The sequence below is a fragment of the Myotis nattereri genome (genome assembly GCF_964212035.1).
Source record: "Myotis nattereri genome assembly, chromosome: 8".
In the NCBI taxonomy this organism is placed as follows: domain Eukaryota; kingdom Metazoa; phylum Chordata; class Mammalia; order Chiroptera; family Vespertilionidae; genus Myotis; species Myotis nattereri.
In genome coordinates this window covers 46,077,540-46,149,628 of record NC_138083.1, presented here as the reverse complement: position 1 = coordinate 46,149,628, position 72,089 = coordinate 46,077,540, and the positions used below count along the sequence as shown (strand labels likewise).

The window sequence follows — 72,089 nt, the reverse complement described above, 5'->3', positions numbered from 1 at the left end:
AAAAATCAATAAAATATTTTTTTAAAAAATTGTAAATGGAAGATTATAAGAGAGGGTTTCGCATGCCAGCAAAAGTTACTGGCGTGCAATGTTTGGCATGGGTGCCAGGGATTGCCCACCCCTGTACTAGACATTGAAATGAACAGGCTAATGAGATCATACACAGATCAGAGCATCTCAGAGTTCCATCAGGTCTGGACTTGTGATGGCTTACTTTTTGGTTCTAGATGCTTAATCTATTCCTTTGAAACTCTTGCTTACCTGAGATCTGAGTCAAAGGGAAGAATATTCCCCACAGTATGTTATTACTCAGCGGTTTTTGCTCTTATCATCCTTCCAACACTATTTTAATCATGTTTCCTGGTGATTTCCATTTTGCACCCATATGCTTATTGCCTTAATATGATAGTGTGCCTTCCTTTTTTCACACACTGGCAGATCATGGTACTGAGTACAATAATTTAACTTTTCTGTACTAGTGACTTAATGTTCTCCAAAAAGTTATTAGTATTATATTCTCTTTGATTCCCTTTATATAAAACAACAGCAGCAACAATAAGAACTTCATCATTTTCTTACATGATCTTGGAAAGGATCTGAGGTTAAATGAGTTGTGTAATTGCTAACTTTTAACCAAATATCTCCCCAAATTTCTCACAACAGCCCTCTGTATTAGTTGCCCCTGTGTTAGTTGACTGACTGCATTGAGACTGTGATAGCAGAAATTTTCAATGTTGTAAAAGAGATATTTTTGCATTGTTGGGGCAGAAACCTCCAACATATTTTACCCCAGAGTTTTCATCTCATGTATGAATTGGGTCATGACTCCTTAATGATGCATATCTGAGTCAACTGGTTTACCTGTGGCTTTTCCAAAAGCCTTTCAAGTTTAAATTGTGGGGGCAGTTCTAAATCTTGCCTTATTTTGTATTTTGCTCTTTCCCATGTTCACACCCACTTCTTCCTCAAACTCTCTCTCCCCACCCCTTCCCACCCTTTGACACCCACACTGAAGTTGGTTCCAGATGAAGTAATTACATTGCAGAGTTCGGGAACTTGGGACCTGCGAGCCTAACGAAATAGAGCACTGAGTGGGCACTGCCCTGCTTTCACCTGGAAATGATTGTTTCCGCTGGTTTCAGCTGCTAGGCCAGGGAACCTTCAGGCTGAGAACTTTCCAAATCCACCACATTGCAGGTCTGACCTTGATGCCAGTCCTGCCAGTTTAGGAGGCTAGTGAATCATCTTTTCTAACACTTTGGAGCCAGGTTTCCTAGAAATTAATGCACAAAGAAATCTGGAGACCTTAATATTCAGATTCTGATGAACTAGGTCTTCCATGAACCCTGGAGATTTCACATTTCTAACAAGCTCCTTGGTGATGGGTCCCCATTAGGACCACACTTTGGGTGCTCTTTCTTTCTTTATATCTTGTCTACAACCTTCCACACTGGTGGGTGTAGTGAATACTGTTGGTGTCTCTCACCTAGATGTCCATCCCCCAGCTTCTGTATGCTTTGCTGCTAATGGATTGCACCTGCAACATCCAGAGGATTTCCATTCTACACTAGAACGAAGTCTCCAGTGATGAGAGCTGGAAGTGCCTGGGAGTTCTCCACCTCCCACAGGAGGCCATAGCCAATGGCTGGCTCAGGTGGGAATACAAGAGCCCACCTCCTGTGTTCTGATGTGGTGCATACTCAGAAGTGTTGCCTTCCAGAGCTTTCCACAGGGTCAGGCTGAGTCTGAGACTTCACCTGAAACCCACCATCATTTGGCTTCTCCTTCCTCATCCTGCCTTCCCTATACCCTTTCTCATTCCCCTGAGGCACTTCCTTAAGTTAATCACTTCCCTGCGCATCCTAAGCGTAAGGTCTGCTGTTGAGAGAAATCAACTAAAACAGGTGGCCTCCTCCAAAGTGGTTTTAGATTCTAACAGAATCTAAGAGAGGCATTCCAGCAGAAGACTTCCACAGTGAGAGATTGTGTGCTTCTGTTTCTCAGCACCCAGAACTCCTGACACACAGTGTACACTTCATCAATTTTATTTATTTATTTATTTATTTTATATATTTTATTGATTTTTTACAGAGAGGAAGGGAGAGAGATAGAGAGTCAGAAACATCGATGAGAGAGAAACATCGATCAGCTGCCTCCTGCACATCTCCCACCGGGGATGTGCCCGCAACCCAGGTACATGCCCTTGACCGGAATCGAACCTGGGACCTTTCAGTCCACAAGCCGACGCTCTATCCACTGAGCCAAACCGGTCTCGGCCACTTCATCAATTTTAGTTTGATAAAGTTAATTCATATGTATCAGGACCCACAAAACAGAGGCACCCCAATGGCCTGGCCCACGTCACAAGTTTAAACCTAAATGACCCTCCACTTACAGGAAACACAGGTCAAGGACACCTAACCTACACCCATCATGATCCTCCACCACAGCTTTAGCTAGCTCACTTCACCCTAGAAAATAGGACCTGCTGGGCTTATAAGGAAATTCCTGCTTCTGAGTCCATCATGGCCTGTTCCCACATGGCTTCTTCTAATGCTCTATACACCTCGCTCTTGTCCCAAATTCTCAGGCACAGTGTTTCACTGCTTGTGAGGCCTGAACTCCCAATCCATGGACTGTTTTCCCTTGAATAAAGGACATCAAACCTGTTACTATATTGTTTTATCATTTGACAAGCTGAATGACTTATTGGGGGACTGAATCCAATTTCTTTATACAGTTGATTCGAAATTTTATCTGACTTCCTGATTATGTGGTCATGAAGAACTGGGACCCTATCATTCCCGAATACCTGCCTAGGCAGTGTTGACCCATGTGCCCCCTCACCTGTAAACCACCCAATTATTATTTGGGGCTCTCTAGAAGGTGTAGAAGTCTCAGCAACAGATGTCCCCAAATCTCAAATTTTTTAACTTAGATCTGGGCTTGAGTTCTTAGATGTTGGCACGCCAGGCCCTGCCCCTTCTTACCACCCTTCACCCCGCTACAGGAAAAAACACCAGAGCACCTAGTAATTGCCATGTCAACACGGAGCTGCTGACCCAGCACTCATCCCCAAGAACACATCTCTCTAATCGTGAGGAAAGACAGGAAGGTCACTCCACACCCAAAACCCATTTCCTGCACATTTGTAATGGCAGCACATCTCACAGCTGTGTCATGTGGCGACCCAGCAGTGCACGGGTTGTTGCAAAATTTGTGTAAGGCAGGCTGAGTACACACCCATGTGGGCGGAAGCACAATCCTTCTAAGGACAATGAATTTACATGAAACATTTTGAAAAAAAATGTTCACAAAATCCTATTTTTATGGTTCCTCCAAATCACTGCAGAGCATAATAGGAAATGGAAGAGAAAGTGATTGTGTATCATGACCTCTGCAGACACAATACAAAAATAATAGAATTCTAGATGCAGTTGACAATAGAAACACGAACGTAAAAAGGTAAAACAAATGTTTCACTCAAGTAACAATTTCTATCGCTGAGGAGAGGTTTGAAGCATCTTATTTTGGCCTTGAAAGGGGTGAGATCAATAATAGATATTTATGGACTACACTCTCCCACACATGTGGGTGGCAGGGAGTCTGATTTATATTTTTCCCTCTGTCTGTCCTTGCCAATCTTCACAGTTTTCCCCTTTTTAATGGTTTATTGTGGCAATGGTTCACTCCAGTCCAGTGGTTCTCAACCTTCTGGCCCTTTAAATACAGTTCCTCATGTTGTGACCCAACCATAAAATTATTTTTGTTGCTACTTCATAACTGTAATGTTGCTACTGTTATGAATCTTAATATAAATATATGATATGCAAGATGGTCTTAGGCGACCCCTGTGAAAGGGTCGTTCGACCGCCAAAGGGGTTGCAACCCACAGGTTGAGAACCGCTGCTCTAGTCCATTTATAATTATTTCTTCATCTTCTATAATACACCATGGAAATAAAAACCAACACTTTTCTTAGCAAGAAATGTGGGTCGTGGCTACAGTGTTTTGGCCAGGTTCAAGCCTCGGACTAATGAAAGGACAGGGTCCTCTCATTGCCACATGCAAGTCCCAGCTGGAGGGCAGGGCCCTCCCAGCACAATCATAGCCAACAGCTATGGTTGTAAGCTTGAACCTACGGTCCAAACACGTGGCCCCACGTGCCTTGTGATAGAGTTCTGGTGCATGTAGTTAAGTGAGGTTGAAACTCACGAGAATGCTGTAAACAACTTGATCATGCCCCTACTTTGCCTCATGGCATCTGCTATAAAATAAAGACATGGCTTGTGGGTGCTGTCGTTGTCTCCTCATTAGGGAGGCAGCGTCCCACCGAGACCCAGCTATTATTCTCTTGTCTGTCTTTCCTTAATCCTTTCACCCCCTCGCCCCCCTCAGGACCACCCTTGGTTGTGCTGGCATGGCACAAATGGCGCCCGAACAGGGACTGAGTTCTAGGACTGGGGACTGAGTTCTGTGACCAGGGACTGATATATGAGGAACAGGGCCTGAGTTCGGGGGAATTTAAAAAAGGTGGTCAGATGAAAGGAGGCTCCAAGGTGGGCACATAAGATAAGCTCAAAAGAAAAAAGAAAGAAAAGAAAAGAAAGTAAGCTTAAAAAGCAAAAGTGAGATAAGGCCAAAAAACAAAAATAAGGTAGGGAGCCGAAGTGTGGTAATATTAGCTCGGTGTAAAACTTGGGAAATTCAGGAAATAAGCTGTAAAAAGTAAGCAGTAGAAATAAGCTGTAGAAGTAAGAAATAAGTAGAAATAAGCGGTAGAAATAGAGAGTAAGCTTCAAAAGCAAAAGTAAGATAAGAAGGCCAAAAAACAAAAATAAGGTAGGGAGCCGAAGTGTGTCTTTTCTCAATCCTTTCACCGCCGCCCCCCTCAGGATCACCTTTGGCCATAACAAGTGGTGTCTGAAGAGGCCTGCGTTCGGGGAAATTTAAAAAGTGGTCAGGTGAAAGGAGGCTCCAAGGCGCACACAGAGTAAGCTTAAAAAACAAAAGTAAGAAAATAAGAAGTTAAGCTTAAAAAGCAAAAGTAAGAAGGCCAAAAAACAAAAATAAGGTAGGGAGCCGAAGTGTGGTAATATTAGCTCGGTGTAAAACGTGGGAAATTCAGGATCCCAGGAAGGGGATCACTAAAAGTAAGGCTAAAACACAGAAAGTAAAGCTAAAAGCAGAAAGCAAGGCTAAAAGCAAAAGTAAGGTAGGGAGCCGAGGTTTGGTAATAGCTCGGTGTAAAACATGGGGCAATGCTTAATCGAAGCATTTTTAAATTTTGTAAGGAGAGAATAAGTAAGAAATAGACAAGAAATAAGGTAGAAAATCATAAAAAGAAGTGGATTCCAAAAAAAACAAAACAAAACAAAAAAGCGGTAGAAATAGGCAGTAGAAAATAAGAATTCGCTTAGGTTTTGTTAAGCTAAACATAGGTAAGGTAGAAATAAGCTGTAGATATAGAGAAATAGGCAGAAATAAGTGGTAGAAATAGAGACCTAAGTGGTAGGAAATAAGCTGTAGGAAATAAGAAATAAGTAGAAATAAGCGGTAGAAATTAGCAATAGAAAGTAAGCGGTAGACGTTAGAAAATAAGTGGTAGAAAATAGAGAAATAAGTAGAAATAAGCTGTAGAAATAGAGAAATACGTAGAAATAAGCGGTAGAGAAATAAGCAGTAGAAATAGAAAATAAGCAGTAAGAAGCAAGCGGTAAAAAAAATAAGAAGTAAACAGGAAGGTATAAAATAAGATAGAAATCTCCTAGGTTTTGTTTAAGCCACTGTAAAGCAGAAGATGGCTGTGGTTGATGATGTTTAAGGAAGTAATTTTTATTTTCCACCTAGATCGTAAGCTCTTGCAGCAGTTGAATTGTTTCTAGGCTTTGGTTATCTTTGTTTGTGCGACCTGACAGCTCCCTGGGACTTTGGGTCTGTGTGAGACGCCAGACCCAGAGTTGAAGGTCTCCAGCTCTGCAGGACCGAGGGTTGCTCATTGCCATGCAGCAGCGGCTAAAGAAAGAAGCTGAGAAGGGACCAGACTTCCACCGGCGTGGACAGGGCTGATTTGACTGGGACTGGTGCAGACTCAGTGTCAGGGTCAACTGTCCAAACAGCCTGATCCAGGGGACTGGTTTTGCATCTACGACATCTTTGCATCGGCAGCATGTTACTACGCAAGTGACCGAGGTATGAGCATGGAGTCAGCTGAAGAAGATGGTGACTGAGGCCAAGCATATGTTAGAGAAGCAAGTGGAAGCTATGCTAGCATTGGTGACTGTCAGTTTTCTGTGGGATCTTGCGGAGCTAAATCTGAGGACTCTGGATGGAATATCCTGAAAATGTTAACATGTTTGTAGTTTGATTTTGCATTGGTACTGCTTTGTTATTAGCCAGAGTTTTGTTCTCTTGTTAACATTACTGTTTATAGTTTTATTAAATAGCCAGAAGCCTGTTTTGATGATGCTGAATAATTTATTTAGAGTTTTTTGGATAATGTAAATAGGCGTGTTTAAAAACAAAAATAAAGGGGGAAAGAAAAGCATTGCAGTCAGAGATCGTTAAGAACATGGTCAGAACTGGTGATGGTCTTTCAAATAATAAAACTTGGAATAAACCTAGATTCCATAACAGAAACCAATGCATGTCTGAATTTTTGCTGTTTTGATATCTGAAGCTACGTCCTGAGCCTTGTGAACAGGCAAGGATTCATCAAAGTTATTCTTTACCACGAGTGGATTACCGTCCATTGGGAAACCTTGCTGATTTTGCACAGTTTTTCCTTCTGAAGTCTAAAGTTGACTTTCTTTACTTTTCTAAATGTTTCTGTCCCTGAGTCTTTCTGGATGCCCACTCCCCAAGATTCCACCCAGATAAAGCTCGCCAGGGTTCTACATTTGACACCAACAGGAATGTGTGGCTTATGGTGCATTTTGGCCAGAGAGTGCTGACCAGAAATAACCAAAAAGGAGTTCCATCCTTTACTGCCATCCTTGGAAGAACATGGAAGGGTTTCCAGTTGGGCACCCATAGCACCGCCTTGTAAATCCCTTTGCAGTTCTTTTCCAAATCTCTCAACACCAGCCCTGCCCCCAGCTTCTCACTGTCACTCTTGCCTTTCTCTTCTGCCCCCACTCTCTGCTCTCTACTGCCACACTCCCTCATTCACCCAGGATCCCCTCACTCCACAATTCATCCTGCCTCTCTCCTCACCTCCATATGTTGGTGAACTTAGCACCTGGCTTCTTTTCCTTTCCTCTGCGTTCTGTGCATTACTCAGTGTCTCCTGCCTGGAGATCACACATGAAGCAAGAAACCTCCCCACATAATAGAAGCCAAGAGAACAGAGGGAAGTAAGGTGGGGAGGTTGTGATTATCTATTAGTAATTCATTAATTTAATTATGCATTTAATTTAATAAATCCTTAATTGTTAAATTCAGTTTAAATGAGGATTTACATTATATTAATTGAAAAGTTTATGGTACTGTCATAAAACTCACCTATGAGCACAAACAGCCGTGCCAAATATTTGCCACTCTGTATTACCTATCTCACCCCACCCAGTTACTTCCAAGTTGTTGAAACATGTTTATGTATACCTTCCAGACTCCCAGTTTCTGGTTCCGTGTCCAAGTTTTTTATCCTTGCTGTTTGGCCTGCTGTTCGGCTTTGGCAATTCTTAAATTTCCCTTTCTACATTTAAATATATATATATATGTTCCCATCTAACTTTTAGTTCCTCTTGCACCTTTTTGTTAATATGAAACTTTCCTGGGATGGGAACCTCCCAAACCCTCACCACACATTCCTGGTTCCTTCATCCCAAATTCCAGCAGGTAGTGCTGTACATGCCTGTCTTCTTCTCTAAGCTCTGACTTTACAGTAAGTAATTTACCTTTGCTTTGAGTAACGCAGGGATTTAGTACATGTTGTGTGAATTTGATTCAGTTGAATTATTTTTATGGTACTGAATCATTTCCTCAGGTACCCAAGCTCCTCATTCTTGGCATGCCGATTCCAGCGCTTTTTCTGTGAACCCTCCGGGCATCCTGTAATCTCATCTTTCCTCCTTCAAACCTACAGTCCTTGTCCATCACTGTTGGACTGAATTATCACTTCATTTGTCCTTGCCATTTTTGTGCTTATACAAAGACAGTGTTGGGTTTTTTTAGTGAAAATAATACATGTTTTGATTCAATTAATAATAACAGTAACAACAACAACAACAACAGTGAACATAGATTTAAATATAGCACCTCCTTCATAGGGTTTTGTGAATATTAAATGAAACAATGCAGGCAAAGTTCTGAGGACATTGCCAAATAAATATTAGCTTCTACAAATAAAGATATTAACTTTACATAAAAAGGAGCCTACCAATCGCAAGTTCATCCATTGTAAGATCTAACCCAGTTTCAGAGGCATGAAAATATCATATACATTTATCACTTTCCTGGTTTGGAAAATCTCAGCCTTTTTTCATGTGTTCATTGGCCACATGTATATTTTCTTTTATGAAGTGTCTGGTCAAATGTTTTGCCTGTTTTTAAAACTTGAATCTTTGTCTTTGAGTTCATTATTATTTTGAATATGAGTCGTTCATCTGATATATATGTATAAGTACTTGCTCCCAATCTTGCCTTTTGCTTTCTTAATAGCTTCTTTCCAAGAGCAAATGTTTTAACTTTGATAAAATACAATTACCTTTTTTTCACTTATCTTCTCTTCATTTGGCATTTTAAGAAAGCATTGCCTGCCCTAAGGTCACGGACATTTTCTCCCATATTTTCTTCTAGAAGTTTTAACTCTCACATTCAAGTCTACAATCAAGATGTAGTATGTCTATACAACGTACTATGACTCAGCGATAAAAAGGAACAAACCACTGCCACACAGCTATTCTTACAATCATTGGGCTGAGTGAAAGAAGCCAGGCTCAAAAGACTACGTGATGTTTCATTCCATTTATAAAAATTCTGGAAAATGCAAACTAGTTGTACAGTGACAGATGGCAGATCAGTGGTTGTCCGAGGATGGGGGTGAAGTCAGAGTGGATTACAAAAGGGAATGAGGGAGCTTTAGAAGGTGATGGAAATGGATTTTGATTGTGCTGGTATGGATACAACTATCAAATTGACCAAATGGTTCATTTTAATCATGTGCAGTTTATTATATGTATACTAGAAGCCCGGTGAACAAAAATTCATGCACTTGGGGGGTGAGGGGGGGTCCCTCAGCCCGGCCTGTGCCCTCTCGCAGTCTGGGACCCCTCGGGAGATAACGACCTGCTGGCTTAGGCCTGCTCCCAGGTGGCAGAGGGCAGGCCCAATCCCTAGGTGCAGCCCCTGGTCAGGCTCAGAGCAGGGCCGATTGGGGAGTTGGGGCACCGCCCCCTGTCATGCACAGAGCAGGGCGGATCAGGAGGTTTCGATGCCACCCTCAGTCACGCTCAGGATAGGGCCGATTGGGGGGTTGGGGCACTGCCCACTGTCACACTCAAGGCAGGGTCGATGGGGGAGGTTGCGGCGCCACCCCCTGTCACACACAGAGCAGGGCCAATCAGGGGGTTGGGGCGCTGCCCCCTGTCACTCACAGAGTAGGGCCGATAGGGGAGTTGGGGCACCGCCCCCTGTCACACACAGAGCAGGGTGGATCAGGGGGTTGGGGCGCTGCCCTCTATCACCCACAGAGCAGGGCTGATCAGGGGGGTGGGGCGCTGCCACTCTCACACTCAGGACAGGACTGATGGGGAGGTTATGGCTCTACCCCGTCACACACAGAGCAGGGCCAATCAGGGGGTTGGAGCGTCGCACGCTGTCACACACAGAGGCACAGGGTGATCAGGGGGTTGGGGAGCTCCCCCCTATCAGGCAGAGAGCAGGGCCAATCAGGGGCTGGGGCACCTTCCCCTGTCACAAACAGATCAGGGCAGATAGGGAGGTTGTGGCCCCACCCCCTGTCACACACAGAGCAGCAGGGCGATCAGGGGGTTTGGGTGCTGCCCCCTGTCATGCTGATCCCGGTGCCAGGAGGCCTCGCGGCTCCGCTGATCCCAGTGCTGGGAGGCATATTACCCTTTTACTATATAGGATAGAGGCCTGGTGCATGGGTGGGGGCCGGCTGGTTTGCCCTGAAGGGTGTCCTGGATCAGGGTGGAGGTCCCCACTGGGGTGCCTGGCCAGTTTGGGTGAGGGGCTGAGGGCTGTTTTCAGGCTGGTGGGTGACTGAAGCTCCCAACTGCTCCTTTTTTTTCTTTTTTTTTTTCATTCTGGGCCAGCTTTAGCTCTGACTCCAGCTCTGAGGCCTCTGCTGCTGAAAGAAGGTATCTGGTTTGTTTTTGTTCTATAATCGAAACACTGTATCAACTCCAGTTCTGAGATCCTGGCTTGCTGAAAGCAGGTTTCTGGGGTTTTGTTTAGCTTCTATATTTGTAACTATGTTTCAAACTGCAAGCTCAGAGGCTGGCAAGGCAGGCAGGGAACGTTGGTTTCCTCCGTCACTGAAGCAAGCAAGCCTCATGTTAGTTTCAAGCTGCCTGGCTGCCGGCCGCCATCTTGGCTGGCAGTTAATTTGCATATCACCCTGATTAGCCAATGGGAAGGGTAGCAGATGTACACTAATTACCATGTTTCTCTTTTATTAGATAGGATGTGTCAATAATTTTAAAATGTATATATTTGAGATAAAGGAGATGAAATTGTGCTCAAGCTAGTTGGTTCAGAATTAAGATCCTACAATCACACCAGGCCATCCCAAGTCCTTGTCTGACTCTTTATACCACCTTGATACTCTGCAGCTGACATTGGCTCTTGGTGGTTTGCATGCAATGTCTGTCCTCTAGGGGTCAGGCTAATTCCAGAAAAATAATTTAGAAAGCTGGAGCATCTTCACACTGTGAAGTAGCCTTAAGACATATTGAGGGAAATCTGGTGTGTGTGTGTGTTTAATTGATTTGAGAGAGAGAGAGAGAGAGAGAGAGAGAGAGAGAGAGAGAGAGAAGCATCAATGTGAGAAACACCAATCATTTGCCTCCCATGTATGCACTGACTGGGGATTGAACGACTAGGTATGTGCCATAAACAGGAATCAATCCCACAACCTTTGGGTGCATGGGACAACGCTCCAGCCAACTGAGCCACACTGGCCAGGGCTATTTGTATTTAATTTGCATCAAATAAAAACTGATGTGGTTTAGTATGAGAGCCACCCCCCCCTCCAAAAAATGTATTCCTCTAGAGCAGTGGTTCTCAACCTTGGCTGCACATTAGAATCACCTGGGAATCTTTTTAAAATCCTGATTTCTGAGCCTCATCCTCTGGAAATTCTGTTTCTTTGTTACTAATGTTGTGGCCTCACCCCATAACAAAGACACAGAATTTCCAGAGGATGAGGCTCAGAAATCAGGATTTTAAAAAGATTCCCAGGTGATTCTAATGTGCAGCCAAGGTTGAGAACCACTGCTCTAGAGTGAGGATAGTGACAGTTAACACTTTATGGGAGAACACGTTAGTGCCGTGGTTGGCAAACTGCGGCTCGCGAGCCACATGCGACTCTTTGGCCCCTTGAGTGTGTCTCTTCCTAAGCCTTAGGAGTACCCTAACTAAGTTAATAACAATGTACCTACCTATATAGTTTAAGTTTAAAAAATGTGGCTCTCAAAAGAAATTTCAATCGTTGTACTGTTGATATTTAATGCTCTGTTGACTAATGAGTTTGCCGACCACTGCGTTAGTGGAATCTAAAAGGGATCTTAAATTAGGAACTCCTGGTTCCATGAAGATTTTAAGTCAGAAGCACTTTGGCAAAGACAGACAGTTATTCAAGTTATTTTCTGCCAGAAGTAAATTGGAAGAATTTCATCAAAAGCAATTATTGAGGTTCTACTATGTGCCTGGGATTGTACCAAGTGTGTTATATATGCCATCAAATTAATCCTTACAAAAACTTTCCAAAGCTGGTGCTAGTTTTTTGGTTTTCACTGGGGAAGAAGCAGAGCGTTAGGAAGGCAAACTAAGTCTCCAGATTGCCATGGCTTTAAACCCTGGTCTTGTTGCCTCAAAACTTAATTGATTACTGCTGCAAGATACTACATTTTTATTTTAACGAGGCTTTTCAGGCCTTAACCCAGCATATAGTTCAATAAGATTTTGTCCCCCAGGGAGCATTGTTAGCAATGTCTGAGACATTTTTGAGGGTCACAACTCAGGGAGGAAGTTGTGCTGTTCACATCCAGTGGGTAGAGGCCATGGATACTGATTGTATATACAGTGGGGCCTTGTCTTACGAGTGTCCCGACTAACGAGTTTTTCGAGATAGGAGCTGTCTCTTGGCCGATTTTTTGCTTTGAGTTTCGAGCTAAAATTCAGGTTACGAGCCAGCTTCAGATACCCCACTGCTAGTTGGCACAGCGAACGTCACAGTGAACTCCGCAACATCAGCCCAGCATCACGTGTCTCACCCATTCACTTTTTGATTTGACATACGAGTAATTTGAGTTACAAGCTCCGTAACGGAATGAATTAAATTCGTAAGTCAAGGCCCCACTGTACTAATGCACAGGACAGCCCATTACAACAGAGAATCTTCTGGCACAGAATGTCAAGTGTTGAGGTTGAGAAAACCTGATGCTTGAAAACTGCAGATGCAACAAAGAAAACACTAGGGGTCAGTAAGAACTCATGAAAGTCACTTCCTATGTACTCTTCCACCCGGTAAAAAGGGTTCTACATTGATTCTAAAACTCTTTGTGTTATGTACTGTAGGAAGTGAGTAAAAATGGTTTGGGAACCAGGTCTTTCCACTGTGGGAGAAGGGATCTACAAATATGAAATGGGGCAAAGTGAGGAAGAACCTTTCAGGGTTGGCTTTGACTTGCAGATATTAGTGTAAATAGGCAAATATACACTGTACAAGGAAGAATTCTGGTGTCCACCCAAATTTGGGTTTCATATCTAATTCTTTTATTTTTCTTGGAGAGGTCTTCTCTGAGAATTCACCCTGAGAAGATTCCGCCCCCTCCCCCCCGCCCCCAGTTTCTCTCCTCACACACCAGATTTTCCCTTCATAATGCTCATCAAAATGGGTAATTATATACATACTCCTGTGTGTGTTTTTTAAATGTTTGTAAGCTCCATGAGGGCAGGAGCAGGTCTGTTTTGTTCTCATTGTGCATCCAGTGCATAGCGCTGTGCCTGACACCCCACAGGTATAAACAAGCATCTCTTAGCCGAATGACTGGCAATGTTGGTTAGATGGCTTCTGGTGCACTCAGAACAGACACTGTGTGTGATGAAGGCATGGGTTCAATGCTGACGCGGCTCTTGAATCTCCACATTCAGGTACCTGTAGCCCCTGGAAGTAAGTGAACCTGTTAAAATTCAGAGATAGACTTCAAAAGATGAAGGCAACAATAAAATTCCATATGATTTTATTCAATATTGACATTTCCCCCTCTGCCTCCTCTTCCCCCTGGAAATTACTGAAATTAATATTACTAATTGTTCCTCGTAGAACCTACATATATTTATGGTAGGTATGGGTTTATCAATTTAAGCTCTTTGCCCAGTTCATGGTAAATATTTGAAAGGTGTCATTAAAAACAGGAATACATGCTGGCCAGTATGGCTCAGTGGTTGAGCGTCAGCCTATGAACCAAGGAAGTCATGGTTTGATTCTTGGTCAAGGCACATCCCCAGGTTGTGCGCTGGTTCCCGGTGTGCGCCATGCAAGAGGTAGCTGGTCGATGGTTCTCTCTCATCATTGATGTTTCTGTCTCTCTCTCCCTTTCCCTTCCTCTCTGAGATCAATAAGAAATATATTTTAAAGAAAACAGGACTATAGCATTTAGGGGCTGAATAAAGCATGTACCTGAAAAGTGTCTCTCTCTCATCCCAATCCCTATATTTTCTAAAACTTGAATATAAGGTGCAACTGAAATGAATTTTTACTCTGAAAAAGGAGAAGGTCTCTGCTAAAGTGGGGGTGGCTATCAGTATTACAAAGGAATAGAGAGCCTTAGTATAGTCCTGATGGAAAAGTGTTTTGAGAAAAAACTTTACTGAGTTTTCTCCACGGCTTCTTGATTTTACACATGAGTAGCCCCACCCAATCCCCTAACTAGCTTAACAAAAAGTATTACAATAATAATATAATACATATAATGTACATCTCAAATAATTTTGTAATATGTTACAATAGTGTATAATAATATAACAAGACTAAAGGTCCGGTGCACGAAATTCATGCACTTGGGGCGGTGAGTGGGGTGTCCCTCAGCCTGGCCTGTGCCCTCTCACAGTCCAGGAGACCTCAGGGGAGCCCTCAGAGGATGTCTGACTGCCAGCTTAGGTCAACCCTCCCCCCACTCCCCGTGGGCCTAAGCTGGCAGTCAGAAATCCTTAGCGCTGCTGCAGAAGTGGAAGAGGCTCCCGCCACCACCGCTGCACTCACCAGCCATGAGCCTGGCTTCTGGCTGAGTGGTGCTCCCCCTGTGGGAGTGCACTGACCACCAGAGGGCAGCTACTATGTTGAGTATCTGCCCCCTGGTGGTCAGTGCACATCATAGCGAGCTGTTTAGCAGCCTTAGCATATTATTAGCATATTATGCTTTGATTGGTTGAACGGACCACCAGACGACCGAACACTTAGCATATTAGGCTTTTATTATGTAGGATTGAGTATATGGAATCTTATTTATACATTCCACTAGAGCTTGTTGGAAAATAACCATACAAATAATAAATTCTCTGACTTACCTCTAAAAACTGTATGCAAAAGGAGATACTAATATGGTTTTAAATATCCTTTCTCACTTTATTAATTCATACTTTTTTAATTCACATAGAGTTATAACATAATGAGAAGAATGTTATAACTTAAATAAAGATCCCTGGCCAGTTCCAAAATTAAACTCATATGACTAGGCCAGTGGTCGGCAAACTCATTAGTCAACAGAGCCAAATATCAACAGTACAACTGTTGAAATTTCTTTTGAGAGCCAAATTTTTTAAACTTAAACTATATAGGTGGGTACATTGTTGTTAACTTAATTAAGGTACTCGTAAGGCTTAGGAAGAGCCACACTCAAGGAGCCAAAGAGCCACATGTGGCTCGAGAGTCGCAGTTTGCCGACTACGGGACTAGGCTGTTTCTTTTCCTCTTTTTAAAAATATGTTTTTATTGAATTTAGAGTGACAAGAAGGGAGAGGGAGAGAAACGTCTATGAAAGAAAAGCATCAACATCAATTGGCTACCTTCTGCACGTCCCCTACTGGGGATTGAGCCCGAAACCCTGCAAGTGTCCTGACTGGGAATCAATCGTACCAATGACGTTTTGGTACACAGGTCAATGCTTAACCACTGAGCAACACTGGCCATGCTAGGTTGTTTCTTTAAAGAGAAAGTACCATGTGTCATAGAAAGGAAGATATGAGCCATTGCAGGGAGCCATTCAACTCCTTCGGAGAGCTGCATAAATTCATGGCATTTGCCTCATTTTGGCCTTTTTTTTATTGAGTTTTTTTACAGAGAGAAAGGGAGAGGGATAGAGAGTTAGAAACATCAATGAGAGAGAAACATTGATCAGCTGCCTCCTGCATACCCCCTACTGGGGATGTGCCCGCAACCAAGGTACATGCCCTTGACTGGAATCAAACCTGGGACCCTTCAGTCCGCAGGCCGATGCTCTATCCACTGATCCAAACCGGTTAGGACTTTGGCCTTCTTTTTTATTTCTTTTGTTTCTTCACAGATCAAAAGCCCTACCCAATTTTAGAAATACTAGTGCCAGCCTCTGACCTAAGCTAATCATGACCCAGATAAAATTATTAATTAGAATTGGAAGCAAATAAATACCATTCCTCTTATTTTTGTTTTAATTGCCCATATTAAAATGACTCATCAAGATGATGATGAAGTATGTGTCATGGGTTTTCAAAACTCTGCAGAACAGTCACAGTGGGAGGGGTGGAAGGAAAATGTGAGATTGCACAAGTTACAGTCCACAGCGTTTTATGGATCTTTGTTTTAGAAACAATTCCCAAGTAGAATGTTTGTTTCCAAACAGCAACTTATGCAAACATTTACAGTTCATTTTTCAAGCAATATTGTTCTTCATAAAGAAATCCCTTATTATCTCTTCTGAAATTTTAATTACTGCCTTATAATTAATTATAGCTGTTTACTCCTGATCCTTTGAACATCTAGGTGTCTCGGTCTAAGACAGTGCCAGGTAGAGCTTATTTTAAGTGTTCAACTTAGTGATAATGATTTATTTGTTATTTTGGCATATTTATTCTCCTCATTCCTTGTCCTCAATTTTTCAATGTCAAGATCACAGAGATTAATTCGTAAGATATGTTGTTTCAAATTTTATCTTTCATCATGTGCCATATTTTTCTTAAAATAAAGACACAATAAACCAGCATTTATCTGCTAGAACAAAGTTGCACATAGAACAGGCCTCAGGCATCCCGCCCTGGAATGATGGCTTTGAGGGAGGCAAAGCTTTCTTGAGCAACTGTGGATCCTTGTTGCTATGTAGAAGGTGGAGACAACTTTGGGTGGCACCATGTTCCCTATGATGCTAAAACAACAGGTGGGAGCTGACTAATTTCTCTAATACTCCCATTGATTCATGTATAAATCCATATGTAGCTATACATTAATGAACCAGGTAAGCTGTATACAATATGAGGCATGTAAACATTTGAATGTTGTGAACAGAAATGAAATATTTTTATCAAGTATACAATATGGATTTTTAACCTATTATTCATGCAAATATAGGGGGAAGTAGATTTATAGTTGTAAGTACTCAAAACACAGAGTTTATTCTTGTACAATTATTTATTGATGGTTGTATTATTTTCTATACAAACAACTGCAAACCTACTTTTGCCCCACCCTGTATGTAATCCTGCAGTCACTTTTGCCTGTCTGTGTGTATACCACACACATTGCAGACTCTTTTGAAATGTTTTCTTTCTTTGAAGTGAAAGCATTTTTCTCTAATCCATGCTACCTACCAGAGCCATTGTTAGTTTTAAAATATATATTTATCTATTGTCATAACTATGAATGTTGCCAGGTGGGTACTTGAAATATCAGGGGAGATACTTTGTAAAGTTATGAGATTATCTAACCACTATGCTGTACATACAAAACTAATCCGGAGTACAAAATAATATTGAATGTAAAAAATACAAATTTATACAATTCCTATGAAAAACAATTTGGTGATGTATATCGAAGTTACAAACGCACATTAAAATTGATTCAACATATATGATTTGCACACCATGGCTAATGAAAGAAGCTCTAAGATGCATTGTTAAGTGAATAAATCCAAGTAAAGAAAAGTTAACATTTGTTTTAAAGGGGAAGAGAAGGTAAAAACTAAGCAAATTTGATTACATGTGCTGTATATGCCTGCCTCTGGAAAGATATGTAAGAAACTCACACCTGAGGTGCTGGGGGCTTAGCGAGAATGAGGTTTTTTCCTATACATCCTTGTGCACCTTTTCTGGTAAGAATCATATAAATCTAATATTTATTCAAAAATAATATTAAAATTTTAAAAGTAAAATTAAAAAACATTTATCTTCAAAAATCAGTATTTATTAAGGGTCATTCTAAATGGTATTATAAATATATAAGTTTTCTTTATTGCTTTTCTTAATGATTGTTTTTTGAATATATTCTTTTCTGTCTTACACAAATTCTCTCTCTCTCTCTCTCTCTCTCTCTCTCTCTCTCTTTGAGTGGAGATATTTTTCGTCTGTTTTGTTTTTATTTGTCTACATCAAGCAGGTGAAATTCACAGAATTCTATTTCTATTTACAACTTCTGTCTTTGGATGTTAAAAGATGCAGTGTATTTGTGGGTGGTGGTTAGAGTACGCGACTCTTGGTATGTCCTGTATGCAACATTCTTACCTAGACCCGTTTTCAGGAAATAGCAATTGCAATCAAATTCTGATTGCAGTGTGTTTCTGTGTATCAAATGGATCCTATGCTGTTTAAAACAAAATATATTAATCAAATATGTCAAACTATTTAGATATTCAGCAGTGATTTTGTGGTTAAAGTGATGCTCTAATACATTATAGTGGAAAGAAAATATTCTTACCTAATGTTTGGCATAGCTTAGTATCATTGAGTAATATTTCTCAATGATACTATAAGGGGGTAGATCTATAAGGAAATATTTGACATTCTAGTAGACCCTGAAAGAAAAGCAGAGTATAAGCCTAGCTAAAAAAAAATAAAAATGGAAGAGTGAAGAAGGGCAGACGAATAGCTGGAGAGCGAGGGTATGACTGTGTGCTGTGAGGGGTGAAGGATGGATGGTTTGCAGGGAGAAGGCAGAATAGTAAAACAATGAATGTAGAGATGAAATCGAAGCCCACATTATCTAAGTATTATTGAAGTGCAAGTCTAGCAAAAAGTTTCAGTAGTCTGAATGTTAGAGGAGAAAAAAATATTACTAATGGCGCCTGATCAGGTAACCGATAACATAACCCAATGTAGAATTCAGAAAGTATAATCCATGGGTTCCTTCGAGGACAGATCTAGGCATTTCGTAAATTTACTTATTAAAAAAAATGCTAAAACTATTTAAACATCTCTTTTTTAAAAAAACTAATCACATTTTTAAATGAGGTGCCACATAAAAAAACATGGCTCATTAAGCTTCATGATTCTACTTGTTGGGAAGAGCAGGCTGCCATCCCAAGACTAAAGGCTCCTTTCAGCAGAGCTGGCTGCCACACCCTCCAGAAACATGTCCCTGGCAAGGCAAGCCTTGAGGAGGAGACTTGTTTGTGTTGTTTATGTTAGAGATACACTGGTTTAGTACTCAGCCTCTTTTCTTAGACTTTCATTTTTATAGAAAAGAATTCCCAAAACTATGTGAGTCCCATTTTCTCCAATCACAGTTTTCTTTTCTTTTCTTTTTAGTCCTTTCCTGTATAGCTAAACAGGGGAATGGATGCAAAAGCTTAATAATAAGAAAAATTCCAACCTGGCCAGTGTACTCAGTGGTTAGAGCATGGCCCGAGCACCAAAGTGGGTTCAATTCCCAGTCAAGGACACGTACCTGGGTTGTGAGTTTGCTTCCCACTCCTGGTCTGGGGTCCTGAGGAGGCAATAAGTCTATGTTTCTTTCTCTCTCTCTCTCTCTCTCTCTCTCTCTCTCTCTCTCTCTCTCTCTTCCCTCTGAAAAACCAATAGAAAAAAGCTCTCTCTCTCTCTCTTCCCTCTGAAAAACCAATAGAAAAAAGTATCTTGAGGTGAAGAACAACAAAAAAGAAAGAAAGAAAACTCCCCAACATTCAAATAAAAAAATCCACAACTGACATGTTTCACCATTTCAGTTGCCCTTGCCCTTGCCCCTTACCTTTCTTTGACGTCATTGGCTTGACCAGTATCAATTGGCTGCTTCTGACAGTACTTCATTTGGAAACTATGGTGACTCAGACATCAGCTGAGACAATGAAAGTTATTTGAAACAAGATCTGGGAGTGTGTTATTAGGGTGTACCCCGTCACTTGTGTAGCATAGGATATGCAAAGTTACTCAATGGAAAGCCCTCTCAGGCCACTCGTAAATGTTTAATGGTACAGTGTTACCAGTACTTTTCAGTAGTAAAACATTACAGAATTTTTGTTCAGTTCTGTCTAAAGCTATTAAAAATGTAAATTGTAGGTAGTGAAGATAGAGAAACAATCTCATTGCAATGAAGCAGCATCATGGGAATGATTCACCTGATACAAGTTTCCAATCCAGCAAGTTAAGAACGGTGGTTAATATTATAGTTATTATATCAGTGAATTTCAAGTTGAATTAAGTTTGACATGAGCAAAGGTATTGAACTAGTTATAAGCTGGAGTGTGTCCCCAGCTCACTTAAAAGTGGAAATACTATTCAAATTTTAAGTGTTTGGGGAAAATACTCCAAACTTTCTCTGAATCATTGCCATCAGATAAAACTAAAAATGCAGAATGATTGCAAAATTAACACACACACACACACACACACACACACACACACACACACACACGGTATGCAACTGGCATTAGATAATCAAGCCCAGAGACAACACAAAGAAGGACTAGGACTCTTCTCAAAAGAGAAAGCAGAGAGGAAAAAAGGGAGGGACCCAACAAAGGAAGGGATGACCCTAAAGAGGATGCAGAGGGCCCCTTTGCTGTGCCCCGGACAGCTGTACATCTTGGCAGCATGTAATTATAAAGTTAACAACTCTCAAGCTTTTTCTTTTGTGTTAACTTGTGAATCTCCCAGCAGCCTTAGGAAGGGGGCAGGATTGGAACTTAGAGGAGGAGGCTGAACCCTGAGATGTTCCTGTCTCACACAGATTGTCACTTCCCAAGTGCACAAAGTCAGGATTTCAAGTTAGTTCTCCTGACTTCACATCCAGGATTCTTTCTGCCCTGTTCTCAGTGGGAGCCCTTGGAAAGGGACTTGAGACAATGAGCACCTGGAGCCCAGGAGGAAGAAGAGCTTGATGATCAGAAAGCGGGAACTGAGAAGTGGAGAGGGACACACATGCGCACGCACATGTGCACGCGCGCACGCACATACACACAGGAGAGATCATAAAATAAAAACACATTTTCCTATTAAATAATTTCAAGTATGAAACTTCTTTGTAAACTTGAAAAATTCTGCAAGTGTCATTTCTAAACTGTGCCCATTCCTTTGTGAAATATAAGGAGAAAAACAACTCCCCTCTTTTTCTTCCTGCTTCATTTTTTACCATAGAGGCCCTGGCTCCAAGTCTCAGAATACAGACTTATGAATAGAACAGGATTGATCATGGTTAAGAGGTGGGATCTTGTATCAAACTTTCTGGACTTGAAAATACAGTCAAATAAATAGCTAAACCTGTATAAGTTTCCCATCTTTAAAATGAAAAAACAAAACAAAAACAAAAACAAAAAACAATAATTCCTGACTCTCAGGATTTTGATGAAAATTATGTTAGGTCCTCATGGGAGTGCCCGGTACCTGCTACACACCCAATGAAGATTAGCTCCTCTTACTAAATGCCTTTAGTTCAGCTGCTGATGAACAATATTGTTCCTTTGGGGGAAAAAAAAACCACTCTGAGGTTTAATAACCTTTAAATGAGGTTCTGAGCAAGTTGATGGTGACTTAAGAAAGAAGTGGTGTTGATGATGATTTTTTAAAACAGTAAAATGAATGGCATGCCATAATTTGTTTAACCAATGTAAACAAAACCAAGGATGGATATTCTATGTGAGATAGTTGAAAAATAAAAACATTGTTAAGAAGCATGGTTTAACTCTTTCAGTTGCACCTATACTGAGTGTTTTCTACAAATAAAATTAAGCTAATTTGAAGAATCAGAAGGTTGTTTGAGTACAGTCAGTCCCTTGCTTAAGGGGTGAAAATTCTGCCATAGAGAAGAATAGTCTTGGTTTCCTTGTGAAAGATAAGAAAGAGGAAAGATGCGCAGTCCACCCTGAAGATTTCAGGATTTTCCACTCTGCTTGTTTGGTTGGTAAGGGTTAACTCTGAATCATCCTCAGTAACCTCTAGCATGGCCAATGGATTATCTTGGAGACTGCCAGGCTTTGACCTGCAGTTATGCCAGACAAATTAGCCCTTGAGATGTCAAAGACATCAGTCATTTCTGGAACTGCCAATATGGCAGTCAAATCTTCATTGCACCCATCAGGTCTGAGCTGAAGTGAGGAGGCTAAAAAGAGCTAATTCCAATGTAACCCTGATATTCAGGGGGCTAGCAATCTGAATCCATGCCAGTCAGCCCAGTGTGCATTCTTGATAACCTATAATTAAGTCACTACCTCGTTCCCAGAAACTGGTCTTGCAGAACCTGTTACAGAGGCCATAAAACTGTGAACAGTGCACTGCCATGGAGGGAGGGTTATTAATGCTGGCACCAGGCCAGACCATCAGATATGGCCTGGAGACCCCCCAACACCTGGGGGCCTTCTTGCAAGGCTCACAAAAAGGACCGGAAGCATAATCCATATTTGCGGGACAAAGACCACAGGAAGATATAAAAGAGAAGCCCCCTGCATGTTATTTTACTAATATTTGGAAAGTTATTCCCTGAGTCCACCAGCGTAAATAAACAGTGTCCCTCTTTTTCCTTAAAGCTTCGCTTGGATTTGTTTTGGTCTTCTGCAACAAAAGCAGATGCAGAACCACAGCTGTCTCTCTCATGTTGGCAGAGCCTATCCAGATTTTTAGTTCCTCACAGGTGAGTTTCTTGGTAACCTATGGGAGAGAAAGTGAGAAGCAACATGTAAATAAATTTTATATTGAAAATAAAATTATACTAAAACATGAAGCATCCTAAGGGTTGGATGTGAGATTATGAGTAAGCAAGTCTAGTTCTCACTGTCATTTTGGGAAGCAGATTCTATCACAGTGCTAGTAAGTGGAAGAAATTAGGCCATGGGCAAGAATTGCAGTCGAAGCATGTAGCCCTAGAATCTGTGCCTTTGAATCTATAATTCAAAGCATGGAATCTAAGCCTGGGCTCACCAACCAAGAGGCACTCAGGAAAACATAGATCATCATGGGAAGTTTCTACTTTTCTTCCTCCTATGATTCCTCTATAAATTGCTTAATTTATATATAATAACTGAACACTTTATATAAGTGTCCACCCTTTTCTGGTGGTCACATTAAAAGAAATCTTTGGAACCTGAGATCCTCCAATTCTGACAACGCAAGTTATAATTCTAGATTGAACAACTCAACTTAAAAATATCCAAATGGATTGTATTTATTTCAAAGTAAGTAACATATAAAACAACCACCAACCAGGAAGATCCAAAGAGGAAGTACATGGTTGTGCTTTGAAAGTCATAAACTTTTACAAGTGTAAGCAACACACTCTAGTGCATGGGTGTCCTTTATTTAGAGATCCTGCTCATTTTTTAAGTGGACATTAGCACTGCATTAAGTAGTGTGTACGCGGTTGGTTTTAATGCTTCAGCCTCTGTATGTGTAATCCTCAAGCTCAGAGCCTTCTCTTGTGGCTGTGGCCGTGAAGGCTCTGTGGTTTTTCTGTTCCAGGTGGATCTCCTCCCTGGGAAGGAGCATGACCATACTCTGGTGATCCTCTGTATCAGGCATCTCAAGGACCTGGACTTTATGGCTCCTTTATGAAGTCCAATTTCAAGTGTTCTTGAGCCTCATCATCTGCAAAGCTTTACTCTGGAACTGTAAACCTAAACACAATAAAACAGCAAAGCTAATGCCTTCTTATTTTTCCACTTAAGACGGGAAATTTACATTTATATTCATTCTCCAAAATTGCCCACATTGAGTGATCAAAACAAAAGCCACTCATCTTTCCACAGAGTTATATGTGATCATTATTGTGATGATTTAAAGGTGAGGTGAGCCTAAACAAAGAAATGATTGAAGCACAAAGGATATTCTGTTTTTGGTCAACTGTCCTTTCTTGATGCCCACAAGCAGTTAATTCACTTCAAAGAGCTAAATATGCACCATAAGATCTTATCAGGATAACCATTTTTAAAAGTCAAATAGGTTCTTTCAAGAATATAATTTAGGAATCTCTCCAGCTCAAGTAAAATCTGACCAGTCTGCAGCATTGAGTTGCAGATTACAAAATAGTTACAAATAAGTCAAGAATGTAGAACTCAGGTTCTACATAATGAAGCCATTTAATGAAATTTAGTTATGACTATCACCCTTTTTTATGTTTATCTCTTTCAAATGCCTATTAACTGGCTAAAGATATCTGTATTGACCAGATTTTACTGGGAAATTAAAGATTCTGTTTATTAACTGTTTTCTCTAGCAAGTCTGTTTTTGGTGTATGTTTGCCCTTTCAAGTATCTCTATGAATCCTGCTAAAATCTTTCACTCCATCTTCCTAATATTGTAGTCCCCTCAACTGGGCTGATCCTTGAACAAACCTATAGAAGCTACTTAAAAATACATATATGCAAGCACTTCTTGCAAATCAGAATCTTCAGGATTGTGGCCTGGAATCTTAAATTAAAAAAAGAAAAGAGCTATAAAATATATAATTTTATTATTGGTTTTATGATCTCAATATCTGATGGCAATATTCTTTTGAAAGAGAGTTCTAGATACTTCCAGAGGTGACTGATGTGTTTGGCTAGAGAATTACATTTTTCCTTGAAGTCATTCACTATTTCTTTTACAGGAAAAATATTTATTCACAAATATAAGCTCTCCTAATTTTTACAGTTGACCATAACAAATTTTAAATTGACCAATAATTTCAAACATTTGTTGGCAATATATCTGATAAAGTGTATACATTTGATAGCAAAAGGACTTAATTATAATGTACAAACTCATTCTTTCATGTTAAATAGCATGTTTTGTTTTGATTGCAGCCTGCTATTTGGGAGGCACTAAGCAAAGAAGTTGGAAGACTAAGGTTGATAGGACAGTGTACCTGGGACCTTTTATTTTGACTGTGAATCTTGTTCACCAATGTTGATGTACTTCTTAAGATCACACCCACTTTATGATCTGCCTGGTGTGCTCTTTGTTGTTGTTTTTCTGAATATTTTTTGTAATTTTTAAAATTGTTTCAATTAGTTTCAGGACATGCCTCTTAATTCCAGGAGTGTCTATTAGTTCTTCCCCATCATCTACTTTATTTCCAGTTTTCAGTAAGTACATTACCTCATAATGTTTTAAGGTTAGCCTAAATTTACTGTAAGGCCTTTCAAGGCCTTATATTTTTTACATCAGTTTTACTTTTACAACTACAGTGCTAAAAAAAAACAACAAAAAAAAAACAAACAAACAAAAAAAAACCCAGCATTTCTCTTTTCAAAATATGATAAAAAGTACTATGGTGAATTTTTTAAGGTTCAATAAATCTTTTAAATGTATTGAAAATCAAACTTGCACTTTATTGAAAATGTAGCAAAGAAAGCCACTTGGAAATTAACTTACCTACCAAAGGCCAGAAATAATTTAACAGATTTTAAGGGGAAAAAACTTTGAGGTTTACCTTTAAGAGAAAAGCAAATTAAATCATGAGACTACCTCATCCAACCTGAAAGCCATGGTTTTGGTGTGGCCTTTCTGAAATGCATACTTCCAGGTCCCTCTGAAGGAGATGACATGAACCAGCACTAACTGATCAGAAGACGTGAGGTTTCTGGTGGCAAGAGGTCCTTGATTTCTCCTTTGGGAAGGCAATCAGTAAGATCACACCTGGTGTCATGAAATATGAGTTATTTTCACTAGTTTTGTGTTGAATTGACATAAGTAACTGCCACTCGGTATCTTCAGCTGCACTAAAAAGATTTTTGAGCAAATATGTAAAGCACTCATATTTATTTAATAAATGAAGAACGTAGGCTGCAGAAGAAAACAAAGTGAGTGTATAGCCTATCTGCCTCCTTATGGCTACGTCCAAAATTGTTGGTTAAGTTTTATTGTCTTCCTCTATTAATAAATGCTATGTTTCTCTACCTTTGGTAAAATTCTTACACTAATAATAACCTGAGTTCCAGCTAAAACAAAACCGTATGGGAAAGGCCCATGAAAATCTCCTGAGGAATGCTTACATATTTCCTTATACGTACACTTACATGCACAATGTTAGAGTGCAGAGGACCTTCCTCAACAATCTGTACACCTTAGGAAGGTCAAAAAGTCTCCAGAAAAGGCCTTCTTTATCCTGGAGGTCTAAAAGGGGAGACTCTATATGATGAGGTTCCTAAAGGAGCTTCTGAAAAGGAAAACTAGAAGTTGCTGGGTTGGAGTGAGAATATAAATAGAAAAGTTGTAATTCTTCCTCCTGACAACTTAACTTATAGAATGTCTTGCCAATATCCCGAGGCCCAGATGCAATGTCTCTGGGCTGATGGGCGCAGTTCCAGTACAGCAGCCTAAAGAATTCCTACACGGAGAAGAGCAAACTTAAATAATTTGGCTGGTGTGCGGCTGATGTTTTATAGGGGCCAGAAATGTTCCCACTTGCTTGAAAAGCCATCACTCTGTTCACATCAACATGGAAGTAAAATCCTCTAAGACATCAGTATATTTCTGTTGCCTGTTGTCATATAACTAGGAATGGAGTGGGGAGCAGGCAAAAAATGGGGTCAGGTGGGGTTCAAGTTCATAGAAAATAGAAATAAATGTACAGACCAGGACCTGTTTCTCAGAGTCTGTGAGGCACTTGGCCCATTGTGTGTGTGTGTGTGTGTGTGTGTGTGTGTGTGTGTGTGTGTTTCCTGCCTTTTGCCCAACCATTTGGTAAGCCTGCTACCTGGTAAATTACATGGTCACCCTACAATCAGAAACATTCCTCTGGCTATGGCAGATTATTCTAATTGGATCCACATAATCCAAAAAACATGAAAGACAATTAGTTGAAGTGGCCCACCAAGCGTCTTTATAAGAGAGATCTTTTAAATTAGACACACTTGAGTTTTAACATGAACTTTGCCTTTTGTCATATATGTAACTAACTTGACTTCTCTGAACCTAGTTATTAAATAGGGATAATAGCAGATACAACAAGGTTGTTGTGTTAAATGTGATGATGATAATAAAGCCTCGAAATAGAAAAAGTATTCAATAATGTTTATCTTTCCTCCTCCTTTCTAGGGATTATGGATTTAACTCAAAGAAGAGTCACAGACTTGAGAAGAAAACTATCAGCCTCCCAAATTAATTCTATAAATGGGGAACTGAAGTCCTCCTAAAGACAGAGTATAGGAATATGTTATACTTGAATGGCAATGGGTGGAAATGGAGTTAATCAGAAAACCCAATTTCTCCCAAAACACATACCACTGCATACCAGTTAAATTCCTTCCTTGCAAAGGTCTCTGAAAGACATCATAGTCATTTCAGGTGTGGCAGGTTAATGACAAAATTATTTTGGTCAGGAGATACTCTACATTTTTAAAATTATGTCACATTCACTCATTCATGCCATATTCATGGATTCCATAATATTTGTTGAAAGTCAAGTATCTGGCAGGTCTAGCATGAAGCATCACAGAGCCATGCTATAGGCTACTAGAAAGTTCAACGTGGTCTACTGATTCTCAATTTATTTTTCATCTGTTGTGTAAAGCTACCTATAACCTATTTTAAATATCCACAGGTACTAATCTTTCCCCCTTATGAATTTAAGTCCTCATATTTAAAATTAGCTCATCGGCCTATGTAAGTAGATGTAAAAGTAACTTTCATGTGTAATACATTAACAACATTTAACGAAATCAGATAGATATTTGTAAAGCATTCTCTTTTTTTCATTGCTTGCTTGTTCAGCCTAGAAAACATATATTGCTGGCAGTCTCACAATTGGTCATAGGAGAACAATCACACCGGTATAATTATGTTGTTTTTCTTTATTCTGATAAATAGAGAAAACACATGTAAACTATACAGCATATGAAATAATACACTGTACATAACAACTGGCAACAGTTAAAAGGTATTTAATATTTGAAAAAACTATGTACATATTAAGTGTCTATCAAGGAAAAGCCAAAAGACATTCATTCACTTGAAGTTATCCGTGAAATAATTTGGTTGGTCCCCAATCCCAAATCCGTATTTTTTTTGCTTTTAGATTAGAGACTGATTTCACATCAGTGTTCAAGTAAATTCTAATGTCTTCTTAGGTCAGCAAGGAAAAGTGATCCCTCACACTTATTTCTAGCAGGCAGGCTTATTTTCTAGACCATGTACAATAAAACTAGACTATCGGGGACACTAGAGTTTCAGAAAAGATCTCTAAGGTGGCTTCTACATTGTCATTTCCAGTGGAGTACATGTCCACAATTCCCAGATGCCATGCCCAGAACTGTGTGCAAGTGGCTATGGAGTAGACTGGTAGAAATGAATGTGGGTAGAAAGACGATGGAATTATAAATGGGTGGGGAAGACGGAGGTAGAAATGCTAAGAGCAAGATGGGGATAATGAACCAGGTGTCAGAGAAAGATCAAGTCACCAAAGTCATCTGCTGACCAATGTGAGAGAAAGTAAACTAAAGGGAGCTCCATATGCTTCCTATTAAATTTTATCTATTCACATGTGATGGTTCCTTGATATCGATGGGACTATCATAATAGAAACCAATTGGATTGTCAAGGGCAAGAGACTTTGCCACTAAACAAGATGATGTCATTCTTCATGATGACAAATAAGAATGGGTGATCAGCCCTGAACACGGTAGACTCAGGGAGTAGCTTTTCTACAATGGTGTTTTCTGAGACAGCAGCCGCCTCTGTGCCGTCCTCATTAACTTCTATGTACGAGTCGTGCATCAGTTTTGACAAAGATAAACGACCTCCTGAAGCTATGCCAGAGAAATCAGCTCTGGTTTCATCGAAGATATCTCTCAGCCCAAGGGCTTGTAAATAACGTTTAATTTCATATTTCTTCTCTATCTTGAACTGAGGAATAAACACCTTGACGTACTGATGCCTCATTTTTCTTGGGCTGGTCCATTTCATTAGATTTTTGAAGGTCAGTTGGTTTTCAATCTGTAGGAATATTCAAAAGGCAATTTAGAACCCCATGGTTAAAAAACAACTACAAAGATATATGGCTTTTCATAATTATCCTCTCCCAGACACTGTATTTATGCGTACGTATGTGAATGGGGCCTGGAGATTTTGGAAACAGGAAATGATTAAAACAAATAGTTCAAGCACTCTTTCATAAATCACATGCTTAATTTGCTCTGCTGTGACAAGGTGTGACTTAATTGTATTCCAGGGAATTTCTGTTCTCTGCCTACATATGAACATATATAGCCAAAGTGAAACAATGGTCCGGTGAAGGAACTAGGGAATCAGAGATCATCAGAGGGAGAAAGGAGCTCAGTAGTCATTTAAGTCAGTGTTGCCTGACCATTTTCTCAGGATGGGCAGCAAAGAAAATGATATTTGCATAGCTTGCAGGAGTAAACCAATGGAAGGAACCACGGGGGGACCTAAGGCAAGGAGCATAGAGCTCCAGCCTCAAGGACCTGGGGGATCAATATCTTCCAGCACAGTCACCCACGCTATCAGGGAGGCTTGGATCCTAAATAACTCTCCTACTCGACACATGAGAGGACTGAAACTCAAGAGCATGTTGGGAGATGTGCCCGAAGTACATAGCTAGGAAACTTAGTTATATAGCTAGGAGCTTACATCTCTCTCCAACACCCTTGCTGACCCCAAATGACTCACATATTAAATTCACTAATTCCTGAGAACTGGTCATAGCTTATTCCAGATCTATAATGGGAAGATTTTTCATGTACATTGTTTCCAGATCTCATATATGGACATTTGTTCCCAAATTCAGGCTCACTGGAATCATAAACAGATCTTCACAGCTATTCATCCTTACCTGTATTCTTATCAAGAATCCAAATTTATAAGCAAATTTAGTCTTATTTAAATTTTCTATAAATTATCCAGTTTGAAGTTAACCTGTAATAACTTTTTATTCTATGTTAGTTTTTCTCATTTGGCCCAATGCAAAGCCAACTTCCTCATTATTATTTAGTAATGTTAGATTATGTAGTTATGTAGATTTAGTTAGTTATTAATACTAGACACCTAATGATCCACACATTAGAGCAATCTATTACAGAAAAAGACAACTCAGACAATAAGTACAAAAAGAAATCTATCTTTTGAGTTACCTACTGCTTGTTTTATCCAGGCTTCTTTTTCTATCATTGCAGATTATTTGAAGTTAAAATAATTGATATGTGCTAAAATCTCACTGGTATAAATATCACCAAATAAATTATTTAATATGAGTACCATATTTTATGATGTTTCGCTTTCCATTTAAAAATGCCAACTTCATGAATTTCATTTGTTGTTCATGTCAAACTACATAATATAAATGAAGCATCTGGCACATTGTAGGTATTCAGTAAACAGTCCTTTTAATTGTAAGTACAGAGAAGGGACATGAAATCTAAGCTTCTAGGACTGCAGGCTGAAGACTAGCCAAATACATGAGGAGAAGAGGACAAAGGGCTGAAAGAGTGTTAGGATCTGAGATACAGTAACCATGCCTGGCTTACATAGCCACCACCATCTGCTCCTTGCACTGTGCTGGTCTGTATATATATATATATATATATATATATATATATATATATATATATTTGAATTTCAGAGAAAAAGGGAGAGGGAGAGAGAGATAAAAACATCCATGATGAGAGAGAATTATTGATCAGCTGCCCTTTACTGGGGATCGAGCCGGAAACCCAGGCATGTATCCTGATCGGGAATCGAACCATGACCTCTTGGTTCATAGGTCAATGCTCAACTACTTAGCCACACCGGCTGGTCTGGTCTGTTGATTTTGCTATATCACTCACTAGGCAGTTCCTAACCTGTGCTTTTCCTAGAGACACAGCAGCACGAAGTCAGATGATACATTTTAATTCTCAAAGGGCTATGACTTCAAAACGCCATCATATCATTCCTGCCTGAAAATGCTTATTCTATCAAAATTTCAATATACGTGAAAGACAGTCTTCATGGCCAAGGGCAAAGAACTCTGAAACTCATGCACTATGTCCTCCATAGCTGAGATTTGAGAGGATCCCAATTTTACAATTGTTTAAATAAAATTATGCTAAGCTGAGTTAAGGCAATCTCAACATCCATAACAATGCTTGGCACATGGTAGGTACTCATTAAATATTTGGCAAATAAATTAATAAGTGGGTAAATCTCTAGCATTCCAACAACCTGAAACCTTAAAACTGATAAATGAACACACAAGTACCAGTATCCTAAAAGTCGTCCCCAGCAGTGGAAGTGGGAGTGGTAACTTACTTCGGAGATGCTTTCACTCTGAGGCAGCATGATGTACATGTTTATGCCACCCTGATATCTGAGTTCAAGAACTTGCATAGGTGGGTCCTGAATGACAGACAGATTGAACATCCGTTCTTGATACATCATGGCAACGGCTTTTCCAGGACACTGGAAGTCAAGTCACAAAAACATTTTAATGAGCACACCTGTTTCACTTATTGACTAGGTACAAAAGGAAAAATGTTTCAGTTTTTGTTCAGTTGATCCTGTAGGTTTTCCCTCACATGTTACCATTGGTGCACATCTTCATGGTGAAAGCATAGGCTTTAACTGCCTGAGTTTAAAATTCCGCAGCTGTGTGACCTTGGGCAAGTTACTTCACTGTGCCTCCATTTCCTCCTCTAAATACTGAGGCTAATGATAGTCTGTACTGCAAAGGATTGTTGTAAGGGTTATGACAGTTAATATATCTAGTACTTGGAACATTGCCTTGCACTTAGTGTTTTATCTGAACTGTCATATAATAAGTAATAAACAATTATTAAATAGCATTATAATTAAAAATGACTGCTATAGACTTTTTCTCTCATCAGAAATAAAATGCAACCTAGTACTATGAAAATTACACAATTTAAGAATGAGGTCTTGTAAAAAAATTAACTTTTGTAAAATACATCACTCAGATTAACACAATAGGTCTAACCTTGAGGAATATAATTTGCAGATTTGGAAACACTGCAGAGGTGTCATAAACCACCTTTTTCTGAAATGATATTGTGATTCTGCAAAGTTGTCATCTTGCCTGTCATATCTCGCTTTAGTACAGGAAATTCTATAGGAAGAGGATAGATAATGATTTGTGCTGAAAGCAAAAGTCCTTCTCTCTCTGGAAAGGATATCCATTTTGACTGAAAGTTTGAACCTCATAAAGAACACACCTGAAGCATTAAAGCGGAAAAGGCACCTGCCTACAGAGACAGATCAGCCGAACTGAGCCTGGTGCGAATAGGGGCTGGATGTTAGTCACAATATCACATTCCGTGCCGGGGCAAGGATCGCACAGCTCATGCTGGAGAAATACTGAAACAAGACTTTTTAGCAAAGAGGTCACTTCACCAAAACTGATGTCAGTGATATAGATTCCATAGTCTGTCAGATGCTCTATATCATAACTATATTATAAGGGACATGCAATCGGCAGGAAGATTATTTTAAACAGTTATTACATGTTAACACTTATGTAAGTAAAAACTTCTTTAGGAGCAAAAACCCACAAGCAGTGCAGGGGACAGGCACACAGTGTCTTCCCGGAAGGAAATTAATCAATACAGTCTACGTGGGAGGTGCTGGAGGAAAGTGTGGAACAGAAGCTCACACCACACTCTGTTAACATGCCAGCGGTTCCTAAAATTCTAGTGCTGCCTAATATTCTTCCTATTCAATTATGCAGATAATGTCTGTAGAGACAGCTGCATTCTTATTAGGATTTATTGCATTATTATGTTTTCACATACAAATTTCAAACTATTTCTGTGCCCCTCTCTTTGTTCCCATGGAGACACTTGCACTGTAAACTTGCTCCTCAAGGTTGTCTTAGGACCCTGTAGTCAGGGACACAAGGCAGGGCTGGCTGCACTCCATGCAAAGGGCAGTCACCGAAATAAGCCAGAGAGTCAGCCTATTACCTTTCTATTCTGTTCTTGTGCCTTCTCCTTCCTCTCAAATATCTCCCAAATGCCATCCTCCTGCCCTACCTGTGGTTCCACTCTGCCTAGGTGGCCTTTTATTACCCACCTCCTTGCTCATCCAGTGACCTCTCATTTCTACCAGCATTCAGCTCTCCTGTCTTAAACTTCTGATGTGGGGAAATGTAGAAAGAACATTTCAATTACATTTTCCACTTGAAAAATAAAACTAAGTTTAAAAGTTAAATCTGAATTTCTCTACCTCAGCTTAATAGACTGGGTGATTGAAAGGGAAATTAGAGGAGCTTTATGGAATCACTGTATTTCGCTTGTGAGGAGCTCTGCAATGGTTAACTTGCTAAGACAAGGCAGCTTCCATGAGTCGAGGTGGGCACCCCGATGAGGTATTTCTGACTCCAAGGCCTTTGATGTTCCTACTATACTAAGGTTATTATGCACAAATTGGTTTAAATTTTTTTTAAGAATACATATTTTAGAAGGTTGTTTTAAATCAAAGAGAATTAAATTAAGGGACAGATATGACCAATATTTGGAAATTCATAACTTTATTAAACACAATTTTATGTTTTATAAAATGAAACACATATTTGCTTTAACTCAGGGAAAATCATTGATATTAAGTGATTCTGTGCACCCTGCAGTTAGAATCATGAAAAATAAAACCTAGGCTTTAGTCATATTTTCTTCTTACAGGCCCCCTACTAGAATGCCTTCAAATAAATTCGCATGTCATTCCTTTTCTCAATTTCAAATATATTTTAAGAAATATCAATTTACAGAGCACCTCCAGTTGTATTCTATAACCTGCATTAGCAGGAAAATATAAAGTTTATCTTATAAGTACTTGACTGTATAATATTGTTAACACCGTAGAAAATGAGTGAAGAACTGCTGAGCCCAGCCTCTGTCTATGTAAACACCACAATTGCTGTTAAGAAATACTATCAGCAAAATACTTCCTAAGTTAAACAGATCCCCATACCTGGGGAGATTTGAAACGGCAGCGCATGGTGTCACTCTTGGTAAAGGCCGACTCCCACTTGCCTTTGAAGTACACAGCGTTCACCAGCACCATGACCGCCGATGAACTGATGCTACCTTCACTAATGATGTTCTTGATTTTGCCTTTGGAGAAATAAATTGAGAAAAAAAATGTCAATTTTTTAATGTAAGTTTTTTAAAAAAAAATTAAGATGAAATAAGCATATTTTTCTTATCACATAGTTATTGTAATAATCTATGAGCGATTACTCTGTCAAGCATTTTTTAAACGCTGTATATACAGTATTTAGTTTAATCCTCACAAAATCCCTGTGAAGCGGGACTGCAATTATCAAAGAGACTTGGGCAGAGAGAGGTTAAGTAGTTTGTACAGAGTCACACAACAAGAAATACTAGCAAGAGGATTCTGACCCAGGAAGACAATTCCCAGATCCCTTCCCTATTCACAGGCACCAAAATGCCTTTATTGAATTGACCAGGCCACAACATCCAAGTGTAATTTTTACACGTTCCAGCGAAAGAGCGAACTCCTTGCTTCATTCCACATGAACCAGATTTTTGCATTTAGCTCTGGATACTTGAATCACAACAGTGAAAGACAGTCCATAGCATCATTAGGCTCACACTCCAGAACAGAGAAGGCAACAACCAACACAATAAAGGCCCCTGGTGTCATAGCTCCATGCGCAGTATGCTGGGTCACAGGCTAGAGGCAATCGTCTCTGGCTCGGTGGCCTGCTGGGGTGAGGGCAAGGTGTGGACTGGGAGAACTTCCATAAAGCCAGGACTTTTTATTCAGACATGGAAGCCTGGGAGAGCAGTGTGTTTGGGGCAACCCTAACACATTCTGATGCCCTAGGAAGAGTAAAGCTGGAGAAGTTGGAGGCAGGGGCCAGATAATGAAGAGCCTTCAATGTCTGCTAAGAATTTTGGATTATCCTGAAGGCAGTGGAGAATTCTTGTTCACTATTCATTGGAAGACAAGAAAGGGAATGGTTTTGATGAATCAGATTTGTCTTTCAAAAGGATGGCTCTGGTAGTGTGTGGAGGATGCGGAGCGACAGAACCTACGTGGTTTTGTTATAACATTGGCAGTATTTGAAGTGTTCCCCCAAGTGACATTGAGTTCATATGCTTATCAAAATGAGAATAATTATATATGTATTTTTGCATGGAAAAGGAAAGAACAGAAATAAATAAATGGTCAAAATTGAGAAAAGTATTAGTAATCTCATACCTTTAAATACTAAATAGTAAATAGAAGCTCACTCAGTTATTAAAAAGGTAATTGTGTAGTTTCTCTTGATGTATGAATGGTATATTTGAAACATGTGGTAGCTCATGGTGAAAGTCACCCTCTACTGATGTAATGATGAATTATGACTAAAAGAATATTGAGACACTGTATTCTTGTTTGCAGGACTAATTGTACGTTGTTGAATGTTTGCATTTAACACTACAAATCACATGTCTTGTATTTCGAACACAGAGCTAGCCTCATAAAATACATGTATATTGTTCAAAGGATAAAACAAAGCCAAGCATTAGGTAAAGAAATGGCTGACTTTGGAGTCAGTCAATTAACAAAACAACAAGGAATAAATGTCCTTATTTGCTTTGTGCAGAACATTAGCTGTGATTCTGTGTTAAGTTGTGAAAGAGACTTACCTATAAAGAGATTTACTTTTTTTTAAAGGCACTACCTGTGCCCCATATACTATTTTGATAAATAAAAATAATGTTTAAATTAAAGATAAAGTATGAATCCCTTAGAAAACACAATGATATGAAATATATTTCTTAGACAGTAGGATGTCATAATTTTAATAAGATCCTTCAGCCCAAGAAGGAACAGTAAGATGCTAGGTTGATCATTAGAATGAAATATGTTGTGGTCATTAAACCATGTCCTATAAACTGCTCTTAATCTTGTTCACTAGCCAGGCATAAGATATTGAGGATAACAGAGTAAACTACCTTAACTTATAACTAATTTATGAAATGGCCATAATAAAATTTATTGGTCTCACAAGATTATTTTCCAATCAAATGAGATCATGCAATAGCCAAGACTTCTTAAAAGCATAAAGCATTCAAATATTTAAGATTGCTCAACACTACATTACAGACAGATACTAAAGCAATTTTAAATAACAATCATCATTGCTTTGGATCAGGAAAAGCAGTGCCATCTATGTACAAAACAGACCCAATTATAATGTTGACAGTTCTCAACATTCACATATAACTGACCTGTGGAAAAATTGAGCATTGCACTCACCATGTGTCTCATTTCTAATCCAGCTATTAATTTTATATCTGGCATCTTCTACAGCATTTGTAAAGTCAACTCGTTCCACTTTGGCATTGTATAATTTTTCAACACACCTAATATACTCCTATAAATACAAATAATATACAGTTCTGTAAGTAATATACAGTTCTTATATTTCCAAATCACCACCAACTAAGCATATAAGAAATATATTCCTGAATTTGTCTCTTTATTTTTACTACCCTACTCAAGGATTTGTTCTTGCCTCAAAGATAATGAAATGCAGCTAGGAATATATAAATATAGCTAGAAGAGGAGCTGGAGAACTCATGCTGACTGATAAACTTATATTTATCTGAAATGTATTGAGGGGACTAACAGAGATTATGGCTAATGCCCACCTCCTTGCCTTTACCGCTGCTTTGTCATCATAAATACTTCAAGAGCCTCCAAACTTGTCTCCCTTGCTGATATTACCCCCATCCTACTGAAAACATGTCAAGTCTACTTCCTGCACTTAAGATAAAGCCCAAATCTCTGGATCTGGCCTGCAAGGCTCTGCTGATCTGCACCCACTTCCCTATTTCTAGCCACTGTCCCCTTCACACTCTGCTCCCTAGCCAGACTCAACTACAGGAAGCTCTCAGAAGTGCCATGTGTCCTGTCTCTCTGGAGGCCTTTGAACAACATTCATTCTGCCTGGAATGTCCCCTAGTTCTCGTGGTTATGTCTTACGCATTTTCTAGTTTCAAGCATAGATGCCCTTCCTTGATAGCAGTATTCCCTGAACCTTCCTATGTCCTCCAATAGTCCCTGTTATCATACACATCTTACTTACATATGAGATTTCCCGAGCCCCTCACAAAAGAGTAAATTCTGTAAAGTCAGGACAATATATGCCTTAGTTATTATTGTGTTCCCAGTCCCTGGCACATTGTCTTGCACATAATAGGTACTCAAGAAATATTTGTTGTTTTTAGTAAATATAAATCATAGCAATCTAATTTATCAACATACCAACAATACAACAAATACACACATGTACATTTTCAGGGAAATCTATGTATATAAAAAGCCAGCGATTGGAACGCTGGAACGACCAGAATGGCTGGAACGATCCATCACTATAATGCCCACTGTGGCCGGCCAACTGGCCCGATCGGGGGTGGAGCCAGCCAGTCAACCTCCTGGCCACCCCAACTGCCCCACCCATGCTCACCCCCCCATAGGGGGTGGGGCAGGCCAACCGCCCACAGCCCCTCCCCGCCTAGCCGGCCCAGCCCCTGATTGGCCCCCATCAGGGTGGGCGAGCCAGATCCCATCCACGCACAAATTCATGCATCAGGCCTCTAGTATTTTCATAAATAGGGAAAATAAGATTCATTACAAGTCATATGTATTGTCAAGACATATCCTGATAAATTTTACAGGATTTTCAACCCTAATAATGAGGATTGGTTATTTATCCACTATCTGACTGCAGGATAATATTACCTCTATAAAGAAGGCTTTATGTGTAATTTCCATAAATGAGGCTCTTTCCATCTTCTGATTAATCCATCCATCAATCCATTTATCCATCCATCCATTTTGAAACTAGCTACACAGAATAGTTTTAAGAACCAATCCCTGGCTTGATGATTTGACGACTGCACAGCATCAACACTTTTGGGAAATTCTAGAAAAGCTTTGGGTCACCAAAAATACGTCTGTGTGTGTGTGTGTGATACATGTAATTTTTGAGTAGTCCAGCTAGTATGTCTTGCCAATCTCCTTCAAGCCCTGCTGCTTATGTCCCTACAAGAATACATGAAACACAAATAACAAAGAATAAAACTATTGAGGATTGACTGTCTGTCCATATGTTTATTGGCCATTTAAATATGTTCTTTTGTAAAATGTCAGTTCAAGATTTTCTACTGGGTTGTTTGTGTTTTTCTTATTGTTTTGTAGGAGTTTTTGGATATGGATCTCAGTTTTTTTATTCTTATATGTATTGCAAATACGTTCTGTCACTGTGGCTTGCCATTTTACTCTCTATATGATGTCCTTTAATGAAAACAAATTCTTAATTCTAATGCCATCTATCCTGTCTGCTTTATCCTATATGATTAGTGCTTTATATATCCCAAAACAAAGATTAAAAAATATTTGCTTATCCAAGGTCTTAAGAATAATCTATATTTATCTACTAAATATTTTGATTTTTCATCATTTACATTTATATCTATGATCCACGTGGAATTGATTCTTTTGTATATGGATAGGTGATAAGATACATTTTTTTTGTTATGGCATTTATTACAATGCCATTTATTACAAATATCATCCCTTAGAATTGCTCTGCAGAGTCACATTTATCATAAATCCAGGGTCTCTATGCATCTGTTTCAGGATTCTCTACTGTGTTCCACTGGTCAACTGCCTATCTTTGCAAAAATGCCAGAAAATCTTAATTATTGTAGCTTTTAAGCCTTAATTTCCAGTAATGTAAATCCTCTGGGTGTTTTTATTTCCTTTCTTCACAGTTAACTTTTTTCTTAATTCTTTGCATTTCCATGTAAATTTTAAAATCAGATCTTAAGTTTATCCAAAATCAATTGCTTTGAATCTATAAATAGACATCTTTATAATATTGAGTATTCTATGCATAAACAAAATGTATCCTTTGTTTCTAAATCCTTCTTTCTCTTATCAACTTTTTTATTTGTGGACATCTTTCATTAGATTTATTCCCAGGTATTTAATATAGATGTTATTTTTTATTTTATTTTTAAATTATAAATAAAAGAGAAATGCAACTTAATTTGTATTCTAAACTTGCTAAATTCACTATTAAATCTAATAACTGATTTCTAAAATCTTTTAGATTTTCTACACAGTTGTTATCTGTGAACAATGATGATTTTATTTCCTCCTTCCCAATCCAAATCAATTTTACTTCTTTTTCTTTCTGTCTGTTACTTCTACTTCAATGTTTGTATTGGTTATGACTCCAATAAAATGTTTATGGAAATGTTACAAAAAACGTTCTTGTCTTGCTCTTGGCATTAAGGCAAAAATATCTGGAATTTTACCAAAAACATTTTATGTAGAAAATTTATTTTCTAGTTTGTGAGAATTTTATTTTCTACATCTATTGAATTGGTGTCAAGTTCTTTCTCCTTTAATTGCCCAATGTAGTGAATTACATTTATTGATTTTTAAATGTTAACTCAACATTGAATCCTGTAGTTATTTCTGCATCCTTTCTATATCTTGAATGATTCTTTTCACTTTGTCAGAGCTCAGGAAATGGTTGTTGCATATTGAATGAAGATGGTACATTAGTAACACTTTAGTTTAGCTGCCACAAAAATACTATGCACAATTTCCGTTTTCAATGCATATTGTAGATTAAAAATTACAAGCTCAACCATGAGAGTTGAGAGCCATAGAAACTATTAAGTATAATTCCTTCATTATATCAACCAGAAAACTGAGGTTTAGACATATCAACATTATTGAAGGACAAAAAGCAATAAAGTGACAGAGTTAGGACTCAGGTAAACCTGACCCTTAACCTGGCACTCCTCATTCTACCTTTAAATGCCTTTAAAAAAATTAATATGGGATTCAGTTATTTGGGAGGGCCCTTCATTACATATCGTACTGCAGGGTTTCAGATTGGGAAAGAGAGTTCCTCTGATTCTCCTTGTCTTCTTATAGACTATGGTTCTTGCTTCGTTCCATCAAGGACTGTCTTCTTCAATCAGTGGCCTGGGTGATACTCTTCTCTGTGGTCTGTGTTGATGCAATCACCTGGTTGAATTGTTGAATTAGAGATTTTTTATTGTGTGCATTCCTATGAATGAAGGGGTAACTGAGATTTCCTCATCCTGTGACCAATAAAAGAGTTTTCTCTCTTTTTTTAAATTGAAGAACAAATAGATTTCATCATTCAAAGTTCCATTGTGGTATCATGATGCTTAGACTGTTACTCATCTCTTGATTTTGAAAATATCTGATGGTCATTAAGTTGTGGTGGGAAGAGCCCTTGTTGCAGTAAAACCAACTGGGTGAATTCTACATGCTAACCTTCAGTTTCCTATACATTTAATGAAGATCAAGTGCATAGCTTTTGATTTGTAAGAATCAACTGCTCTATAAATGCCACGATGTCATCATCTTCATGTTACCAAATCATGAGCAGACTTTCAATGTCTCCATTTTTCCAAGTTCTTGACCAGCTCTCACCTTTATTGTGCTTCTAGGTGCCTTGCTCTATACACACACTGAGGGCCAGAAAAGGGAACATGGGAGCCTACTATAAATAGTAGCATGATAGACATGTCAACTTCCAATTGAAGAGAGTTGGCAGTCCTTCAGGGACACAGCAGTTTGCGTGTGAATATAGACATAAAATGTGGGGATGAACATACAGGGCGGCCTCTGGAACACTTGTCTGGGATTCTTTGGATAAGATTAAAAAACAGCGTGGCCTAATGCTTCATAATTGGCAGGCTGGCAAAAGATTTGGGAGTGGTGCTGGAAAGGGGCAAAGAATGTGAGTGGGTGACAGCAGAGAACACAGTAATGGTTGGGTGGAACACAGAGTGCTGGGAAGATGCAAGTAGGAATTAGTCCGGAGTTGTCACAGAGGTGCAGTTTTATAGTTGTCTCAGAACTAGAAAATTAAAAGGGAGAACAAACATGCCCAGAGAAACATGGCCACTGTGTCTGCTTGAATAGCACTAACCAGCTTCTGGGTGTCACAGCAATGATGGTTCTAGGGGCTGAGCATAGAAATATATAGAGTGAATTCTTATCTCATTGGTATTTGGATGAGAAGATACTAGGATGAATAAATTGATAATACAAACACCAAATAGTAATATTAAAGTTTAGTCTGCTGACCTCAAGAAAACCTACCCCCCCCTCACCTCTGTGTCAAGTCTTAACTGCTCCTCTGCCAATGGCTGGTCTCATCTCTACTACCGGGAACTCTTTTTTATAAATTATTTTACTGAAGAGATAAGTAAGCCAGTCCTTTAAGGAGAAATGAAAGGTATGGCTGAGAAAAAAGGAGGTGAATTCAACACTGGAGATGCAAAACTATGCCAGTAGACGCAAAGCCCAGAGGGAAAAATGACAGACTTTTCCCCTGCTGCCCAAGGACAACCCTAAGTAGGCTCTCTGTTTTCCCACCCCAATGACAGGTCCACACCACATCCAAAGGACATGTTCTCTTTGGTTTGGGAGCCTGTCCATCTAGTGACCCTGAATATGTGGATCACTCGTGTGAAGTAAAGTTGTACTTTGAAAGCAGGTGATGATATTTTGAATACACCTGGGAACATAATTAGTAGTGACAAGAAAGAAAACACCTTTGTATGGCTGAGTAGAAAGATGCAAGCCTTTATTCAGATGCTGGATTGAATAAGATGCAGATCCAGAATAAAAATAGCCTTCTAAGGCAGGAGGCTGAACTTACCTCATGAAAGTCAAACATTTTTTCTGCAAAAAGACCACTGGCAATGCTGAGTTCGTATTCCTTGTGGAATGTGTTTATATCAGAGAGAATTCTTTTCAGTTGAAATTGGAGTCCTGGCTGTTATTTAAAAGATTAATTAAAATGTAGTATTGGACTGAAAAGATATGCATACCCTTTAGGATATAAACCATGTATATTGTACAATAAAATAATTGAAAAATAATGGCACTATAAAAGCATCAAATAATGCCACATAAACCTACAATTTCTTACCCTTTCTCACAGTAGTGTCTGTGATTAAAGTGAATTAAAAGATTTACTAAAGTAAATGACTAACCTTAGAATAAAATTATTAACAGAAGATAATGAATTTGCCTACTATGTTCACTTAATAATTCATTTTACCAATGTAAGTTGGCTGTGAATATCAAAGATAAAAGTAACACATTTAGTTCCACACTTTCTTGCCCAAATCTGGCCAATACACAAGTAAAACATATTGGTAAATTAATAATCAACAAAGATATTATTAAAAAATCATATTCAAAATATTCACAATATGGAAATCTGAGTGAAACATGTTCTTTTGCTTAAAAGGACAGGGAGCATAATTAAATGTGTCAGTGAGACAGGAATTTTTCTAAACTTAGATTTAGAGTCTGTTTTCCTAAAAGAAAACATTGTCTTTACCTGAGTATTAGGAGAGTTTCCATGTCCTGACATGGTATTGGTGTGAAGTACCTGCAAACAGGGACAAGGAAAACAGTTAGCAAGTCAGGCTGAACAAGAAGGAACCTGGAGAAATAAAATAAGGTATGGAGACTTCATTGGTAGTGTGTGTGTGTGTGTGTGTGTGTGTGTGTGTGTGAGAGAGAGAGAGAGAGAGAGAGAGAGAGAGAGAGAGAGAGAGAGAGAGAGAGAGAGACTCATTGCTAATCTTGAATAATAATATGAGATGGAATGAGAAATAAGGTAAAATCAACAAGGCAGATTTATACAAATTAGTAGTCAATTTATAATTCACAAGTGAGGTCTTTGCAGTCTGAGTGTCATTTTTCCCTTTAATTCTATGATGTTATAGAGCATGAAGAACATCAGCCCCCTTTCTCATTTTGCTTTGGCCAAACACAAAGATTTTCAGTGCCTTAAAGTATACTGTGGGGAGGGAGGGGGTGTGGTAAGAGATCAACCAAAGGACTTGTATGCAAGCATATAAGCATAACCAATGGACACAGACAGTAGGTGGGCGAGGGCATGTGCTGAGGGGCAGGAGCAGCTGGGGAGAGGTCAATGGGGGGAAAAGGAGATATATGTAATCCTTTCAACAATAAAGAATTTAATTTTTTAAAAAATTAAAGAATATTACAGTTATCTCTTTCCAAGTGATAAGAGTTGTGAAGGTCCTTAAACAATTCTGCTTCACAACTTTTGGGTCAACTTCATTGTGATTATGACTCCTCCATTGGTGAACATGGAGCTAGTAATTTGTCTAAGAGAAGATGGTTCAATGAAGACCTTCCATTTCCATGGAATCATTTAATTTTTTGTTACAAGGGGAGGAAATAAAAGCATGGGTCTTTATAAGTTGGATTATGTCATTATCATTTTTTTCATTCTGCAATGTAACATTTATATAAGAAAGTGGATGAAGTTTACCTGTCAGTGTCCCCAAAATGAAAACAAAAAGGTTGCAAAGAGAAGCTATCACCATAAATCACCTCAGCATAGGATGGAGAGGGAGAGAAGCAATGGCCAGTGTGTCCCCCAAGCTTGAACTTAGCTGGTCCCTTATGTGCCTTTCCTCCCTAAGAGGTGGTCTGGGGTGGGAGGTTCAAAACAGCTTAAGAAGAAATACTTAAGCAACAGGAGGGGGAGAAAGCACTTGAAGTCATAGTTATTAATGTGTCATCTTGAGGAAAATATAAATGCCTTTGTGGAAAAACCTTTTGAATGATGTCTGTCCCTCAGTTTTAAACATTTTACTCACTCCATCATGAAAAGAACTTAGTAATTAATGTGAAGCCTAGCAAGGAGAAATAAAAGCTCTTACTTTTTGGACAAAATTCTTCCTAAAGTCAGACTAACTTTTTTAAATGTTCTGTAGTTTTCTTAAAAAAAAAAAAAAAAAAAAAAAAAGGTCCTAACATAACATCATTATTGCATAGATTGGCAAATGGAAGTAAATGAATGTACTAGAAAAATAAAAGAGCATCATAAAGTGTCAGGACTCAATGACCCCAATATCTTTTCTGAGCTAACTTTGTGGGACCCAGACAATATAAAAAGTATATGAATCTCCAGAAATTATTCTTCTTTACTTTTGAGAAAAACTTTAATAGCACCAATATTTAATATTATTCTTTAATTATTTCTAACTAGAGGCCCAGTGCACAAAAATTTGTACACTCGGGGGGTCCCTCAGCCTGCCCTGTGCCCTCTCGCAGTCTGGGACCCCTCTGGGGATGATTACCTGCTGGCTTAGGCCCACTCCCCAGGGAATTGGGCCTAAGCTGGCAATCAGACATCCCTTTGGCAGCCTGGGAACCCTCAGGGGATGTCCACTTGCCAGCAGGGAGCAGGCCTAAGCTGAAGTTGGACATCCTTAGCACTGCTGAGGAGGCAGGAGAGGCTTCCACCACCACCACTGTACTGGCAGCCATCAGCCTGGCTTGTGGCTGAGCAGAGCTCCCCCTGTGGGAGCGCACTGACCACCAAGGGCTGCTCCTGCATTGAGCGTCTGCCCCTGGTGGTCAGTGTGTGTCATAGTGACCAGTCATTCCCAGTCGTTCTGCTGTTAGGGTCAATTTGCATATTACCCTTTTATTATATAGGATTTTACTCCATTTTGAGACTAATTTGGTTGTTTTTTCTGACATTTATAATTCGTTTTTAGTAAAGTAGACTGTATGATATTAAGGCAGTACATATCTGTTTCCATATTTTTCAGAATTCTAAGAAATTACAGGTCCAATAATAAAACCACTATAGCTAAAGATGAATAATAATACTAACAATATTTAAATGTGTTCAATATTAAATAAAATTTCAAAGGGCATATTTACCATAATTTGAAATGCTAGGAGTCCTATATTTTCAAATACCCTAGTGTCCCTATTTAAGAAAATCAGAGTTTCTTTTTTTTAAATAACTGGTAACAAATATACTCAGATGATGGCAAAAAGGAAAATTATGAACCTATACAATATAAGAGATTTCAGGAGATTAGGATTGAAGGTAAAAAAAAAAAAAAGATACTATGAGTCACCTGTATCCCAATGACTTCTACCTGTATTTTCATACCAAATTACAAAACTATTATAGCTTCCCACAGAAGTGGTAGACTAAAGAATATATTATAGTAATTATTTTTATAATGTTTTTGGTAAAACACAATTGTGTTTTAGAAAATTTAAATTTGTATAACTTTTAAATGATATTGTAATATGAAGACGTGATTTAGGATAAAAAGCTATGATCTACTATACCTCAATGGAAATGTTATATAAGAGATGAGAGGGGCAAGAAGCTCCAAAAAAAGGAAATAGATTTTTTTATATAAAAACAAGAAAATACAGTTATGCCCTAACCGGTTTTGGCTCAGTGGATAGAGGGTCAGCCTGGAGACTGAAGGGTCCCAGGTTTGATTCAGGTCAAGGGCATGTACCTTGGTTGCAGGCACATCCCCAGTAGGGGGTGTGCAGGAGGCAGCTGATCGATGTTTCTCTCTCATCGATGTTTCTAACTCTCTATCCCTCTCCCTTCTTCTCTGTAAAAAAATCAATAAAATATATTTTTTAAAAGAAAATACAGTTATATTATAGCTAAATAAAAAATATGAAACTGAACACATGACCTTGTAAATCAATATACTTTTTTTGGTTCTTTCACTCAAATGGCAAGCAGCTTCCAGGCCACCTTAACTCCATGAAACCTCACTTAGACCGATTCTGGGCTTTAATACTACTATCTAGTAAAAGGACCAAGCTTTGCAGAGATTAGCTGGCCTTTCTTTGAGCCAAGAAAATTAAAGACAGGTCCAGAAAATCTCGTTGTCAGTAAGCAAAGATATTTCAGAATCATCTGGAAGAACTTATTTAAAAAATAGTTTAAAGGGATTTGTATTGGCCCAACTGTGACCATTTGAACATCAAAAGAAAAAAGACTTTGGTCCATGGTAGTACTTAGAAGAGACATATAGATGGATGCCATAATGGGAGGAACTGGTGAATGAAAGGCGTGACAATGGCTTCCACATGTAGCCTGGTGTCTCTCCTGCTACTAAATTTCATTGACAAAGTGTGGGAAACCATGACCATGTCACTTCCCTGTGCAGCCTGGCTCAGGGCAGCATACGAGAGTGAGTTAATAAGCACTTTCTAAAGGTGGTAGTGACAATGTGATGACCATTCAGGGAGGCTGTTATTTTTTTTTTTAAATATATTTTATTGATTTTTTACAGAGAGGAAGGGAGAGAGATAGAGAGTTAGAAACATCGATGAGAGAGAAACATCGATCAGCTGCCTCCTGCACATCTCCCACTGGGGATGTGCCCACAACCCAGGTACATGCCCTTGACCGGAATCGAACCCGGGACCCTTCAGTCCACAGGCCGACGCTCTATCCACTGAGCCAAACCGGTTTCAGCCAGGGAGGCTGTTATTACCTGGAATGCCCTATTATGTTCTTAGTGCCCAGGTCACTAGCATTTCAACTAGGACTTCATTGCTATCTCCTTAGAGCTTTTCTTTCTCACCCATATCTACTCAAGCAGTGGTTCCCAAACTTTTGTGTGCACCTAGGGAGCTTGTTTAACACAGACTGCTGGGATCCATCCCCATGGTTGCTACTTCAGTGGCATTTGCATTTCTAACAAGTCCTCTAAGTGACACCACTGGGCTGGGAAACACACTTTGAGAACATGTTCTAAGATAAAAACAAAACAACAACAACAACAACAACAACAACAAACCAACACTGCAGTTTTGGAAGCATTCTTGCTATCTCCCAGCTGACAAACAAGGGCTGCGAGCTGTGTGCATTCCTCACACCTGGAGAGAGGCTCATTGATATGTCCTCACTTAGCTGGGACCATTGCAATCAAATATTTGGGGGGTTGGGGAGGGGACAAGTTGCCCTAAAGATTCATTGCAGAAACCACAACTGAGACTGACCTTATCCATCTGAGCAGCACCGTCACCTCGTGCACCCAAGCGGACCACGGCCAGGGCAGTGAAGATGCTCAGAGAGGAAAAGAAGACATTTCCACTTCCTTGGTTGTTATCCATCTCTCGGAATAGATTGAAGCAAAATTCTGCATTTACTGCAGCAAGGGAGGCCATCATGAAATGGAGTGTCGCCTGGAGAAGAATAAGGAAACAAAATGAGTTCCAAGTGTATTTTTTGTGAATATAATGGGTTGTATATTCTTTTACTTTTTAAAAGCTTCATTTCTTCAGCTTTGGATGTAACTATCAAATAACTTAGAACAACAACAAAAAAAAGTTCCTTTGGTCCAGTATTCTTACTGCCAACACTAAAACCCTCTCTTCTGGCAACCATATTATGTAACACTCTTTTTTTTCACATTGATATTCTCTAGTGCAATGCTTCTGTACTTCTGCCCATAGTCTCATATTCTTATCTAGGACATATTCCTATTTCTCCTTGATGTGGCATTTCTAACCAGTGGCCTCTGATATTTTCATTTTTATTGAATTTATTGAGGTGACACTGGTTAACAATATTATACAAGTTTCAGGTGCACAGTTTTACAACACATCATCTGTACACTGTATTGTGTGTTCACCACCCCAAGTCAAGTCTCCATCCATCACCATTTATCCCGCTATAGCCCCGTCCATCATTCCCACTCAACCGCCCCTGCCCCCCGCATTTTAAAGTCCTAAGCAGACACATTCATGGGCCTATTCTAAAATCACCCCAGATTTCTAAGCTGTTTGCAGTAAAATAAATAATACAACATTAGACAGTCTATTAAAGGGGCTATAGTCCTAGAGATTTAACAGAATTTCCCTACCCATTGCCTCCATCATGGTCTGCATACACATTCTTAGAATAATCATACATCCTAACTTTAGGACCATCCTAATTTCAAATATTATGCATCCTCTTTCCTATAAGTGTATTTATTATTTTCTGCTTATTTTGGGAATGGAAATGTAATTACCATTTTATGTATCACAAACATTCATAAGACTTTCCAACACTTCCAACACAGAGTTCTATCTCTTACTAGAGAACCTAAGGTTAATAGCAAATGTAGAATCCAGGATGAAAATGGCATTATCTGAATTCTTGATAATGTTGTTACTGTCCCCACAATGGACTTCTTCAGGAAACTGTTTTGGTATTTCTTTACATACTTTCTCCACCACCACAGTAGAAGTTGTCCCAGACTATATGAATTAACATGAATACTTTCATTATTCCTCCTGTATATTCTGTGACATCACATCTGATGGTGTGGCAGTTCCCAAGAGACGGGGACCCTTAAGGGACTCAGTCCTAATTCCAACAATGTTGCTAATAGTTATGTGACCTGGGTCAAATCTTTAACCTCTCTGAGCTTTTCAGTTTCATCATATTCAATGAGATGATCAATTGACAGGACAGAAAAACATGTGTTCTTCTATGTTTACACCTATAAGAGGACACACCATAACATCAGGACATTTGGAGTGAAGGGTCAGGGAATGGGGTGGAAACAAAAGAAGGTCAGAAGGAGGGACATACAAATTGTTTGAAAGAAGAATATTCTAAAATTATCACCTAACTGACTTTGTTGAAGCCACAAAAATGTAATGCCTTTTGAAATTGAAAATGACATTAACATAAGTTTTCAATTTCTATTTTAACAAATGGGAGCTTGAGTTTAAAAATAAAATTGAGAAACATCTCTATAAAATGCCTGACTCACTATAGATGAAAGCTGCTACATTCCTTATTCTCTAGTAAATGCTAACAATCTGTTCTGTCCTGAAAACCAACAAATTGGAGATTTCCAGCGTGTTTGAGAACCCCATATTCTGCCCGTTGGGATTTCAAGCCCTGAGACATCACCAAGGCACAAGGTCATAAATGAGACTGTCTTTCAAGGTCAAATTCAGCACCTGTCAATTCCAGGTAAGTCCTGCTCTATAATTATAACCCCAGGAATACAGGGTGAGAAAATCACACTCCACACAAATTTTACTCTAAGAAAGAACACCTATGTTCTTTTAATAGCTACCTGAAAAATATTTAACTAATTTCACATTGAACCCAGTGAGCAATATTGATAGTGTCTAAAGTCCCCAAACTTTTCAGGTACTCAAAATCATATTTTATATCTGAAATATAAGTATTGTTTCTAAAATATGAAAAATGGTAAACTTAAAATTAATGAGCATAGAAGTAAATACACTAATTTGAAGCATAAGTTGATTTTTATATTGTTTAATAGTCATAAAAATTTCTTTAATTTTGGGGAGAAATTCTGAGCTAGATTATCTTGAAACAATTTCTAAGACTTCATGTTGCTTGCTGAAAATCATAGTATCTACACTAATAAAAGGGTAATATGCTAATTAGGGCAGGTGTCTTCTGGACGTCCATTCGGATGTCCATCTGGACAAAGCCACAGCGGGTGTGAGGACCAGGGCTCAGGCAGCCGTGGGCTCAGGCAGTCTTGAGCCCAAGTGGCTGCGAGGCCCAGGGCTCAGGCCTTGAAGCTGCCATGGCTGGCAGTGGCAGGAGCAGCAGGGTGTTGTTCCCTGATCAGCCGGTTGCCTCCACAGAGGGAGACCAGACTGTGGCTTAGGCCTGCTCCCCACAGGGACAGTAGGACATCACCTGAGGGCTCCCGGACTGTGAGAGGGGGCAAGCTGAACTGAGGGACCCTGCCAGTGCACAAATTTTCATGCACCAGGTCTCTAGTATGAAATAAATGACTCTTAGGAAACTAACATTAAATGCAAAGTCATAATAATCCTTTTAAACTATTTATAGTGAAAATTATATTTAAGAGAGAATTGTGGCCGAAACCGGTTTGGCTCAGTGGATAGAGCGTCGGCCTGCGGACTGAAAGGTCCCAGGTTCGATTCCGGTCAAGGGCATGTACCTGGGTTGCGGGCACATCCCCAGTAGGAGATGTGCAGGAGGCAGCTGATCGATGTTTCTCTCTCATCGATGTTTCTAACTCTCTACCTCTCTCCCTTCCTCTCTGTAAAAAATCAATAAAATTAAAAAAAAAAAAGAGAATTGTGGGTATATTTTAATATATTTGGTATAATATGGACTAGCATCTTTAAAATAAGACCTGAAAGATTTTTAAATGACCCTTTTAGGGGACCTGACTGCTTGGTCCAATGGGGTCTGGAAGCTACTTGGTACTACCATATTCCAAAGCACAAAAACATATTTTCCAGTACATTTTTCTTTGCTCAGGCTCCAACTTATCTTGTTTCTTTACAAATTTATGTTTTACTATTTTACCTTCTGGGGTGAAAAAAACACTCTTTCAAATCATTCTTTAAATTACTTTCTAAGCAATAATCACAAATTTTCAGTTTCTAACCTTTTAGTCATTCTGGTAACTTTTCACAAAACATACACAACAGAAAAGAAACTACACAGAAATATGTGGATTCAGGTATCAAGTACATTTTTTTAAATCACTTAGGTAAGTTTTATGGCAAAGAAACCATACTAGAAAAATAATCATTACAGAGACATATGAACCAAGACATTCCTAGACCCTTATCAATTCTCAAGCAATGGCTTTTAAAATGATAAATGGCACTAGATAATACATCTTTAAGCAATCTTGTGCATACATGTTGAAAATAAATACCAAAAAGTATGTTTCACGTCATATAATTGATGTGATAAGCTTTATTTGGTTCACTGTAGGTTCCAGAAATAAAAGCAAGATACTTTTCTTCTCATCTGACATAAAGTTGGAATCTCGCTGGCAAACAGAGAACTATATTCAAGGCTGACTTAATTGTTTTACACCTAGGTTTCCATCAGGGGACAGATAATAAATGTTAACATGGTGCCAAAACTGATTTTTTCTTTCTTTTATAATTTCTTTTCACACCAACTCTTTGAAGAAAAAAAAAAAAACAGCAAAATTCAACAAGCCATCAACAAGTACCTAATGACTTGGGTCCTAGTTAAATAACTAAAGGAAAGTGAAAACTAAATAATGTTAAGCTACAGAAAAGATATCATATGATACTACATCATATGCCGTTGTCAGGACATAGCAATGAAGGAAAATTATTTTCATATGGTAAGAACTTGGCTTTTTATTAACTTTATATTTTACTGCAAGTATACCATATTCTTATGTTCCTTACATAAATAATTTAGCTTAATATATTGATATGTAGTTAATTTATAATTTATAATTTTCAAGCTAATACAACTCATGTTTTCAATCCCAAACATCAGACTTGAGGACCTAGAAGTCCACTAAAGCCTGAAGCCTATTTGCTTACTTATGATATGTTTCAATCCAAGAAATGCTTTATCCCTTTCTTCCTATTGTCAACACAAAAGAATAAATATGTACTCACTAAAGCATTTTTAAAAATCTAATAAAAAGGAAGAAAAGTAATTGTTAAATATAGCATAAGAAAAAACAGAGACAAACCACATTCAATAAAACATGGATTTACAATGATAATACTTCATGTACCCAAGCTTACTATACTTAATTGATCAATTATGTGCCTTAAATGTTTGATCAAAATATTATCTAATCTTAGAATAATTTTGTCTGTAAAAGGAAAAGCAATCATATTTCATGGAATATTACTAAGAGAATAAAACTCCTGTATTTACCCAACCAAATACACAGGTTGGAGAAAAAATGAATAGTTACTATTTAGCATGTTTAATTTTTATCATTACCATATAAGTTAAGTGCTATAAATAGAGTTACTCCTTTACACAAATATTTTCTAATCTTTCCATTTATATTAAAAATGTGGTTTCAAATATTGACAAATCCCTAATCAGATGTGCACTTTGCTATGCAATTAAAACAGAGTTCAATTCTAATCTCAAAAATGAGTATATTTCAACCTACAATGCCTTAACTAAGAACATTGGAAATATAGAGTCTAGCTTTGTACAGAATTCCCAAAATACTATTTATCATTCGAAGAGTGGAACATGAAGTGTTTAGCTGGCCTGATACCCTGCACACCGTGCTCCCAGGACACCACAGAAAGTCAGCCATAGACAAAGCCATGAGATAGAGAAGTTGAGAACATGACCAGGCAACAATTTGGATATTATTAGATGAGTTTAGACTCTCAGATACAGAGAAGGAGCATGATTCATTCACGGCTCTCTTTCGCCTCTCTCTCACTCAACAGTGTCTGCAAAGACTTTTAAGTTATGGGCTTCAGAAATATTTACCTTACTCTCTTCATAGAGGAAGTTAGCAGCTGGTTGGGTGAGTCTGAAAGAGTTCCATGCACGACTGTGAAATATAAAGCCTCTGACTCAGACACTCCCTACTTCCTTTTGTGATGACCATGGTAGTTTTAAATAATGTCATTAAGATGGACTTGTGTTCAGGCCCTTTATGGAGCAAATTAAAAGAAGTGGGTAGAGTATTAGCTACAGATCCCTTTCAAAGTAGTCAAAATAGATATTTTGTAATGAACCAAATTTCAGCATGAAATTTTACTTGATTTGCTATTAATATCACATAGTACTTTCCTATTGTATGTGTAGATATTCATGCATTGTGGTACAACTGGTATTTTTATATGTGGAATGATATGCTTTTCAAATTCAAGAGCTGATTTTAGTTATTGTTTATTCGATTCCTCCTCCTCCTCCAACTCTGGTGCCTAATGAGGAATATGGCAGAGCCTCACCTTCAAGGTTTCCTAGTGTAACATAACATAGCTAAACGTAACTATCACAGAGAAGCACCAGCCCTAGGGGAATGAAGAGAGCAAAGTGCTGGAGGAGGTGGGGATGGGGGAAAAGCACAGCTCTGCCTGGGGAATTGGGGATTGCCGGATTTGAGGGAGTTAAGTGAGCTGACTGTTTCAGGAGAGAAAGGTTTTACTTTACATAGTGTTTCGGACTTTATCTTACACATTATTCCTACAAGCATTTTTCCCACCCTAACTTTGTTTTTTTAATATATTTTTATAGATTTCAGAGAGGAAGGGAGAGAGAGAGAGATAGAAACATCAATGATGAAAGGGAATCATTGTTCGGCTGCCTCCTACATGCCCCACACTGGGAATTGAGTCCAAAACCCAGGCATGTGCCATTGACCAGAATCAAACCCAGGACCCTTCAGTCCACAGGCCATCACTCTATCTACTAAGCCAAACCAGCTAGGACACCCCTATCTTTAACTGTATGCTTTAATGCTAAAATAGAATCCCTTACCATTTGAAGTTCTCTAAGGTGAATATTCTATCAGAGGGACATGTGTTTGGAGAGCTATCTAACCCCATCAGAAGGAATACATTAGTGAACACCAAACAAGCAAAAAAAAAGGAAAAGAAAAGAAAAGAAAAATGATAATAACTCCAAAGAAAACAAAGATTACAGTGTGAAATGTATATCATACCACCCTTTATAGTTCATCTGTGAAATATTATCTTCGTTGTAATGATTTAAATATGTTTTATTGAGCAAACTTCTGATATACCTCCGTAGGGGTATTAGAAGTAGACTGTGGAGTGGGAGTGTGGGGAACAGAGCATCCAAGAGGCAATGGTCCTTCCATGAAAAGAGGTCTGTAGCAAGTGTCTAAATGTGATAAGCCTAAAAGACCAGCATTGGCATGTTATTTAGGTTCCTGGAGGAAGATACAAGAAGCCGCATTAAAAGTAATTGAGATTGGAGATAAGTATACGTACACCCTTGAAACCATCGCTACGAATCAATCATATTTCAATCAAGTTGTTTGTTTTTGTTTTTTTTAAAAAAAAGGCAATTGAAAGTTGCTGCTCCTGTTAAGTGGGAGACAGAGGGGGAGGGGGAAGAGAGGTAGCTGCTGTTTTACATAAGCTTTTCGGTCTCATTTGGACTCCTCACTCCTTAGATAATATATAACCTTGGCATAGATGAAGGATAAAATACTAGGTCAGTGATGGCGAACCTTTTGAGCTCGGCGTGTCAGCATTTTGAAAAACCCTAACTTAACTCTGGTGCCATGTCACATATAGAAATGTTTTGATATTTGCAACCATAGTAAAACAAAGACTTATATTTTTTATATTTATTTTACATATTTAAATGCCATTTAACAAAGAAAAATCAACCAAAAAAAAATGAGTCCCTGTGTCACCTCTGACACGCGTGTCATAGGTTCGCCATCACTGTACTAGGTGGAGGTTAAACTACAACTCAGCAGCTCTAGTAGCTATGTGACCTGGAGCAAGTCACTTCATTTCTCAGAGCCCCCATTTTCTCATCCAGAAAATAAGAATTCAAATAAATTATATCAATTATATTACGTTTTCATTTTAAATGCATCTTTGTACATATTTCATATATGTGCATGTGTATGTAAGTACATAATCAACAGCATGGCGTTTGGTGCAGGATAGACCTTCAATAATTTTAATCCTTCCCACCTGCCCTCCATGCTCACTTGGCTGGCATTTGTATTGTATTACATGTTATTACCCTACAACATACAAAGTTGGATCATTTCAGGCATTTTTTTTATAGCATTTACCTCCCAGAATCTGGGTTTTACTGCTACTACCCCTCAGTGTGATAGTTCTCTCCATCTGAGGCAGATAATACACTGGCTTCATCAGAAGGATTTTCATTACAGGAGTGGGGAGAGCTTTTAGGAGTAGAGGACAATTGTGAGTGAAAACTCAGAGTCAAGAACAGGGAGAGGCAATGGCTGACAGCATGGAGGTTAATATGTGGAGGGAAGGGCAAGGTGACAAGCATGACTAGAAAGAGATATCCTGGGAGCAGGTGTTGATGGAGGATGGGCTTGGACCCTGAGCCAAGGATAAGCAAAGTGGCAGTGAAGTAAAGAAAAAATGCCCCCAAAAAGTGCCAAATAAAACCAGGAAGGCTGACAGACATGACACGTGACAGAAACCAGCGCTCATGGTACTCCCTCTGGCAACTCCAAAACCTAACAAGAATTCCTGACGGTGACACAGGCTGCCTCCCCAGAAGAGCAATTCCTCCAGAGGAGCCACCTAGAAAGATTTCAGGCTTTGAATGTGATCATTCATAGGCCATTTTCTCTGTTTCTCGAGATTCAGTAATGAGCTTATGTCTCCCTCAGGCAGCAGAGATAGGAGCAGCCTATTTGAATATGCAAGTCAATAATGTGTGCACACTGCATCTGGTAGAAACAATGATGAAAATCGGATCTCCTTCCCCAATGTGGTCCATTCTTGCTCACAAGTAAACGTTTTCCCCACACACTTAAGAAGGTGACAATGAAGAACTGGGTGGTAGTCTGATGAACTACCATCTCATGAAACCCAGAAAGCACCTTGAAACTGATACTTTTCCTAAAATCCTTAGAACTAGGTTTTAAAGGCTGTCCTTAGGTACAATCTACACCCTGCCCAAGCCCCTGTTTGTTGATGTGTAGGCCTAGCTTCTTGGATGGTTTCCCTGTGTCAGAGTAAGTGCTGTCCCTAAAGAAGCTTATCAACATTTAGCCTTTGCACCAGGTTTCAAACTAATATCTAAGGAGGTCACTATGAGGATTCATTCAGTTTGCGTGCGAATCAGATTTAAGAGATAACTTGCCCATCTCTGTTCTTCCAATGTCAATGGCTTTAATGTAGGCAAACCAACGAATGTCAGGGTCCACAGTGTTTATCAGCCTGTGCCAGCACATACCTCTGCTTGTGAGAGGAAGCATCACTTGACTAAAGCAAGATAGCAGTGACTCTGGGAGTTTAGTGTGCAATGTTATTGCAATGTGTCATTGAGCTCTTGTAGTCTGATTTCTTCCAACCCTATCCTGTGTAAAGACTTTTGGCATAGAGACCTAAAATTGGATTTAATACAATATTTTCATCATTCCTCAAACTCAGATGTTCATCTGGACCCCAAACTATTTCAGCTGTGGCTTCTCTTTGTATTATTCTCCATCCTTCCCCGACTCCCTCTTCTTCCCAGTTTTCTCTAACTTGGAATTTTCCAGAGACATATTTGTCAGGTTAGTAATCTCATCTGGATGCTTACCTGCACTGAGCAGCTTCAGATAGGAGCTGAAACTTGGGGTGTTAGTTCATTCTTGTTACCCTGCCAGCCGCTTCTCCACCCTTCTGACCTAGCAATGGAAAGTCACATCTGCAACACTCAGACCCTCCCTGCTATAGTATAAGCCAGGGTTTACTGAAGTGGGTTTTCCCTTTGAAAAGTGGTCAGGTCTAGGCAGAGGTAGGTTAGGACCTTTGCCATTAGAACATGCCACAGAGAGGAATGCATGCCAGTCTTGGCACCAGGATCACATCGTTGAGCTAGAAGTTGCACCCACCTGCATCTGCTATGCACAGGAGGAACAGCAAGCCTGGTTCTTCTGGATGAATGTTTTCTAAATCATAGCCAGTGATTACCCAGATGACTGGGTCCTCTATTTTGAAAACCTATTGGAATCTGCAGGGACCATCATCTTAGAGTTGCTTCTCAATTTCATCTAGTTTTGCCTCTTTCCAGGATGAAGGGTATCCTGGAGCTTCTCCAAAATCAAATAGAGCAGCTCTTGCTTACTTCCATGATGGTTTATGAGTAATATAACAGAGGAAAATAAAGTCACAAATAATGCCTAAAAATTAATCTTGATTTAGTGATTGCAGTAAATTTTCTGATGGAGAAGATTGATGTTAATATGAAAAATATATGCTTACAAATCAATTTTTCTGTTCTCTGTATTCTGATTACAGTGATCATTGACTAGAATGAACTAAAATATTTTAAAGCCACATCCTTTCTATTATCTACCTATTGTAGGGATAAAGGACTTCCAAGTGGTGAAATGGCTAGTAGGTAAAAGGCAAGATGCCTGAGTGACATACAAAATGGCTAATCCTCCTGGAATTACCAGTCAGCTGTAATTAAAGCTCTTCTCACCATTGTTTTCTCCCGCACTTTAATCCAGACAACCCTCCTACTACTGTGTTTACTCCCAGCTAACCAACCCCGAAGTGGCACAAGTCTGAGAAGGAAACTCAGCCATGGGAACTAGCATGTCGTACACATTCTTCTCCCTTGCCCTACAGTGATAACCCAAATTTCCACGGGCCTTACCAGTTCCAGAGTACAGATAAGGTCACATGAATTTTAATAACCTAAATTTGGCTGTCTCTTGTCCTCCCTTACTTACCCAGAACTGAAGCTTGCTATGAAGTTTGCTCATCACCTATAGCCATCACATAGGTCTGCCTTATTTCTCTTCTGTTCAGGTACTCTCATCAACATCCTCAATCTCCAGGATTTTTTAGGATTCCTCACCTTTGTCACTGTTTCTGGTACTCACTGAGAGAGCACCAGTGTCCCTGCTAAGAATACTACTTCCTGGTGCCCTTACAGACCCCCAGGTAGGGGGTTAGCACCTTCATTTGGTTGCATTAAGAAATCAGAAGGAGGTTGCTTCCTCACTCTTACACCTTATTGACAGGATCTAGCAGAGATGCTTACTACACCTACATCTTCCAGAGCTTATCATCCCCACAGTTTCCTTGGTTAAGGCTTATTCTTGGGACCAGGTGAATAACAGAGATTATTCTGTGTTTCTTCATTCACCCACTATACCCACAGATGCCCATGCATAAGCATTGTTCTTATAGGTCCTTGCCTCAGTTAAGTGAACAATTATAAATAAGCACTTTGAGGAACTACTGAACCAACATACAACCTATTTCCTTTCCTATTAATGAATTTTCCATCTTTAACAGTTCATATGAAGGTTTCATTTGAAACCACTAGCCATATTTTCTCTTTAAAGGTATGGTATAAAGTGAATAAAAATATTCACCTTTCCCAACAGAAGGCCGGGAAATAAAACAAAAATGTTCTATTTGGACCCAAAGAATTTTCTGCTTCAAACTGTGTATGTCCTACCTATGTAGGGAGTAATTTAGTAAGTAATTAGGGGAAACCCCAGTGTCTGTGATGCAAACGCTGCTTTCTCACAATCATTGTCATACTAACTCCACAGGAAAGGGATGTTTACCACATAGCTTTGATGTCATGACTGCTCATCTCAGAAAGTTTTTATTTGTGGTGGTTCTCCAGCTACCTATTTTTTTCATTTTTTGAAGATTAAAATATATTTAATCAAGTTTAACATGGGGATGCCCACCATTATAAGTCTATATGTTATCTATATTCTAGATACTAGAAGACTCCTTCAGGCAAGAAACCAAGACTTATTTCTCTTTCTTCCCTCATGTTTATGATAATATCAGCCTTAATAAATGTTATTGAATGAATAAAATGACCTATAGTAGAATAAGTGTTATGACAGGAAGGGAAACCAATGAAAGCATGGATGAAGGCATAATTCATTGGAAGTGGGTCTCACCAATGAGCAAGCATTTTATCTGGAACTTGGAAAATAAAGATGAGAAGCATGCCAGGGAGAATAGCATGAGTAAAAACTTGTGGGGATTTATGTACATGATGTGTTCTGGAAATAGCTAGAAAATACTTAGTAAGGCAATGGCAAAGGGTGGTGGCACTTCAGGTTCTGTTGCCTGGATGAATGAGGATGTCATTAACAGAGACAGAAAATTCTGGAGTAGGACTATGAATGACAGAGGGAGAAGAAATAATAAGCTCTGCTTTGGATATATTGAATTTGAGATGCCCATATGACATCCAGTTGGAAAAGTAGCTGGAAATTCAGGTCCATATATAAAAGTGGTTGGTGACAGAGATACTAATTTGGGTGCCTTTTACCACAGGTTATAATTAAAACCATGAATGAGATTCTCAGTCACAGAGTCCAGAGTAAGAAGAATTCATTGGGAAGACTCCTTGGGAAATTACTACATTTAAAGACATAAGAAGGGTATGAAGAGGCAGAAGCAAAGATGAGAGAAGTTTAGGGAAACTGGAATGAAGATCTGCAGGCCTCTAAAGTTCTTATTCTTCTCACTACACTAAACTGTCTTGTATTCATTGACATAAAATTTTTTTCACCTTTCTCCCCTGAAGTTTCTCTTTGCACAATTGAGATGGGGAATTAATTGTTATAATACATTTATGGCTACTTCTTGACCTTCCTCTTTGAAAAGCAATGAATTTCATATTATAACACTTCTGCCTTTTATTCAGGAGCACTATTGGCGGGGGGGGGGAGCAATTATTAAAATCCATCAATAAAATAGCAATAAGACATTAGTCAAGAGAAATTTCCTTCGCATCCTAAAATATATTCAAATATTCCCTGAAAGCTAAAGTCACTTGTGTTTTATTTGTGTGTTTGGTGTTTTATTTGTTCTGAACTGCAGAAACTGATATTTTGTTATGAACTGTATTTACCATATCTAACCCTTCTAATCTAAGTTATCTATTTGAATAAAATCCTGTAGTAGCGAGTTCCATGACTTAATTGCATGTTGTGTCATGGTTAATTCATTGTAAATGCTTTGAATGTTAGGTCTATTTTTACTTCTTGAGGTATTCTTTGTTGTTTCACTATGAGCAGAGCACAAAAGAATTCAATTAGTCTACCTCTCTTATTTACATGTAAATATTTACCCTCTCTTCTCTTTCTACCTTCTCCACTTTCTTCTTCTCTTTTATGTTTGAAATGAATAAACCTAGCTTTCAATTGGCTATAGATACTATTATACAGTATTTCCCTTGGACATTTAAATGAACGCAATCTTTGGAACTTTCTAAGATCTCTTCCCATCAGAATTTGAAATACTGGAGGCCTGAGTGGTTTCACTTCTTTGTGCCATGTCATTTTAACACAATATCACGATCACAACAGAATAATGAATGGCAAATTCCCAAAAGATTGAGTCATCACTATTGCCTACTTGTGACCTTTTTTTATTTGAACTCTTTCAGTTTTTTGATATTTATGAACACACGGGCAGGAGGTTTTCTAAAAGAAATCCAATTCTAATTTCTGAAGCAAATTAGAGTTCCTTTTCCACCACGGAATTTCTACTTCCCAAATAAATGCCATAATTGGTCCCATTTGACTTCCTGAACTATTTTTTTTACCTCATCTTGAATATCATTATCTTTCATGAAAAGTAAATATTTTGAATCTCCAAATTTATTGAGTTTTACCCTTGAACAGTTCCAGTGGCAAAGTTAAATGTAAACAATGTATTTATTTTTCCCATAAGCTTTTACTTTTTTATCCTTTAAAATCATTGTTCTGGTTCTCAATGACTGCGTTAAAACTATATTCTATCTATGTTCTTCTACTTGCAGTGTCATTTTTAAATCTCAACATAATTGTTAATTGATTCTAGAAATTCAGTGACCTGGGATATAAACATAAATCCACTTTTTCTTTATAAATGGATAGGCATATAATCAGCGAAAGGAAATTTAGAGATCATTTAAGTCTAAATGTCCCATTTTATAATACGAAAAAACTAGGACTCAGAAAGCTTGTGCTTTTCCAAATAGGAAGTTGGAACTGCTTTATATGATTATCTCAACATAGGATGAAAAAGCCATTGACACAATCCTATACCCATTCATAAAGAACATTTTAAAAACACTTAAGAAAAAAAAAAGATGCCTACTATCTCTGCTACTACTGAGCATCACACTGACTAAATTAGCAAGTCAATCAAAGAATAAGAGTGGGCCAAAAAATAAGTCAAATTATTTATAGATGTTGTAAGAGTATACGTGGGAAACCATACATAATTAATGATAAGAATGGCTTAGCAGTTGAACATTTTGACCTATGAACCAGGAGGTCAAGGTTCAATTTCCATTCAGGGTAAATGTCTGGGTCGCGGGCTTCATCCCCAGTGTGGGGCATGCAGGAGGCAACCCATCAATGATTCTCTCTCATCATTGATGTTTCTATATCTCTCTCCCTCTCCCTTCTTCTCTGAAATCAATAAAAAATATATATATATTTAAAAAGCAAGTCAAATAATAAAAGAATCTAGTGAAGTAACAGGTATAAAGTTAATCTACAAAAATCAGTAGAAAGTCCAGAGTTATAGTCAAATACCTATGGAAAGTTAGAATGTGATAAAGGCAACATCTCAAATCAATAGGATAAAAAAGGATATTTAAATAAACAACTCTGAAAAAGATAAAATTATATCTACATCTCATCCCATACATAGTAATAAACTCCAAATGAACTAGGGATCAAATAAAACCCTAGATGTTCTAGAATAAATATATATAAGTCAATTCCTCTTTAACTGTTGTGGAAAAGGCTTTCTAACTATGACTTAAAATCCAGAAAAAGAAAAGACAAGACTGATAAATTTGACTACAAAATAAAAATTAAAACTTGTGTATGTCAGAAAATACCAAAACCAAGCCAAACTGGGGGAAATACTAGTATTCATAACACATACCACAAAGTTTTATGTCTCTAATATGTATAAAAACTCTTAAGCATGAGGAGCACAGCGTACCAAAAAGTTAATAGAAAAAAAATGTAAAAAAGACATGAACAGGCAGCTCACAGAATAATCGTTCAGTTTTAAATAAACTTTATTTCTTAGAGCAGTTTTAGGTTCACAGCAAAACTGAGCAGGAAGTAAAGCGATTTCCCCAATACTCCCTGCTCCTTACACGCATTAGCCTTCACGTAATCAATGTCCCCCACCAGAGTGATACATTTGTTACAACTAATGAACCTCCACTGACACATCATTATCACCCACAGTCCAGAGTTTCCATTAGGATTCACTCTTGGTGTTGTACATTCTAGGGGTTTGGACAAACAGGTGACATGTATCCACCAATACAGTATCAAACAGAATGGTTTCACTGGCCTGAATGTCCTCTGTGCTCCACCTAGTCACTCTTCTCCCTCCTCACTCCTATTTTATATTTCTTTGTACTTAAAAATATATTATTTCTTCTTCTGCTCTTATGTTTAGAACTTCTCTGAGATTCAGTACCTGATTACCCACGTCTTCTACTAGTTTGATTTGTTTCATTTTTGTTTTCTTTTACAATTTTTTGCTATGAAGTGAAAATGTATAGATCTACACTAATAAAAGAGAAAAATGGTAATTGGCGTACGACGATACCCTTTTCATTGGCTAATCAGGGCTATATGCAAATTAACTGCCAACTATGATTGGCAGTTAACTGCCAACAAGATGGCGGTTAATTTGCATATGTAGGCACAATGCAGGGAGGCGAAAGGGAAAGCAGGAAGAAGCCCCCTGCCACTGATAGTGATCGGAAACCCAGGGGGGAGCTAAGAGCTGGGGGGCAGGGCAAAGGCGGCCCTGGGGCTGCCTTTGTCCTGCCCCCCAGCCATGATCGGAGAATCAGGCGCCTTTGCCGCCCTGGCCAGTGATAGCAGGAAGTAGGGGTGGAGCCAGCAATGGGAGCTGGACACGGTCGAAGCTGGCAGTCCCGGGAGCTAGGGGTCCCTTGCCTGGGCCTAAAGCGGAGCCCACGATCGCGGGGCCGCTGCAGCTGCGGGTCCCCGCTGCCTGGGCCAGACGCCTAGGCCAGAGGCGTTAGGCCTGGGCAGGGGCGGAGCCTGCAACCGTGGGGAGCTGGGAGTCCCCTGCCCAGGCCTGACACCTCTGCTGGAGGCCTCAGGCCTGGTCAAGGGGCCGATCCGGTGACTGGTGATCGGAGGGTGATGAGGGTCAACTCCTCTGGCCAAGGCATCAGGCCTGGGCGGGGGGCTGAGCTGGGGATTGGGGGGATATGATGGTCCCCTTGCCCAGGCCTGAAGCCTGGGTCAGAGGCGTCAGGCTTGGGCGGGGGGTGGAGCAAGCAATCAGAGGGAGATGGGGGTCCCCTGCCCAGGCATGATTCCTGGGCCAGAGGCCTTAGGCCTGGGCTGGGGGAAGAACCAGTGATGGGGGGAAATGAGGGTCCCCTGCCCAGGCCTGACGCCTCTGTCAGAGGCGTCAGGCCTGGGCAAGGGGCCGATCCTGCGATTGCAGGGTGATGGGGGTCAATGCCTGAGGGCTCCCAGTATGTGAGAGGGGGCAGGCTGGGCTGAGGGACACTCCCCCCGCACACACACACCCAGTGCACGAATTTCGTGCACCGGGACCCTAGTATAATTATAACAATAATCAACTATTCTACTATTATTTCTTTAAACTCTTTCCCCCAAATGTGTATGATTCCCATTCATCACAAGTTCAATTTTAACCATGTAAATTTCTGAGCTATATTCTGTTCCATCAATCTGTCCACTTTTTTTATTAATTAAAACTGTTTAATAATACTATATTTCAGCATTTGATAGAACAAGGCCCTCAAACTTGCTTCTGAGCAGACTGTTGAACCTCAGAGGGAAGGCAGGGGAAGGTGAGTGGGAAGAGATTAACCAATGAACTTCTATGCATATATGCATAACCCGTGGACGCAGACAATCTGAGGGCCAGGGGGTGGGGACAGGAGTGGAAGAGGTTAATGGAGGGAAAAGGAGGGCCAATGTAATGCTTTCAACAATAAAGATTTTTTTTAATTGCTTCTTGTTTTCAAAACATTCTTGATTATTTTGATTTATTTAATTTTCCACAGGAATTTTAGACTTATTCTTCAAGAAAAAGATCCCAGTACAGAGTGACATTAATTGCTGTGATTTTAAAAGTGTACTAGGTCACATGTCACTTTAAGGAGAATAGCCTCGGTGCTCTAGTACAGCACCTCTTGGAAGCAATACTAGGATCTGGTTCCTCAGGACAACGCAATCAGTGGCCTGGGAGGAGCAGGAGACTGTGTACAGGAGATGTAGACACCGAACAGGGACAGCCAAACTCAAATAAGCACAGACCTGACTTCAAGAAAGGGCCAAACCATTCAATCACTCAATATTTACTTGAATATGAATCAGAGAGAAGACAAATTTGGCTTTCAACCTCAAAGATACAAGACTTGCAACATACAAGCTAGAAAAGAATAGAGACGTAGCTGCTTCTCAGATTAGGTAACCAAGGCTGTAAGTAATTGAGAAAAATTCACCTAAGTCTATCCAGTCAGCCAGGCCTCACAGAGTTTGAGTCTTGGGAGAAACCCTCTTTTACACTGAAAGCTGCGTAAGTTTCACTGTAGGACCTGCCTTCAGTTTGGCTCAGAGCATATAAATGGCATGCAGAGTTTCTGTTTTCATAACTTAGGAAGTACTACTCAATTGTAATTGTATTATAATGCAATTCTCTACAGTGACCCATTTAGAAACACAGGTCAAACTTGTTCTATTCTGGCATCCATGGCCTGGAATATGCTCCCAAGTCATGGAATTTTCAAAGCATGGCATGGTGAGATGTTAGGATTTAAGCCATCAAAAATTAGTCTTAAATTTAGTATGTTAGTGAGTATATATTCAAAGAAATAAATATAATCTTTAACAAAGAAAAATAGCTACAGTAATTTTTGCCTACAGTCAGTAATCTCTACCCCACTCAACAAAACTCGCAATTCACCTAGGTTATGGTTTGTTAGCCCCTAGTCTTCTTCCCTGACTTTCTGTTTTTTAAAATATTCTTCATAAATGCTTTATATTCCCAAAACACCTTAACATCAGCTACTTATATTTTGACTAGCAATCATTCTTTAGGTCAAGCATTGGATGAATTTAGCTTCTGACTGTGACTGCACCAGGATTATTTTAAAACTAGAGGCCCAGTGCATGAAATTCATGCTGGGTAGGGTCCTCAGTGGCTGCCAGCTGCTGGCTGCCGGCTGCCAGCTGCCAGCCGGGCCTCCCTTCGCACTCGCCTGCCATATTCCATGTTGCCCCCAGTGGTCAGCGCACATCTAACTCCCAGTAGGTCGAACTCCCGCCTGTGGGGACAATTTGCATATTAGCCTTTTATTATATCCTATCTAATAAAGAGGAAATATGCTAATTGACCCTCACACCATCACAAAGATGGCAGCGCCCACAGCCAATAAGGAAGGAATATGCTAATTGACTGTCACGCCCTCAAAGATGGCACAGCCCACAGCCACAAGAGGGCAGCACCCAGTTCCCTCAGCCCCACCAGAGCACCTGCCTCCAGAGTCCCCCATTCCCCTCTGACCCCCAGCCACCCAGGGCCGGCCCGAGGTGCAGACAAGCCTCGGATGGCGGCTGCCCAGCAACCCAGGGCCACCCAAGGCTTAGGTAACCAGGGCTAGCCAGGCTTGTGCTGCCAGCAGTGGCAGCAGCAGAGATGTGATGGGGCATCGCCTTCCCCTGATCGCTGGGTCGCCTCCTGCCCCTGAGGGCTCCTGGACTGTGAGAGGGGGCAGGCCGGACTGAGTACCTCCCCTCCAGTGCATGAATTTTCATGCACTGGGCCTCCAGTAAGATAATAAAAGCTTATTTTAGACACCTTCACAAATTTAAGATGGATTCTTTTCCAATTTTTTAAATATTAAGTTAGACCAGTGCAACCATAGCATCATTTTAGGTTGAAAAATCTTTAAGTTTTTAAGTAGTAACAACAGAAACCCTATAGAACAGTTTATTCTAGTGAGGAAATTTCTTTCTGAGAGATGTCTCAATTTTTTCTACTTGTTAGAATACTATTTACATTTATTTAAAAATGAATTAGTAGCAGGAAATTTTGAAGCACAAAGCTGAATGAAGGTGACAAATTTTCAACAACTCTGTGAAGAATCTCAGAAAAAAATTATGTCAACACTTTGAGAATGAAAAGTAGAAGTTTATGCATTATTGGTTAGGTTGCTCAGTCTTTCTAAAGCAGGATTTTCATCCATAATCCCACTCCTTTTCGCAAACAATTATAAAGTGAGTCTGTGACTAACCACAATTCACCCAAACCCCAAGGTGATGGAATAATTTTAACACTAGACCACAACTGCTGGATCCTCCCCGCTCCATTGTTTTTTCTGATGCTATCTAAAAATAAGGATATGACCTAACCTCCAACAAATCTCATCAACCTGTTCATTCACAAGATGTGAATTTGCTTATGTTATAGGTAAAAGTGTAATTCAATGTTTAATTAAAAATACCCTCTTGTTGTATTTATATAACTTCTGTTTTGACCAAATACATGATAATTGAGAAATAAATATCAATCTAGAATGTGTTATGCTGAATGTAGTGAAATATGTCATCACATGAAATAACTCTTTTTTTGTATATGAAAAGGCAAAGATTAATAAAACCCGTATTTGACATGTCTATTTAAAAAGTCTCAGTGATCATAGCACTTAGTTGTAAAGAGGAAAAAATGCTCAAAACCACAGACCAGGTTAGGTGTATCAACAAAACTCTGGCATTCTGACACTTAGTTTCCTGCACTTGCCAATGCCCACAGATATTTTCCTCTGAGGTGGATAAAAGTCAGACAGAGCTTATACCATGCCCTCTTCGTCTCCTTGCTGGCTTTTCCTGTTCCTTTTATGCTCTAAATATTGGTCCCTTTACTCTCCTCACTCTTACTCTATGAGTTCTCACTCTTCCCATCATTTCCAAGACCACCCACCCCTAAGGACTCCCAAATTTGTATCTCCAAATGTAATATCTCCTTTAATTCTATATTCCCACACTTACTTGATATTTCAAGAACATCTTCAACTTCTCGCCTTCACATTTGCCCTCATGATCTTTCCCTAAGCCTGCTCTTTCTCTCCAGACTTCCCCATATCACTAAATGGAACTTCCATCAGCCCAATTGTCCAAGTATACATTTTTTAAAATATGTTTTTGTATTGATTTCAGAGAGAGGAAGGGAGAAGAAGAGAGAGATAGAAACATCAATGATGAGAGAGAATCATTGATTGGCCTCCTGCACACACACACACACACACACACACACACACACACACACACACACACTGGGGACCGAGCCCACAACTCCAGGCATGTGCCTTGACCAGGAATTGAACCGTGACCTTCTAGTTCATGGGTCATCCACTGAACCACACTGCCCAGGCTGTTCAAATATGGAATTTGAGAGTGGTCTTTGACTTCTCCATTTCCCCCATATTTATGCAATCCATTGCCAAATGCTACTGATTCCTCCTCCAAACCACATCACAGAACTGTCCATTTATCAACTTTCAACTGTTGCAATGGTTTCCTTCCTCCTAACTCCTATAATGTATTGAATTATATTCCCCCAAAAATATGTATTTCACCCTTACTCCCTAGTACACATGAATATGACCTTACTTGTATATACTTATCTATTGAATGGTTGTCTGTTCTTTACACTCTAGGCTTCATGAAGACAATGTCTGTATCTTTTTATGCCACTAAGGTAGCCTCTATCTAGTAGTTCTAGTATTGAAAATAGTTCTTCAATAAATGAAATTACAGAGATGAAAAGGGACAAAAGGACCTCCTTTTGTTGGTGAGTATTCTGAGAAATGGCATGTCCCATGTTGAGTTAGCTGAATTCCATCAGCTTTGTGTTAAATTTATAAAATGTTGATACAATAAATTATATTCCATAGATATATATTAATCCAATTAAATCAATATGACATTTGAAATTAAAACATCATTATAAGAAAGAAAAAAAAACCTCCTCTTTGATATTTTATCTACTGGAGAACAAGGTGGATTTTTGCTTGCATGTGCTTACTACCAGGTGCACTGGCTGAGACAGCCACAATACGCAGTTCAAAGCCATGCCAAGGAAAACCATGCAAATCAGATCCTTGGCACATGAATGGCCTGAAACTGAGATCCTTAGCATATATGATTTCTTCTTAAGGAGGAAGCCACCATGTCTCCTAGACCTGATATGTACACACTGATGTACCTAACATTCTATAAGTCAGACTCAATAATAGAGGCATATTTTGGGCAGATGAGATCTGAATCAGTATACAAAAACTATGTCACCAGAGAGAAGAGGAAAACATCACAATCTTATTTCAGAGGGAAATTCCATGGACATTTTGGCATTGTGAACAAAGCCAAAGAAGAGTGTTGACTATAATAAAACTTATTTTAAGAAAGTTGTCCATTCAGATCCATCTTTTCTCCACTCATCAATTCAACATTCATCCATTCACTGATTCAACAGACTGTTACCAAGGGTTGATGAAGTGCTGGGTCCTGTGCCATACTGGAGGGACACTACATTAAGGAAGATGCAGTTTCTTCATTCAATGGGCCCCTAGTTTGAGCTAGGGGACAGTTTATGAGCAACTACAAGGCAGCATGAAATGTGCCACAGGGATGATGTGATGTCTGAACAACCAAGAAATAGAGTTCATTGATCACTGAACAGAGGGAGCAGAGAAATTTAGAACCATTAGATAAGTTGGTATTGGCCAGCGAGAGCCACACAGCAAGCTTTCAGGGGCCATAGAGAACATGGTGGTCCTTCAAGGGACCAACAGAGCTGGTGGTCAAAGGCAGGAAAAAGAGAAATCAAAAAGTCAGAAGGGGGAAAAAAATAAGAAAAGAGAAAAGCTACGTAATGAAATAAGAAGGGAACCAGGATTTGAAAATAATCAATGGTGGAAGAAAAAAAATGAGTATTCCAGAGAGCCTAATCACTCTCATTTTATTAGAATCAGAATCAAAATTTTCATGTTGCAGGCGACTAACTGAATTTCCAGAATCTAAATTTTCATGTTGCAGGTGATTAACTCTATTTCCTAGATAAGCAAGATCACTAACTCTTCTTTAATATAAATTAGTACATCTTGAATTTTATTTATTTTACTTTTTTATTAAATTTACTGGGATGACATTTTTGGGTAGAAACTTTCAAAATGGTGATGCATACTAATGTGGGAAGAGGCAGAGAATTTGAGAAAAAGAAGGCTTGTAATTCACTAGGCACAGCTACAAAGAAATAAGGGTCCTTGTAAGTTTTTCTTCTCTCTCTCTCTCTCTCTCTCTCTCTCTCTCTCTCTCTCTCTCTCTCTCTTTCTCTGTGTCTATCTATCTATCTATCTCTATCTCTCTGTCTCAATCTCTCTTTCATACACACACACACACAAACACACACACACACACAGGTTCCCCTTGGACTCTGCCAGCGAAATCTAGAATGTAGGACAGGAGTCTGGGAGGAAAATACAGTGCCAGGCCTAACTGCCCTAAATAATCAATGCCTTCTAATCTCACAGAATGTCCTTTCCAGCTCCTCAAGAAATGTCCAGGGTGGAGGCAGGAACCTCTCATTATCCTCCACCCTGACTTCAAATGGGACAGAGAGGAAGCCAGGCCCCACTACATCATGGAAGAATGAATGGCTGTGTGGCTCAGAATACCCTTAACAGACGAGCAGATGAGCTTAGTTATAGCTCAGTGATGTCACTGGATTCCTCCGTGGGTTCTGCAGGTGAATCTTGGGACAAACTACTCACGATATGCTACACACACACACACACACACACACACACACACACACACACACACACACAATGCATTCCTGCCCTGGCTGGGTGGCTCAGTTAGTTGGAGCATCCTCCTGTGCACCAAAACGTTGTGGGTTCGATCCCCAGTCATGTCACCTATGGGAGGCAGACAACCAATCAATGTTTCTCTCTCTCTCTCTCTCTCCTTCCTTTCTCTCTAAAAATTAATTTTAACAAATATGCATTCCTAACCAGCTTGCTGAAACATCCCACACACCCACAGCATAATGGTTTTATGAGACCTACTACACAGTGGAGTTCATACTTGAGACTGAAGCAGGTACCAACATGCATGAGAAAATGTCTGTCTGTACTTTACATCCCTTATGGTGCACTCCCATTACATAACATCCCTAGGTACTGATGTTTAAAAAAAAGTTGCCAAAACCGGTTTGACTCAGTGGATAGAGGGTCAGCCTGCGAACTGAAAGGTCCCGGGTTCAATTCCAGTCAAGGGCATGTACCTGGGTTGCGGGCACATCCTCAGTAGGAGGTGTGCAGGAGGTGGCTGATCAATGTTTCTCTCTCATCGATGTTTCTAACTCTCGATCTCTCTCCCTTCCTCTCTGTAAAAAATCAATAAAATATATTTTTAAAAAAAACATCCCTCTGCTTTTCAACTTCAAAGGTTCATGTGTAAATCGCTAACACTTATCTCACTAAATACTGTTACTATTTGTGTCCACCTTGGGTAATAGGTAATAACATATTGGTAAGCCATTATAATGACCTTATAGAGAGAAATTGATGCTTTTTTATTTGTGAAGTGATGCAGTTCTTTCCAATAGTCAAATAAGGATTGTAAAAGTTTTTCAAAATGCAGATCTATTGAGCATTGTTTGCCTCTTACCTTTCAAAGTGATGTTATTGCAAGTGAGTTATTCTTCGCTCACCTGCAAACTCCAGTGTCTGCCATTAAAACAGGCTAATTATATACCAAAGGGACCAGTAGAAAGAATCTAGGATCATTCTCATTTTATCCTTAATTTTCATCCCTATCCATGCCTCCTACAATCCAAAAATTTCTCATCACTTCTCATAGAAAAGGAAAATTTGAAAACAAGTGAAAAAATGAGAAGAAAAGAGGCAGTAAAAAAAGGGGAGGGGGCGTTCATTATTTCAGAAGAAGTAGGGAAAAAACTGAAAGTTTCTAACTATGGCCTGAAACAGCACCTTCAATCCAACACCTTAGTTTAAACACCAAGGGCACTCAGAAATTAAGACATTTTTCCCCACACCATCCCCAGGAATCCATGACCTAAAAGTACATTAGAACATTGGACTACTGTCACTACAATGTGATGACTGTGATGGCTGAAGATGCTCAGAAGTACTTTAGGAAAGTGGAGGGGTTACAGAAAGCTTTTGAGTGGAGATGATGCTCAAACTCCTCTGGCAGAAAGAAGGGCACAATTCAGGGAGGTGGACTGGGCTGGAGGGAGGGCTCAGGAGTAGAGATTCACAGGACTGCCATTGTCCTCACTCGGTCTCTCTCTTAAAAAACATATTTGTATTGATTTCAGACAGGAAGGGAGAGGGAAAGAGAAATAGAAACATCTATGATGAGAGACAATTATTGATCGGCAGCCTCCTACATGCCCCCTACTGGGGATGGAGCCCGCAAGCCAGGCATGTGCCCTTGACTGGAATTGAACCCGACACCCTTCAGTCCGCAGGCTGACATTCTGTGCACCAACCAACTAGGGCACTGGTTTCTCTCTGACTGCCCAACGACCAGCATTAACCCTGACAACTGACTTTTCTCCTCGGAGAATCATCTAAGACCACGGGGCTGGTGCCTGCAAAATGTCATTTGTGAAGCTGTTATCTCTTTACTGGTTTTCTCGTCAGCATCACCTGTGGCAACACAACCAAGTTCAGACAGGAACACAATCTGATCAGTTCTCACAGAATAAATGAGCAAATCCTTGTTTGGTAGGCAGCAAACCCAGACACTCGGTCTTCAATCATTAATCATGAATAAAACAGCACACTTCCCTGCGGTGAAACTTCATTTTTCATTCCAACCTACGCACATCTCTAACGCACATTTCAGACAAATGGGAGACTTTACACCTTTTTCTAAGAAAACCTTTCAGAATCGTTTTTACATAATCCCTTCAGACGAATCAATGTGATTTTTCTTATCAGAATAAATAGAACCTTCTCTACCCATGTGTTAGCATTGGACAGCCTGGATCAAAATCTTCCAGATAAAACTGTGATTAAACACAAGGTCTCCTGTTGTTACCATTTTTCTCCTAATCACCACAGATATTAGGGCCCCACAAATAGAAATAGTTCTCCTCCCTCTCCTCTGTGTCACGCCTTATGAGAGGGTCTCATTAGAAGCCTACTCTTTAGTTCACTGTTATTAGTACAAAAACACAAGCAGAGATATCCAGGCTATAAATTATTGTAGAAAAATACAGTTACAGCAAAGAGATTTCCCAAAGCTCAGCTATACACTGCTTTGCATTTTTTAGAGAACCTTTGATTCTGAATACGCTTACCAAGTACTCAAAATTGCCTAATATTACTAAAAACAATGACAACAAACTCAGGCCTCTCACCATTGCTACTAAAGTTGCCAAATATCATTGATAATAATGGAAATATAATCAATAGGGAGTATCTCCTGCCAGCAGACTTTTGGGGGAACTATTATAATCATTACATTGTTGTCTCTAGCTTTTGTTCTTGGCTTGGGAATTGACATGTAACTTGTCACTAGGGTTCTAGATCATTTGCTGTAAAAAATAGAAAATATTAGCTTGTAAATATTCATTCATTTCATTCATTCACACATGTTTATTCAGCACTGCTGTGACTCCCTGGGATAGAAATCCCAGACATAAGCATTACATATATTCAGTGCAAGTTATCTTTTATAAGAATCAAGATTTGTTCAGCAGTCAGTAGGCATATTTCACATAAGGTAAAAAATAATACTGGTTTCCCTATATCCAATATATTGGCCAACATTATAAATGCTGCCCTCCTGTGATCTCAAAGATCACTCTACAACAACTGTGTAGAGAACAGATATTGGATAGGGAAGCTTATGATACCTTCAAGGAAGTGCAGAAAGCTATGGTTTTACCAAGCAAGGGATGTCTTACTGTCATGATCCTGCCTTTCCTCACCCAAGAGCTAGAAAGAGGTGCAGAGGCTGAAGGAAAGGTGGGAGTCGTAGCCATGCAGTTAGAGGAAAAGCTGTAATTGAATGCAGATGAATGCTCCCACAGAGAGCTCCAGGGACTGT

The 72,089-nt window shown here is 39.3% G+C and overlaps 1 protein-coding gene across 2 annotated transcripts; it reads right to left on the bottom strand.

Annotated features, from left to right (window-relative positions):
- Positions 1–28,152: 28,152 nt before the first annotated feature.
- SERPINB7 (serpin family B member 7) lies at positions 28,153–51,769 on the bottom strand (the record flags this gene model as incomplete). Of its 2 annotated transcripts, XM_081098049.1 has the most annotated exons (8): positions 28,153–28,551; positions 30,862–31,011; positions 33,532–33,674; positions 35,833–35,950; positions 41,300–41,416; positions 41,990–42,040; positions 46,471–46,656; positions 51,731–51,769. In XM_081098049.1, the coding sequence occupies 7 exons, from the start codon at positions 46,639–46,641 to the stop codon at positions 28,153–28,155; spliced, it is 1,149 nt and encodes a 382-aa protein (XP_080954175.1). The 2 variants fall into 2 exon arrangements, with proteins under 2 accessions (XP_080954175.1, XP_080954174.1); XM_081098048.1 differs by lacking the exons at positions 41,990–42,040; positions 51,731–51,769 and having other exon boundaries at positions 46,471–46,638.
- Positions 51,770–72,089: the final 20,320 nt, after the last annotated feature.